Below are 72,089 nucleotides of genomic sequence, written 5' to 3'. Positions count from 1 at the left end.
CAGAAAATGATCGTATAGATCGCTGCTAGATGAGGGCAGTGGGGGCTCTTCTTGGAGTCTGGCTTTTTTTTTAAAACCAAAGTTCATTAGTGAACTTTGAGCCATCATTTATTTTTCAGGCAGCTCTCTGCCTCTCTCACGTTATTATGGCGCGCCCGGAACCAACAATCAGTTTTTACTGTAAATGAGTTCGGTTCAGAGGATAAAACACATACAACGTTAATTAAACTCGATATTTGTTCACTTGAATTTCACTTTGAATTCTTGGATATTCTCAATGGGTGAATACTTTTTTTTATAATAATAATAATAAAATAATTAAAAAAAAATTTTTTTTTTAAATGACACCGAAGCTTTCTCAGGGTGGGCCAATGAGTAAACTGGGTGGGCCTGGGCCCACCCTGGCCCTATGGTGGCTACGCCACTGGCCAGGGCCCAGAACCACATCCTCTCTCTCTTCTCCTCTTTCATTATCACCTCCACCGGCAGCGCTCATTTTCCCGCACAACTGAACAGGCTGACATGCCACACACAAACAATGATGCCGCGCCCGCGAAAATCTCACACACACACACACACACACACACACACACACACACACACACACACACACACACACACACACACACACACACACACACACACACACACACACACACACACACACACACACACACACACACACACACACACACACACACACACACACACACACATTGTGCCTGCCCTGTCAACTGAGCGGTCCTAGCGCCCTTCGCATACAGCACACAAACACACAGGCACGCAGCCAGACACACTGCATTGCGCGCAAACAGAAATATTTTTTATTTTTCCCTTTACCGGGAATCCGGGACAAACAATGTCCCGTACGGGACACGCCCCTTTTGGCTCAAATACGGGACGTCCCGGCTAATACGGGACGTCCCGGCTAATACGGGACGGTTGGCAACCCTAGCTCGGTGTCTGTTTGTAGCTAAAGCTCCATGTATAATCCTCCACTGGAGGTCAGCCATCCGTTTTTCAACAGGATGCTTATACAGGACCCTCCACCTGCCTTTAGGGGTAAAAGCTGAAGGGAAAAACTCATTCCATTGACTCCTTGACCTCAGCCAGAAGACGGATGTTAAGCGTCTTGACACAGCACTGGTACAGCTGCTTTTTCCCACAGGAACTGAAACTGCCCAGAATTGGAGTTTTTAGCGAGAGAAGTTTTCCACGCTCCTCTTGCCACTCTCCGACAGCAGGACTAACGGTGAGTGAGGGAAACTCATAGTCATTTTCCTCTTTCCAAATGTCCAATCTAGCAGGATCCTCAATGAATGTCCTCTCTGGCGCCGACAGGGACTGCATGATGTCTTCAACGATCCTCTGTTGCACTCTGGAAGACCTGATGTTTATGGTGTGACAAAGAGTTTCAACTGATGTTCTTTTTAGATGACCCAGCTTGGTGATGCCAGCCTCAACAAACTTTGTTCCCAAAGCTGCAGATGAAAAGGTTGCAGTTGGGAAGAAGTCATTCTTTTGGAGTGGCTCCTCGAACAACCACATTCCCGGTCTCTGGTCCGGGGTCCGTGTGACATTTAGTGTCTGCCAGGCGTTAAGAACGGATCTGTAGAAGGATGTAAGTCCCGTCAGGTCAGCTTCAGTCGTCCTGATTAGGAAAATATGTTTATCCATCCCAAGCCTTCCAGCCTTCCTAAGGAGTAGCCGAGCAGGATCCAACCATCGCTGCCCGCTGCCGTACAGCAGTCTCTGAGCAGTCTGCAGTCTAAAAGCCGCTGTTCTGGACTGAATGTCTATGAGCCCTTGCCCTCCCTCTGCCACAGGGAGATACAGGGCTGAAGCCTTCAGCCAGTGTTGTCCAGACCAGAAAAAGTTTACAAGGCACCGCTGTAGTTCTTTCACCAGCCCTGGTGGTGGTGCCAACACTATGAGCTTGTGCCAAAGAGAAGAGGCAACAAGATTATTCACAATCAGAGCTCTTCCCCTGTATGACAGCTGAGGTAGCAACCATCTCCATTTAGACAACTTAGCTTCCACCTTGTCAAGCACTCCCTCCCAGTTCTGTTTTTGAAACTCCTCAGTCCCTAACTGCACCCCTAGGACTTTAATCCCTCGTCTACCCCACCTGATGCCTCCAGGAAGACTAGGAATGTCCCCTACTCTCCACTGGCCCACTAAAACAGCCTCGCTCTTTCCCCAGTTGACCCTGGCAGAAGATGCTTTTTCGTAAAGGGCAAGGCTTTCTTTAAGTTCCTGTACATCTGTGTGACCCTGGATAATGATATTTATATCATCTGCATATGCTGACACAACAACAGGAGGGCTGTGAGACATCTCTGGTAAACAGAGACCCCTCAGTCGGCTCCTCAACCTGCAGAGAAGAGGCTCAATGGCAATACTGTAAAGCTGACCTGAGATAGGACAGCCCTGCCTGATCGCCCCTCCCAACCGGCACAGGAACACTCAACCCTCCCCCCACTTTTATTACACAAAACGCTTCATGATACAGAATCCTTACCCACGACAGGAACCCCTCCCCAACACCAAAAGCCTGCAGTGTTGTAAAGAGAAACTTGTGATCTACACGATCAAAAGCCTTCTCTTGGTCAATCGATATGATGCCAGCATTGATATCATACAATTTACATATGTCAAACATATCCCTCATTAAAAACAAACTATCAAGCATAGACCTATCTGGCACACAGTATGATTGATCCACAACAATCAATTGACCAATAAAAAGTTTTAATCTGTTTGATAAAACCTTTGAGAGGATTTTGTAGTCCGTACATAAAAGAGCCACTGGTCTCCAGTTTTTTAAAGAGGTCAAGTCTACCTTTTTAGGAAGCAGAGAGAGAACTGCACGCCTGGAGGAAGCTGGGAGCATCCCTTCTTCAAAACATTCTTTAAAAACATCCAAAATGTCCTGTCCCATAAGACTCCAAAAATGCTTTAAAAAGTCTGATGATAATCCATCTATTCCAGGAGCCTTTCCTGACGCCATCTGAGACACAGCGGCAGTTAGTTCTTCATAAGTCAGTTCAGAGCTGAGCGTGTTCTGCTCCTCTGAGCTCAGCTGAGGAAGTCCCTGCAGAAGCTCTGCAGCAGAATCCACATCACATTCATCAGCCTTGAACAAATCCGTGTAGAAATCTACTGCATGCTTCCTCATCTCAGCCGGCTCCGTGGTCACCTTTCCCTCAGGAAGCCGCAGACACAACATCTGTTTTCTCTTTACCACTGATTTTTCCAAACTGAAAAAGAAGGCAGTGGGTGCGTCTATGTCCTGGAGTTTGGTGAAACGGGCTCGGACTAAAGCTCCTTTGGCTCTTTCTTGCATAAAGGAGTTAAGCTCCTGTCTTTTTTCTTTTAAACTGGCATTATTCTGTGGATCAGCTTGTGAGACACTTTCCAAATCTATTATCTATTTTTCTAAATTCTCCACTACTCTCTTAATGTTGGCTGTTGAATAGGAGGTGTATTGTTGACAAAAAACCTTAATTTGGGCTTTTCCTCCCACCACTGAGTAAGTGAAGAAAAACTATCTTTCCTAGATCTCCAGTAAGCCCAAAACATTTTAAATTGTTCACAGAAATTCAAATCATGTAATAATCTATTATTGAAATGCCAAAAAGATCTGGGTTTTCCATTGGAAGATAAAATCAGCTCCATCAAAACTAAATGATGGTCTGTAAAAGCAACAGGGATGATCTGACAGTTTGAAACCCTAGCAAAACCTGTCCAATCTGGCTGCACTAACTCTACTATCCGATATTTTAACCCATGTGTATTGCCTGCATGTAGGATGCATCCTCCTCCACACATCCACTACATCACTTTTCTTTAGAACATGAGACAATACAGAGGAAGACTGAAAATGTGGCTCAACTCCAGTCCTATCCAAAGTAAAGTCAGTGCAACAATTCCAGTCTCCACCCAAAACAATAAACTCCCCTTGACCAATATCACTTATTTTCTCTTCCAATACTTTAAAGACCTCTTGACGCTCAGAGCCTTGGTTTGGTGCATAAACATTAATAAAGCCAATCAGAAAATCATCTATTTCAGCTCTCACTAAAATGACTCTACCCTTCACTTCCTCTGTGCTGGATATTATTTTTATATTTAAAAGCGGTGAGAATAGAATAGCTACTCCTGCACTCAAATTTGTCCCATGGCTAAGGACGTGCGGCCCCCCCCCCCACCATAGACCCCAGTCAGTTTCATTTCTGCTGTCACTGTGAGTTTCTTGTAGAAATACTACATCTAGCTTTTTCTGTTGAATAACTTCTGTTACTAAGGCTCTCTTTTGAGCGTCTCTGCCCCCATTCATATTTAATGAGGCTACCCTTAAACCCTGAATACGAGGAGAAGAGAGACAGGCCATTAAGAAAAAGATAGAAAAAGACAGTAAGGAGGAAACACCCGGTGTTGTATGATCATATTCAATTATTTACGACTCCTTTTTTTAGGCACTTCGGTGTTTTTGTTTAAAGCTTTCCTCAGTGCAGTGATGTGTTTCTTGAGGCGATACCGTTTTTTTTCATCAAGTAAGTCTAGCCCAACAACCCTCTGAATTGTCTTGGCTGACTTAACAAACTTTTCAACATCTGGGAAATATTTTTTTACATTTACTGATTTCCCGAAAGTTTCATCCAGAAACTCCTGGATCTGTTCAAAAGAGTAGAGATCCTCACTCTGAGAAACACTGTCAGATACGGAGACACTATCCGATTCAGAGTCATACTCCATATCTACTCCATCATAACCAGCTGATTTGCCCCCCTGCTCTGCCTCACTGTCCAGTTTTTGTGACAGCTGAGCCCATTTCCCAGAGACAACCGGCAGCTCCTGCTCTGAGCACTCCATCACACCCTCTTTGCATCCAGCCCTGACCTGAGCTTCAGCCTCCACAACTGCTTTCATATTAATCCCCACAAACAACGGCTTAACACCCACAGAAACTGCGGCTTTAACTGCCATCATGGGACCAAACACAAACCCGCCTGGCACCACTGCTGTGGGCAACACAGGCACAGGCACGGCTACATTGGGCACAGCGAGTGCGGGCACGACGGCCCCAAGCACGGCTTCACCGGGTGTGGGTACAGCGGGAGCGGGCACGGGTGTAGCAGGAGCGGGCACTGCGGCCCCCGGCAGCGCAGCCGCGCACACGACTGCACCGAGCGCGGGCACGGCGGCTGCAGACACGAGTACGTCCGCCCCGGAAACAGGGGCCTTAGCTCCGGTAGCTCCGGTAGCTCCCCGCACGGGCCTAGCAACCCCGCTGGTTCCCTCTCCACTCTCATTCACAATGTTTCCTTCCAATAGAAGTGCTGCTATCAGTCTCTGCGGACAAGCGATCTTCTTGTGCCCCACATCACCACAACCACAACCAAAACACTTGACACTGCCAGCACTCGCATACACCATGTAGAAACCTTCATCATATTTAATACGGAAAGACACATCCAGTGTTTGTGATGTGCAGTCCACAAACATAAACACCTGTCTCCGCAGAGACTGAACGTGCTTCAGCTTGGTGTCTTTACAGCCCAGACTCACCGTGCGGAAACCACTCGCCATTCTCCCGTAGCGTTTGAGTTCTTTCTCCAGCGTTTCATTGGGAATAAATGGAGGGACTCCCGATATGGTAATCCGGGTAGAAGGCACTGCCAGCGGGGATACTTGTATAAACTCATCATTTATGTTTAAGCCACTTTCAATTAACTGGCTTACCAACTCCTGCTTCTTTACAAAAACCACCACAGCTTTATTCATGCGGGATGCGTAGGAGATGTTTCCGTGTCCCACCTACTCCCCCACCGCCAGCAGCACACTCTCCACCGTACTGTTCTCCTGAGGGATCACCCTCACCCCGTGTCGCAGGGACGGCATGTCACAGGAAGCCATCCCTGCAGATAAACACGCTTCTCTCACGGAAGAAAACCTAAACTACACTCACAACAAACAAGACCAATGAACAATCATACAATGAACAAAGTAGAGGAAGAAAAAAGAGAAAACTTTTACGAAAAGTTACCATCAAACCTCACCACACTATCAGCTTACCACCACCGAACTCCTCACACACTCACTCTGAGAGAGAGAGAGAGAGAGAGAGAGAGAGAGAGAGAGAGAGAGAGAGAGAGAGAGAGAGAGAGAGAGAGAGAGAGAGAGAGAGAGAGAGAGAGAGAGAGATCACATCATTTGGACATTCTTTGAACAATCTCATCATCGAACATCCATATCATTTTAAACAATCTCATCATTTACATCCATCTCTGTATACGGGGGTGGGTCGTCTTGTTCTGCTAACATTTGTAACAGTTTCCTCATGAGAAATGTACCCTCCCTCCTTTCATACCATTTAAGGTATGAAAGTAATATGTTCTCTAGAAGAGGCCGTCGTGATCAATCGGTACGTTAGGACATGGAATGCAACATCTAGCCCTCCCCTGGGCGCCCCTATGCTATCCTTGTACACTGTGGAGCCTAAACTCCCCCTGGGACTGGTCTCTTAGCCCTACTGGCTTTGGGGTGTTTCGCCATGTTGATTAACTGCATAAAAAACATCACTGGCTGTGCTAGTGCACAGGTCCCAGTCCAATCCTGTGGCAAGACTGAGTACAAGGTTTTAGTTCCACAGTACCACCCATCTACTCTGGGGTACGGCATTTTAGACGGTAATTTCTGGGAGAAGATTTTGGTCAGTTACAACAGTTGTAGAATTTCATCACTTAAAAGTTCCTACTTCAGTACCTTTGGGTGGTCTGTTCTAATGCAGTGATAAAGTCCCTACTGGTGTGAAAACCAGTGGAATATCACTAACTCGTTATACTAATTTATCTTCAATTCTGGTCTACTTCAAGAACTATGCTAACCCCTTCAACAGTGTGTGGAACCTTGGGTGTCCGAACATGTAACAATTACTCCCTCCTTTGGCAAGGACTTTAAAAACAGAAGTCATTTCATTAATGGTTTGTAGTTCAATTCAGGAATTTTCACTCATGGCAGATATGTTTCTCCTTTAAATAACATCTCTAAATGTCAGGTCATCACTGATTAAATGGAGGAGCATTAGGAGGTGGTGGCACTTGTCTTTTAAAACTCATACTCTGGTGCCGTGCGTTCCCTCTGAAGCTGCAAGTAAGATTTAAAACATCTGCAGGGTGGGTTGAGCAACCCCTTCTCCCTGAACGATATTTATTGTCGAAAATATGCACCATTAAAATGAGTGATCCAAGGCCCCGCATGTATTACTCCCAATTATACTAGTTTTTCAAATTAAACTTTGCAATCGCTCTTTGCCTAGTGTCTTTTTAAAACTCTACATCTTGGACGACAAACAAATGTTGTTTCCACCTTAACAGTTCTCCTGTGGTAATATCCATGCTACAATGGTGAAATCAATACTTTAGATTGTAATACTTTCTTTGGCTTGGTTCCAGCTCTACCTTTAACATTTTCCATTCAAATAAAGATGTGTCTGTTTTTATAGAGTGGTTACTAAAACTATCCCTTCAAACTGTAGATCTATATTGTAACAAATTAAATCTTCCCCAAATTTGCACATGAATAAGAATCTCTTAAAGAATAATTTGTTTATATGATGAAAAGATTGAATAATATGTTCTACCCTCAGTGTGTTTTTAGGATTATTTCCTCATTTTACTTTAATAGTTTCCTCTTTATTACTTTATAAATTTACCAATTGATTAATTCATGGCTAATAAATCTTTTTCTTTACGTATTTTAAGTCAATTCGAGTTCTTTAAATGTGGTCCTTTCTTCTCGTTTGTGAATAAGTGTGTTTATGTGTAAACTCACTCACTCCCGTTTTCTTTTTCTCCCCCTCTGGTTGTCAAGCCACGACCCCCTCACGTTCTGCTAGACCATGCCAACTCCTCCGTCCTGTCTTCTCCTCAGTCCATCCGCTCTTGGACCCTTCCGCTGTAACTCTTTCCAGTGGCCCAACTGCTTTGCATTTCATCTCCTCCTTTACAGTCTCTTCGCTGTTGCATGGAGGGCGTATTCCGCTCTCATGTCCCACACTCTGCTCTTGTGCCAAATCTCGTGGCTCAGCTTGGAACTTCATGTCCTGTCTGAGGGACCAATGAGAGTATGCCTATTTATGTCAGCTGGTTTTGGTTCTGGATGCAGTCTCGTCGTTGTTGGTTCAGCTCGGGTTCTCTGTCTGTTTGATGGAGAAGGAGGAGTCTCCTGTGGTGAGGTAATTTGTCTGCTTGGAAGATGGGGTCGTAGCAGTCTGACAGGCAGAGAGAGAGAGAGAGAGATCTCGGGACACATTACCTATAGAAAATTCTAACACACTGAGGTAAAATAAATCCGATCCTTTCCACTTTATTTTCCTAATCTTACTATCTGTCTTAGATGTTAAATGTCATCTAAACCCAATTAATGTCGACTAATGGTTTTGCCATATCCCTACACATTGTTTTCACCCACTGTAATATGTTTACTCCAAATAACTCTTTCAGGAAACCATTTTCTTCTATAAATTAAAAATACCAACATGTTTCAAGCACCACATATTTCACACACTATAAAAGAACGTCCCCATATTTTCTCCATCATTTTAAATCTCACTGTTATTTAGAACATTAGTAATTTTGTGACTGGACATATCTGCAATGTCGCCACAATCTGCTGGGGAATTTTGTTCATAGAGTTTGTACGTACAAAGCTGTACTTGTGGGTTAGTAGCCTGTTTCTACTGTAATCATTTTCAATAATTGTGCTCAGGTCACTGATCGGTTGTTCATAGTCTTAACAGGGGTGTTTTTGGCACAGACTAAAACATGGATCTAGTGTATTTGGAGATTCCCCTAATCTGTAAATCCCCATCACCTACATATCCCGATCACTTAAACCCATCTCATCATTTGATACAAGAACTGCATATATGGGGGTGAATCATCTTGATTGTAACCGCCTCACCTTTGGGACTGAGTATTCCTAACTCCTCCTCTTGTTGCTCAGCTGATCTTTTGGCTCTAGGGATAAGTGAAAGTCTCTGAAACACAGCTGGAGTTTTGTTAGTGATGTGGGCATTATCTATGAGTGAACTAATGGATCCATGTCTTACAGTACATGATATTGTACTCCCCTTCCAACCAGAAAGGTGCCAAGTGTAATGAGCACAATCAACAATGCTATTCTGACTCTTATCCCTAGGGGACCCCACAATTGGTTTGGCTTTGTTCTTGACATCATCTCTATTGTCTCCATGGTTGTGTCAGTTACAGCATTTAAATGATGAGTACAAAAATAACATATACAAAAACAAAACGTTGGACTCTTTTTCAGATGTAAAACAAAAAATAGGTTTCCACTTTAGTGTACTATCTATAAAAATGTAAAGACAATTCGTCTTTTGAGCTGTTTCTATCTTAATCTTATTCCTATTTATTGTTTTGTTCCAGCTCTGCCAAATCAGTCCTAACTCCCAATAATGTTCTGGAAGTTGCCAGTGAAGGGTGACAATGTGTGAGGTGGTGTCAATTTGCTCCTTTTTCTTTACCTTTAAACCGGAGCGCGTGTGAAGTTCGTTACAACTTCTCACTGTTCCGTCCACCGGGATCAGCTCACTGTCTTTTGTGAACTTTTACCCTCACCCAATCACCTGGCCAAACAGGAGTCTCTTCTGGTGTCTCGTCTGGTATCTCTGTAGCTTTCTTAGCCTGTGTAGACAAAACTTGGATAATATTACTCAGAGTTCTGACATATTCATCACTTCTATTCGTCTAATATCTAAAACTGGACCACTCCCTCCTTGGAGGAGGCCCAAGCTTAGGCATACCTTTTGTTGTTATGAGACCTATTGTTAACTACATGTTATTATTTATCAACTACAACGTCACCGAAATCAATATATCTGTATAATCATGACACTCCCTCCTTTGAGCATAACATGCTCAATTAATATTGCAATGATTACCCTATTATGAACAGGATATGGAAAATCCATAACGTTGTATTAAATAAATATAAATTCTCCGTGTACCCATAAGGCGTACAATAATATTGTGTGATGTATGGTTTTCTGATGGTATAAATGCATATTCACAAAAAATCTGCCATTAGCACACAAAATAGTTTACTTGTTGTCAGTTCAATAATGGCTTTTGTCATGGCATTATGCATCATTGTTGCTGCGAAAAACAATACCCTTGGTGTTGCTAATGCGTCTTCACAGCTCTAGGATTAGAGGATTGGTAGATACTGCTGAACAAACATATGACAAACAAATATGTCTTTAAACTAGAGGGAAAATACGAACTATACTCACAGAGGGTGACATGCAGGAGAACATGAAGGGCTGGTGCCCCTCACTCAAAATGAGATAGTGCCTTACGCACTACATTATAAATCAGTAAAGTCACTTAAAAATAAATAAATAAAGACTGATTCTTGAAACTGTTGTAAAAACCCTACAACTTCTTCATCCAAGCTCTCAATCAGTGTTATGTTATTTAATCTGCAGCTCATTGCCTTAAAACAGATACTTCAGACTGATTATAAAATTGTGTTTATGAGAAAAATGTAATCTGACTCCATAAATCACATAATTGTTTAGCTAAAATCTATACTTCAACTAACAATAAATGAAGTTCCCCTTTAAACACAGCCCCGGTCTTCTGACGGGGTCTATCTATGTACTGGCTGGGAAATGTTGTGCCAGTCTCTGTCGCTCCGTCACTGTTCTCCCGCTAACAGTCACTCTCTAGTTCTGCTGGGTTCTTGTTGACTTCTTCACTGGTTTGAGACAAGCGACCCTATCGGACACCTCCCTTTGTAGCCAGACTTCACCACAGCAGAAGCGAGTTTCTGTTTTTAGGTCTCAACATCTCCACGTCAGGTGTATCGCCGCCCCTTGAACTGCAGTCGGTGTAAACAGGAGGACTTGGGAAAGATCCTCCGTCTTGGGCGAGTACTAGGTTTCCGTCTTCATATTTTGGGTGGAAACCCATCGTCTTGACCTCACTAGCTGTGTGCACACAATAGTTTTCTGTGTGGCGGAACAACATCACCCGTAATGTATTTTCCTTCTCATAATTACAAAAAAAATAGTCTGCTTAATGTTCTACTATGTTTTAATCTTCTACTAATCTGTGGATATTTTATATGTAAATGCAATATGCTACTTACTATCTTTTAAATAACATTCAACCTCTCACTCCTGTGGTGACAGATGTGGCTCAATGTAGCTGGATTTCAAAATACCCTTCTGGGCTGAAGATGCATCACCTGGTGGTCTGGTTCTCTGAGCTTCCTCAATACCAGGCTGTTTGGAAATCCTGTTCCTCTTTGACATCGCTGAGACCCCCTGCCTCTGTCGTAGTCATGGAAACCTCCCCTGGGGTAACTGCATGGATGGCCATTGTGTGGTGCTTGTGGTGGGTATTGCATTAGTAGTTGCGGACAATCTCTGGACCAATGGCCCATTTGGCTTTAATAGTAACATCCCTCAAACCGTAAACCTCTTCCTCCTCTTTGTCTGTTCTGCATCTGATTCTCTGGCACTACTCTAGTTTGAACTGTTGGAGGTGTCTGCCCTGCCTTCTCTGGTTCTTCCTGAGCGTACATTGTTGGAGGTGTCTGGCCTGCCTTCTCTGGTTCTATGGCCCTCTCTGAAAACCTCCCCTCCCTTCTCCCTGTCTTGTTCCTATGGGTTCGGTGTCTTTTGGTGACATGTTTCTTAAATACTTTGATAAAATTAGGAAGTTTATCAAAGATGAATTACTAATCCACTAAATAGTACCTTTGTAGTCTTTATAAAAGTATCCTATGTCACCGGAACTTAAAAAAAAAAAAATACCTGATTTTAAAGTTAAGTTTTTGTAATGTAATGTACATTACATTACATTACATTACATGTCACTTGTTAGACGCTTTTATCCAAAGCGACTTACATACTCAATACTGTGGACAATCCCCCCACAGGAGCAATTTGGGGTGAAGTGTCTTGCCCAGGGACACAACGACATGCTGACTGCAGTGGGGTTTGAACCTGTGACCTCCTGATCCGAACACCAACGCACAACCCACTGCACCACACGCCTCCAAATAGACAAACTATAGTAAAATAAACACCTAAATGTGTATTTTGTAGGTTTTCCTTCCAAAAGCCTTAAAGAAAACATCTTATGGAATCAAAATAGCACAAAATCTCAAAATTGACCAGTGCATGAAAAACGATGTTTTTGCCTGCCGTGTCTCGTCTTAATGCAGTGGTTCTCAAACTTTTTCCGTCAGGCCCCCCTTTGGAGAAAAAAAACAAGTCGGGCCCCCCCAACACAAATAGTCACGTAATGGGCCAAGTTAACATCAATATGAATGTGAGCATTCCTTTAAAAAAAAATATAAAAAAATCACTTAGCTAGAACAGTGATAATAAAACAATGCTCCATAAGTGTTTCCTCAAAAAATAAATACATAATACAATTGTGTAATCCCTTTGCTAGAACAATAAGTTATAATACTTTGCCACCTTGCAATCTGTGCAAAAAAATGAAAATAATGAAAAAAGTGTGTCTTATCACAGCATTAGTGGCTGCAGTAAGCCTGTTTTGCACTGCACATTTCTTCAAAACGGGGTTGCAGGCACAGTGGTGGTGCCAGAGATTTATTTTGGGGGTGCTGTGGGGTAGCTTGACTTTTCATAGAGGGTGCTCAAACATTTAGGGTTTCCCATGAATGTATCGCTACAGTGGAATTTTCTACTGCAATACTCCCCACATGCACATACACAGTGTACTGTTGCAATGAAGGCTCGATAATTAGCTCACGGCATATAGGTGTTGTCAAAGGATATTTCTGTCTTTACTTCTAGATATTTAACCTTTCTGCCTGTTGACGTTTATGACCAACCCTGACTCGTTATCTCCTTTAAAGAATTTGCTGCTGCACTCATTCTCAGTTTTATGACCGGTCATCTCTCGGTCACAGAGCCTAACCCCCAAAACACACCAGGAGCGTCTGCGCCGCGTTACGTTGCGGCTGCGCCACGCTGCGACCTCCTCCTGCGATAACACACACCAGACGCGTTTCAAAACGTTGCGGAAGCGGAGCGTCGTGTGTGCAGCCTCGCAGTTGTTGTTGATTTTGGAATATTTCCTGGACATTTGTACTTCTACAAGTAAGTAGGCTATACGTAGTTAAATGGTTTATGTTTGTGTCTGTTTAAATCGTGTTTATTGTTGTTATTTCCTATTTTGTTGTGTTGTAGACTACAGACACAGTTAATAATAATTGTAATATTCCTACAAGTATTAATTAACTTTAAAACATTAATATGTAGTTGTTACCTTCCACTCCACAAACTGCAGCGACTAAAAACCAGGCCTTGTCCTTTCTGATGTTGTCCTTGTAAAAAGCATTGGTTACATCATATACAATTGTGTGTTTCTCCACTTCCATTTTGAACACCTCGTCGTCCATGGTGCGTTTCGTAGTGGAGGTGTTGTGGGGTCTGCTAAATTAGTATATGTGGGGGATGGGCCTGGCCCGGATGCTCACCTTTCCACTTCCTGCGAGGAGGGGCTGCCTGCCCGACTTTACCTTACGGCTGCACCGCGGCAAAAATAGGATTCATCCTAATTTTAGAGAAAGCGCTGCGCCGAGCCGCTTCTGGGACGCGTCTGAGCCGTAACACGGCGCGTGTGGTGTAATAGCACCCATTGACTAGAGTGGCCGCGATCCTTACAACCGCCGCGGCGCGGCCGTAACGCGACGCAGACGCTCCTGGTGTGTTTTGGGGGTAAGAGTCAGGCAGGTGATTGAGTATTTCCAGATGTCGGGGATATCTCCAGTGTTCCCAGTGTTTACGCACCATCCCCCAATATGTGGATTAACTCTCTGTAAACTAGTTAAAAGGTGTATCGAGAGAGAGGCTGGTCAGATTTGACATGGCAATCCACCCGGGCAGTCAGAACCTCTGGCTGCTCTGTGACTTGTGATGTGAATTTCTCCGGCCGATACTTGTAAATAAACATCAGTGTTTGACATCAAAGCTCCAACTCTCCTCGTGTCTCTCTGAGTCCTGACTCTCCATTGCTGCAGAAGTTTCCCTTACAAATTGGCGTTGTCAGCAGGATACCAACACATTTTCAGAACTGTTAAGTGTAATTTCAAATCCATATTTGGACATTGCCATACCAGAATCTGTGATTGACGGTATCCTAAAATTACCTGTGAAACTGAGCAGTTCGTTTTTTGGTTGATGATAATTTGGGGATAGTAAACCCAGGGGATCAGTGTCTGGGGACTTTGGTCCTGGCTGATTTTCTCTGTGTATGCTGCTCGGGACGAAAGTACCATACAAGCATGCACAGCTCATGTTTAGAGAAACCTTAAAGAAATACATCAGTAAAGTGGAGCTTCTATATGAAAGCAATGTAAAGATTTGTATTGGACAAATCACCGAATTCTGGGGTTTCAGCGGCCAACACAGCAGTTATAAATAAGCAGCCCGAGATATTTCCCCCCATCGCCTCTGTGAGCACGGCTCCAGCAGCAGCCCCCCCCCCGTGTTTGGGTGGCTGGAGCGGTGCAGCTGAGAGGGAGAAAGTCACAGCTTTTTGTCTATATCTTTAACTCACACCACCGCCGTCTCTATTAAAAACGAGATGGTCTAAAAGCACTCGTTGTTTGTGACCGTCTTCTACATTGCTGGTAAGGCCGGGGCAGCATGAGGTGCGTGCATCACCCGATGCGCCACAGTTCCCTACCTTGCAGGAGGAACGTTCCCTACATTGCTGGAGGAGCGTTCCCTACATTGCTGGAGGAACTGGTGGCGGTCCGGGGTGCATACATACAATTATAGGCTAATTGATCACGGGTGGGCAGTGGTAAGCAAGTGTAGAACAAAACTGTGTTTCATCGTTGAGATGAACTCGATGGTGGGTGTATAGGCTGGTCGTGTAGGACTACAGTTAACTGTGCTGTTGTTGGAGAGAAAGGGTAGCGGAAAAAAGTCTATGTTCTCCTGGTCGGGGGGGCATAGTGCCACTAGAATAGAGTAGTGGTGTCGCAAGAGGATAAGCTAGTTCTCGCTTTTGGACGGTCTTCAGGCACGATCTAGGACTTGTATACAAGGGTGGACGCGCGAGTCAAGGTGCCCCATCTATAATTCCCTACCCCCTCTGAAACCTCTTAATTCGGACTAAATTGAGCTGGATGAACCTTGCTGTCGCGCTGGTGTTTATTGCGAGTTCATGTCTGTTTGTCTAATTGTTTGTGTGGGGGGTCTATATTGGTTTGTCTACCCGCCGTCTTGTGTATGCTTTGTAACAACTAATAATGAATCAGTCCATACACTGCAAAAACTGCAGATCTAACCAGGTGTAATAATCTTATATTTAGATTCTAAATCTAGTTTGTCTTGATTTGAGTTTAAATGGCTTATCTAGTGCTTTCTATGGAAGATTTTTTGACTTAATTCAAGTAAATGTTACTTGCCTTGTCTTGATAAGCAACTTTGTCTTTATTTTAGTTATGTTTAACTAGATACAAGGGACCTGTCTATAAAACATCCACTTCAAGGCTAAAAAGCCTTCTTTTAAGCACTAGTATGACAAGAAGAAAACAAATGAATTTCAAGCATCAGCTCTGTGGTTAACATAAGTTATTTTCCCAGCTGGTAAAGACAGTAAAAGACACAATTCAAACAAGAATTAACATCTCTTTTAATGATAATCACAAAATGAACTGATAATCATCATAACACACTCTCCTAAAGGATATGGACCAGAATAACTGATGATATGCATGACATTGACTCTTGAGGTAGGTGTGCAATCTCTACTCTGTTACTGCCCTGGAACTGGTAACAAGGTGGAGGTCCCTGAGCAGTGAGGACACTGTTGGGAGGGGCTGCCAGCTACTCAGTACCCCCTCCCTCTTCCTTCAAGGAACATCTCTTTCCCCTGTTATCTGGTCTCTCGCAGTGGTTCTCAAATGGGGGTACGCGGACCCCTAGGGGTACGTTGGAGTACTGCAGGGGGTACGTGAGATTTATTTTTATGTTAATGAAAAAAAAAGTTTGAGCAGTGTGGGTGTAAGAGAATATTTTCATCTGATCTGTTTATAGAGTCTTTTATGGTTCCTTAGAGTCTGTGATACTGCAAACATCTGCTTGTAGTCAGTCAGAGACTTCTCTGTGGGTTGAGGTCACAGGTCAAACGCGTCTCCTATGTCCGAGGGTTGACCTGGCAGGATCTCTTTGAGACAAGCAGATCATTGTCTTGCATCGGTTATTGATTATACGCGGGCTTTCTGGAAGCCCGCCTCTCCTCATGTTGGTTAGATGTTTTGTGTCTTTTGGTTCAGAGATCGCTGGTGGAGCACTGGGCATGTGTGAAACTTAGATGATCTCCCCGGCCGTATGTAATTAATGTACTGTGATCAATAAAACTCTTCAGTGCTTTTGGCTAACAACGGTTCCAGACTCCTTCATTCTACCTCAACATTGCAACAACAGAAGTTTACCTTCACATTTTGGCGTCTACGAATAGGATGCCGAGATTTCTTCAGAAGGCTGGTAAGTGCTTTTTTTCAAATCTATTTGAACAACTGCCTTACCAGACTCTGTGATTGACGGTATCAAAATTATCTGTGAAACTGCGCGAGTGCAATTTGTTTTGGTCTCTCCACTATGTACATCTGAAGGCTTAATTATAACCTGAGTAATCGGTGTCAAAAGGAGATTTCTATCTTGGCCGGTTCTTCCTGTGAATGCTGCTGGGGCAAGTGCCAACAAAAGCAAGCACAGCTCATGTATAAACAATAAGAATATTTGGGGCTAATAAATAACCTCGGAACATCGACTTTTAACGATTTCCGCTGTGTGTGGTTTCTAGAATTAAATTACTGGACAATCACACACTGCAAATATTCGGAGAGACCTTATGGAAAGCATCAGCAAGGTGGAACCTCTGTTTAAAAAAAAAAAGCAATGTGAGGATTTGTAATTGAAACAAATTGCCGAATTCTGGAGATTTCAACGGGTTTAAATCAGACCTATCCGTTTTCGGGTGTCTGCTCAGGCTGCACGAGGGAGGGCGAATTCCCTTCCCCCCTGTGGTGAACGGCACACGAGTAATGTTTAAGAACACAGACTTGTATTTTCTGTTAATCACACCATAAGCTCAAGAACTAAATTGAGCTATTAAATGGGAAGGGTCGTGGCAGAATATTACGTTCACACTGTGTTTAATAAACTAACGGATTATTGAATTGGCTGTTGTTTTAAAAAAAAGAAAAAAAAAAAAAAAAAAAAAGCACTGAATTAATTAAAACAATCGCTGCTCTCGGTCGGTTGAGCAGTTTTACCACTACATTTGCATAGTGGTTTTGATTGAGAATAAGGTAGTTATTGCTCATCAATAGATTGAATATGGCTGAGAAGAGCCCATATTAAACAGATATTTCAGTGCTCCCGTTGACGTTTTCCGTAATTCTCGGACTAAATTAAACTGGATGATTTTTTTGGCCAGGGCACTGATTTTGTTGCGAGTACATGTTTGTTTGTCTAATTGCAGTGTTTGTTTTATTGTACTAACCGTTAAACATGGGTAATACTGCCTCCACAAACGATTCAGTTGGTAAGAGGAAAGCCATTTCACACACAAAGACACTTACAAAAAACCCGATTGCAGAAAACCACTACACGCATTTGTTTTCTCCAAACATGCCGTCTGGAATTGTCGGAAGAACTTTGGATTGGTCTAAAGTTATGCCGTTTACATCGTTACTTTGCGAACACTCACAACAGATTAATCAGAAAGGATTGATTCGATTTGATTGGCCTCTGACAGGTAGTTTTGATATGGCCGTGTTGTGGCAAGCATTTAAACTGGTGGAAGATAATTCAAATTGTTCATGGGATCAAGGATACATGACAGAATGTGTGAAAGCCTGGATGACTTTGGCAGAAAAGCGGGGTTATGAAGAAAGGAAAAATGCAAAATCTGTTGGCAGCGAGCGAGGCTCCATTGAGCTCAAGGCGCTGATTGATAAAGTTGCTCAATGTGCAAAAAGTTTTCATTTGCTTAGCCTAGAGGCTGCTTTTGATGTGAGATCAGAAAACATGTCCAGATTCAGGGAAAGACACGTGAGAATGTTCCAGACATTGCAAAATCCATAATTTATGATTGGATTAAAAGACAAGGTAAAACTCCAACCCCATCTCAGCTCATTTGTATTTTGACAGACGCAGGGCTGTTGGACGGAAAGCAGGCTGTATCTCTCTGTACGAAAATAATTCCCGCGACAGAACTCTCAAATCCCGTTGCGAGAAACTCCGATGATGATCTGTTAATAACAGCTGCAGCTATCATGAATGAAAATAAGTTGAGATATCAGATAGGACAACATGGAGAATTAGAATCGGCACACGCCGAGCAGAGGGCAGCAGCGGGGGAGGGGAATGTTTCACATGGCAGTCCGCGATTGACCCCCACTCATCGCACTCAGCCACTCCTTTTACGAGATTACCCAGGTTCGCCGTACGGCAGCAGTTTTCCAAGTAATGTCCAGCGTAAAATGTACACGACAAAGCAAACATCTCAGGATAATAATTCTGAAGAAAGTGTGACCGCCCCGAAAATTCTGATAGGAGATGTTCCAGTTTGCAAACCCTGGACACCCGCTGAGGTCATTGATGTCACTAACCACGCTCCCAGTCCCACTAAAAGTCCAGATGAGTATCTGTCATGGTTGACTAATATTGGTTCAGTTTATAACTGTTTGGTTCATGATGTTAAACAGCTGATAATCTTAACATACAAGGCAGATTGGCCCACGTGCAGAGACGAGTTTAAATTTCCTGAGTGTACAGCCGCAGGGGACTGGCCCCCGACACAGACGCGAGACATGTGGATACAAAACGTCGCCGCATTGGCTATCAGAGCATGCGCTAAAACTCACACAGATTTCTCACAAGTGACGGCATGTGTACAAGACCCAGCGGAAAATGTCCCAGAATTTATCCAGCGTTTCATGACAGTGTGGGATAATAATGCGGGAATTAAAAGAGACGGTAATGATTTGTTTGCCATACAGACCTTGTTACATAATTTAATCCCAGAAACGGCTCAGGCCTACATGATGTCGACTCCCGAATGGCAAATTAAATCTTGGAAAGCGACTATCGCCACAATGCGTGCGTTGCATAGGAGCCAAATATTTCTTACTCCCAGAATTTCACAACTGCTTCAACAATTGCCTCAAAACACCCAGGCTTATCAAACGCAGGGACAAAACCACACACAGCAGTATCAAAATCAGGGGAGATCACAGGATTATCATAATAAGAGCAGACAGAACAAAAATCCCAAAAAGTTGATGCCATGTCATGTTTGCGGAGAAACCGATCACTGGGCAGGACAATGTGGTAAGCGGTGGGTGGTCCAGCAGCACACACAGCCCCCCCTCACCCAGCCCCCCTTCGCCCAGCCCGCACTTCCCCCCAACCTTCCCCAGCAGTCCGGACATCTGGCATTAATGCAGTCTCCACGTTATGACGGACAGAACCAGGGGCAGAACGCTCAACAAAGTGGATTTAATAAAAGATAGTGGTGCCAAGAAGATATAGGGTCAGAATCAAAGTATTTACCCATTCAAGCAGCAACAATTCGCCTTTCCAATAACCCGCGTGAAGATCCAATTATGCCCGTTGATTTTAGTGGTACGGCTGTAGATATCCTCCTTCGCGTCGAAAGGAGCCAGTTGAGGTGGTTCGGGCACCTAGTTAGGATGCCACCTGGGCGCCTCCCTAGGGAGGTGTTCCAGGCACGTCCAGCTGGGAAGAGACCAAGGGGTAGACCTAGGACCAGGTGGAGGGATTATATCTCTTCGCTGGCCTGGGAGCGCCTTGGGATCCCCCAGTCAGAGCTGGTTGATGTCGCCAGGGAAAAGAAAGTTTGGGGCTCTCTGCTGGAACTGCTACCCCCGCGACCCGACCACGGATAAGCGGGAGAAGATGGATGGATGGATGGATGGCTGTAGATATTTTGATTGACAGCGGAGCCACCTTGTCTGCCGTGCGTACTAAGGAGAAAGTGTGTGAAGCAACCAATACATTTGTCACAACCATCGGTGTTGCTGGAATTTCTATGTCCGAACCCATTTCAGAGACCACTAATGTTTCAATTAATGGATCAAACGTGGAACACTCTTTCATTATTTCAGATGGAAGTCCCATTAATTTAATGGGCAGGGACTTACTATGTAAATTACAGGCAACAATACATTGCACTTCAGACGGATTGTTTTTGACAATTCCTGACAGTAAGGTCTATCAGGCAGTCCAATTCATTCAATCATCGCGAGACAACCTTTATTGTTGGTCATTTCCAGATTTCAATATGATTTCTGTTTTCTCCACAACAGGGATTCAGAAGATTGCTAGCATTTCTCCGGTTTGTGCGTCTTTAATGTCTCTTATGCGACCTGTGTTGAATTGTCATTGCACAGCAGCCTTTAATCCGTCAGATGACTACGCGCAATCAGTAAGAGGTTTTTGCAACAAATCAGATCGGTTGACAAGTGAACAATATTTGTTCATTTCCCGACAAGGATGTGTTTTACCCATCAGACTCACAACACCCCAGCAGGTTCTCCAAGTTGAAGAAAGCTTCCCCTACATAACGGTGGCTGTTACGCCAGGCAGTAACCCAAAAGAGGTGGGGGCCATGGCAGCCCGCTGCCAGGCCCAGCTAGAAGCCTCACTTTTTTCACACACACACACACACACGCCTAACGTAATTAACTTTGGAGGGGAGCATTTCCTGCTGCGTCTCGCGGAGCCAATTGCTCTTCCACAATGCACTTTCCTTCATTTACAACCAAACCCCCCCACAGAGTATGGCCCCCCCCTCAGATTTTTCAGAAGTACCGGCTGCATTATGGGCAAAACACAAGAACCATGTTGGTTTTGTTGCCTCAGCGCCTCCACATCGAGTAACACTTAAAGCCAATGCCAGATTGCCAGCTATCAGACAGTACAATTTGCCCCATAGAGCCATTTTGGGGATTGAAGGAGTCATCCAATCTTTGCTTGATCAGGGCGTGTTAATTTACACAACTAGTCCCTGTAATACTCCAATTCTACCCATACCTAAACACAATCGCCCTGATGAGTGGCGCTTTGTCCAAGATTTGCAAGCTATTAATGCTATTGTCATTCCGACAGCTCCAATTGTGCCGGACACCAATTCGATTGTAGCTTCTCTGCCCCCGGACTCTAAGTACTACACAGTGATTGATTTATGTTCAGCATTTTTCTCTGTTCCTCTGCATCCAGACAGCCAGTATCTGTTTGCATTTACTTTTAAAGGTAAACAAATCACATACACGCGCCTCCCACAGGGGTTTGTTGAGTCGCCTACTGTGTACGCAGCAGCTGTGAGGAGAGATCTGGACACTTTGGTCCTGACAGGAGGTAGTACCTTGCTTCAGTACGCAGATGACCTGTTGTTAGCTTCTCCCAATAAAGACGCCTGTCGCATCGACTCCATTCTGCTCATGAAAAGACTTTCTGAATGCGGACACAGAGCATCCCTGGCCAAGTTGCAATACTGCCAGACTGAGGTCACGTATTTGGGTCACATTCTGAGGGATGGACACCGTCTCCTCTCGCCAGCAAGGATTTGTCTGTTGAACAAAGTACCACCACCTCGCACAAAGAAGGACATGCTTTCCTTCTTGGGCATGGCAAATTATTGCAGACACTGGATTTTTGAGTACGCTGCGATGGATTCTGTCCTGCGTGCTGCCACTCTGCAGGCTGCCCCTAACATTGTTCAGTGGTCTGAGGACATGCACACTGCCTTTCAGGATTTAAAGCAGGCCCTCACATCTGCTCCTGCCCTGGGGCTCCCTGACTACCATCAGCCGTTTCACCTGCACGTCCATGAGAGGGGGGGCTTTGCAACGGGCATCTTGGTGCAGAAGCATGGCTCTAATTTCCGGCCTGTTGCATACTACTCATCTCGACTCTCCCCTGTGGTGCTTGGTATGCCTTCATGCCTGCGGGCTGTGGCCGCAGTGGCGATAGTGGTAAAACAATCCTCTCCCATTGTACTGGCCAGTGACTGTGTAGTACATGTCCCACATGCAGTTTTGCATATTCTGAACACCTCTGCTACTCAGCATATGACGGCAGCAAGGCGATCTGGTTATGAAGCTGTAATTCTTTCAAGTCCACACATCACTCTTAAACGTTCCCCCCCCCTAAACCCAGCTACACTGGTGCCAATTCCAGATTTTGAAATAACACATGACTGCGTCACAACGATTGACATGTCTTCCTCCCCCAGAGCTGATATGTTGCAAACCCCTATCCCTAATTCAGATATGATTCTGTACACAGACGGGTCTGCGAGCAAGCCGTCTGACACAGTACACTTAGCAGGCTACGCTGTTGTGAATGACTGGGAAGTTTTAGAAAGCCGAGCCTTGCCAAATGGCACGTCAGCTCAGGCTGCAGAGTTGTATGCTCTGCTCAGGGCGTGTATTTTGGCTGAAGGTAGAGTTGCAACCATTTTCACAGACTCCAGGTATGCATTTGGTGTGTGCCATGATTTTGGTGTCTTGTGGAAAATGCGCGGTTTCTTAACATCGGCTGGTAAGCCTATTCAACATCATGCGTTAGTAGCTGAGCTATTAGACGCTATCCTGCTCCCTGCACAGCTAGCAGTAGTTAAATGTGCTGCTCACACAAATTCTAATGATCCTATTTCGCGTGGAAATGCGTTAGCCGACACCGCGGCTAAACAAGCAGCAGTTTCCTCCTCTTCTATGGTACTCCAATGCCCCTCGACACAACCCGCAGAAACCATTTGTTTGCCTTCCTTTAATGATGTCGCGGACATGCAAGCCCGCGCTGATGTTAGGGAGAAAGATTTATGGCTAAGACGAGGTTGTACACTTGACGCTGAGTCCAGCTTGTGGCTCCACCCAGACGGCCGGATGGTCTGTCCCCGTTCATTCCTCCATGTTTTGGCACATGTTGCACATGGCAAATCACATGTAGGAAAAGGAGGGATGAATGGGATTATAAAGTCACAATGGTTTGCTCCAGGCATTACACTAGCTACACAGACCCTTGTAGATAGATGCATGATATGCCAGCAGACAAGAAGAAGAAAAGGTCCAGTTCAGCATGAACATTTACCGCCCCCCTCGGGGCCCTTTGTAAATATGCAAATTGACTTTTCGCACATGCCACCATGCCAAGGATTCAAATATCTTTTGGTAATAGTGTGCCAGTTCTCCAAATGGGTAGAGGCCTACCCTACCAGAAAAGAAGACGCCAGAACAGTTGTAAAGTGTCTTCTCAAAGATGTTGTCCCTAGATTTGGTGTTCCAGCAGGGATTAACAGTGAAAGAGGTCCAGCATTCATTTCTAAGATAACCCAGAGTCTAGCTACAGTGTTAGGGTTCAAATGGCAATTGCATGTTCCCTATCATCCACAGAGCTCAGGCCAGGTTGAGAGAATGAACTTGACTATAAAGGAAAAACTCACTAAAACAATGTTGACCACAGGACTAAAATGGGTAGACGCGCTGCCGCTAGTTCTGTGCTCAATCAGAAACTCACCAAATGCAACGACAGGGCTCAGCCCACACGAAGTATTGATGGGAAGGCCAATGTTCACAGGATCTAGTCCTCCAGTAATGCCCCACAGACTCACTCTTTTGTGGACAGAGGATTACATGACTAACTATGTCAAATATCTAACTGACATGTTGAGAAAGTTTCACAGGCAGGTGGCTGACAGGCTCCCCCAGCCTGGTGAGGAGCCCACCCACCCTTTTCAGATTGGTGATAATGTACTAATCAAATCGCTTGAAAAATATTCTTTGTCTCCCAGGTGGAAAGGTCCTTTCCAGGTATTAATAGTGACCAGAACAGCCCTGAGAGTACAAGGTAGAGCGGAGTGGATTCACGCTTCAAGATGTCGTCTCTCTCCTCTACTGGATGCTGGCGTGTGAAGGCAGTCACCATCATCGTTATTCTGGGTTTACTGTACCTGGCCAAGAACGCCCTGCTAGATGAAGCTGTGACAATCCCAACGACAGGTGGCGAGGGACCTCGCCCATCTGAGGGAGAAAATAAGGTGCTCTTATCTAAGAGCGCAGACGACTTGACCACTCAGGGTCCAGACCCTGAGGGCAAAACAACACCAACGGGCAAAGAAGTGCCTAGCGACAAGGACAGGTTGTATCCAAACACCACACAGACACTCAGTATGGTGCAAGAGACACAAAGAGAGAGAAAAGGAGGGAGAATAAGGAGGATTGTCTCCCTCCCTGATCATAAGTCAGAGACTATTGCCGTTAACTGCCCAAGTTCAATATGTGACTCATCTAACTGTATTATTGTGTTTCCTGTGTTCTCAGTTTACTCAACATGGGAGTTATATCCAGAAAACCAGTACTCTTGGTTCAGGGTCGCACCAGAGGGGGTAAGGATGGTTCTTAACACCATCGAAGAAATGCCCCCAGAACTGTGGTGTAGCACGATAGAACGGTTCGAGGCACTGATAAGGAAGGAGGTAAAATGTACAGTGCGGAAGCCAGATTACCGCATTCCCAATCTAGGTGATACTGCATGCACAGTTACTGGACCAAATAGCAAAACAAATGTTCCATCTACTCCACTTAAACAATCAGGAGGCGAGGTAGATTCTTCAAAAAAGGCCTTAATTACTCCTTATAAACAAACTAAAACTAATTCTGCAGTAAGTTTAATGTTAGACTATGCACATGAACGTAATGTTAGCAACTGTTGGTTGTGCCAAAATATGCCAGAATCAATGCATTCTCCTATGTTTAGCCCAATTCCTTTCACAAAAGCTGATTACGGTTTAGTAAACTGGAATGACATAGCATCTAGAATTAGCGATGAGGCTGGGGATTGTTACACTCCTTCCTACCCAATAGACTCTGAAAAACCTTTACAGTACAAGGGCTTAGTCTCTCTCATTGTTGATACAGTAAATAAAGATTACCTGCCTGACGGTTTCAAACGGTTGACGTTTTTAAAATTAATATATATGAAGAAATACGTTAACCTAGCTTTTGAATATAGATTCCAGTTAGCTCTAGCTCAGACTAATTGTTCAGCTAACTTTACAAGTCCAACATGTACAATGCAACCACACACACCCGCTTTGTTAGTGGAAGCGTTGGTAACAGTTGTGCCCTGGTTCGGCTCTAGGACAGTGGACTCCGTTGAGGTTAAAATACATGACTGTACGCAGCCAATACCCTTAGGCAAGCCCCCTACACGTGACTGCTCAGTATATGTCCCCCCAATTGTTGTACATGAATGGAAGAATGTGTCCATCTGTTTCCAGAATGCAGTAGGATCTCACACCTCTCCTGATGTGGGACACAGCGACTGTAATGCCATAGTGAGAGTACATATAGCCAGAATTCCCCTCCCACAGAGAGTTTACTTAGTTTGTGGGGACCGGGCCTATGGATGTGTGCCATATGATGTTTTTTATGGTATCTGTTATCTAGCATACCTAATCCCTTTAATCCGTAAAGTAGAGGCTACTGAGATTGCAGCAATACTTCCCTCTCTACACAGGAACAGCAGGTCAATTACACAAGGACAACAGATAGCTAGCCTATTCTTGCCTTGGTACGGTATTTATGTTACTCAGCAGGAAATTGTCGCATTGTCTAAAGTGGTGGAACATCATTTAAATGTATCCAACACAGCGATGTTAGCTGAACACAAAGAATTGCAGGAAGTTAGGACAGTAGCACTACAGAATCGTATGGCGCTTGACCTCCTCTTAGCGGCCCAAGGAGGAACATGCAAGGTGATAGGAAGTGAGTGCTGTTCTTTCATATCTGATGCCACACCTGAAGTTATGGACATGGCTCATGATACTGCCAGGGGAATAAAAGAATTGCATGAAACTCATGGGTTTACATTTGGGGAATTAAGTGGAACTTTTGGATCTTGGGGAGCGGGGCTGGTTAAATTTGTTGTTACTGTTTCAGTGTTTATCTTGGTTGTGCTAATCCTAGTGATCTGTTTGATCACTGTGGTTAAATTAGCCATACGAAGGGTTGCCAAGACTGCCCTCCAGGCCCCACAAAGGCTAGTTGGACATTCGACTGTACAGGACACAATATTAATGTACAATGCCGAGCTTCCGGACCCCTGGGTCTCCATCGTGATCTCCGACCCGTGGGTACCTCCATTCAACGATTGAGATGTTGTTTAAAGTTGATATTCTGAATAAAGAACAGATGTTTTGATAATTGATTACAGTTGATACACTGGATTAAAGGACAAATGTCTGATTTTTTCCTTTTCAGGTTGTTTTACAAATAAAATGTCTGATTTTCCTTTTCAGATTTTGAACAAGTGTATTTGAATGAAATAAATGTATTACTAAGTGCCTTACTCTTGAATAAAGCGTAATGAAGTAAACGTAAAGTAATGTTAAAGATTGAGGACACTGTAACTTTACAGTTTACAGATTGATCGATTCATCACTGCGAATTTATACCTTAAACTAGGAACCTTAGCTGGATCTCTCATGATTCTGATTTATACCTCAATTGGATTTCTCATAATCCTAAATTATACCTCAATTGATTTCTTATAATCCTAATTGTGTTTTTTAATAAGTAATTGCCTTAAAGTAAATCTTTGAGATGTAAGCTGATTTAGAATCTGTGTTTGATGAAGGAGATTAACTGAGTGATAAATGATAAAAGATCTTATTTTTGAAACATATATTTTGCTATAATATTTTGTATCCCATGTGTTTATTATTGTACCTTTTGACAAAAATGCCAAGCACTGAAGAGAGATGATTTTATTATGATTGACTGTGTTCAATCATGGTGATTGAAGTGTTTTTCAATCTTGTTCTATTTTTAATGTAATGAATGTATCTGAGCCCACCCAACTCTGAGGACGCCTATTGATTTTAAGTATTGACTGAAATATTCTTAGACTAATGTTAATTGGTTATCAATAGATTGATAAAAAGAGTGAATCTGTAAGAGAATATTTTCATCTGATCTGTTTATAGAGTCTTTTATGGTTCCTTAGAGTCTGTGATACTGCAAACATCTGCTTGTAGTCAGTCAGAGACTTCTCTGTGGGTTGAGGTCACAGGTCAAACGCGTCTCCTATGTCCGAGGGTTGACCTGGCAGGATCTCTTTGAGACAAGCAGATCATTGTCTTGCATCGGTTATTGATTATACGCGGGCTTTCTGGAAGCCCGCCTCTCCTCATGTTGGTTAGATGTTTTGTGTCTTTTGGTTCAGAGATCGCTGGTGGAGCACTGGGCATGTGTGAAACTTAGATGATCTCCCCGGCCGTATGTAATTAATGTACTGTGATCAATAAAACTCTTCAGTGCTTTTGGCTAACAACGGTTCCAGACTCCTTCATTCTACCTCAACATTGCAACAACAGAAGTTTACCTTCACAGTGGGTTTTATATTAACAGAGTTACACATATTTCAAAACGCGAAGTGTAATAACTGCAGTGGCCTTCCTGTCACTGAGAATAACAAAGATCCTCAGTGAAGCACAAGCCCATGTTTCACTATATTGTAAGTACAACTTATTAAAAAGATCAGTTCAATGCAACTAATGTCGTCTTAGTGTTATTGCATGATCTTAAAATTGGTTTGCCATGAATTTAGTGATGGATTGTAAACATTTGAAATGTAGCATTTAAGTGGTAAAATGAACTAAACTTTAGTTATCTCACCAAAAGTAAATGACTTGAGAAAAATAAATAATATGAAGATGTAAAGCAAAATTCTGGTCGTATAAATGTGCTGCAAAATGAAAATAAATATCAAAAGAGTGTTTTTATGTCCTGCCTCTGAGTGTGCGGGGGAAAATGTAAGGGTGTTCAGGGTGTGCGTTGTAGGTGTAAGAAGAAAAGAAGATTATATTGCTTTAAGAATACATTTTAAATTGTATTGCTGGTATGTTAAGATATCTTTGTGACCTTGTATAAACCCTATGCCCCGTCCTGCGCCCCGAGACCCTCAGAGGCATCACTGCTGGTCGTAAATACCTGCCTGAGGAGATCAGGGTTGAAAAAAAAAGAAAAATCTCTCTGCTCAATTAGGTCAATGTTGTATTATTTGTTTCATTTATTCTTAATCTATGTATTGTATGGTAATAATGAATAAAAAACGTAATGTATTGAACACATTCCGAAACAAAGCAGGTAAGACAGAACTAGACTCAGACATAATACTAATTATTATTAGTATTAATACTTGAAACCTTTTGCGCTGTTGCTGCAAAATGGAAACTTTGTTGATGGTCTATTCCAACTGCCCACTGGATTCAGATAATTAATATAAGTTGAAGTTCAATTACAGTTTTAAATATAGTTTAACATTCTTTATTAAACTGTTTCAAATTATTTCTAGTATCAACCAATTGGTCTCCATAGACATTACATCATGAGACTTCCAAACCCTAACAGACAGAGATCAGTATCACTTTGTGTTGCAAGCCAAATCCATGTAAAGGTTCTACTCGAGCCCAATTTCAAAATACCATAAGAAAAGTATTGAACCCAGCTCGAGCTAAATGTCAAATGTATTTAATTAATGTACAAGTGTTTTGATTTATATAAAATGTTCCAGTCTAGCTTCCTTCGAGTTCAGTCTAAGCAACAACTTGTTTCTCATAACATTCTCACTGCTGTCCCAAATGTTTTAAACCTTGGGCAGACAAGCTGTTCACACACACACACACACACACACACACACACACACACACACACACACACACACACACACACACACACACACACACACACACACACACACACCACACACACACACACACACACACACACACACACACACACACACACACACACACACACATCCACACACACACCCACACACACACACACACCCACACACACACACACACACACACACACACACACACACACACACACACACACACAACACACACACACACACACACACACACACACACTTTGCATGAGTATTGACCTTATCCGCATTGTAAATTGTTGCCTTCTTTAGAGTTATTGGTAATTCAAGATTAATTATTAAATTAAATGTGGTACATAAGATAAAATAAATACAACTTTGACTTGATAATTTCGTTCACAACATCTAATCTCTACTAGAATAAGATACGTGTGCATGTTTGGGTGTTTTAACACTCCCGTAATGTACCTAATCTTGTTATCCTTTTCATTACAGAGCTGGGAAAATGGTGTATTGCTTAGATTCTGATCCGTGCAAGTCCAATTTTGACTGACTTTAGTTCTAATGTTAATGTTAATTTGATTTCAACCCATAAGTAATTATTTAAATTGACTCGAAATTTCACATGATGATGGATTAGTGTTCCACATTTTTCCCACTAATTTGTTTTATGATTAGGCCGAAGGTAAAGAGAGACATTGATGACTCACTTAGGGCATTTGGTTCAGATACATCACTCTCGTTACCGCAGAGTGGGTTGTTTTTTAAAAGGGTATTCATACTGCTATGCAGAGGATGCCTGTAGGTTGGCAAGCTGTTAAAAGCCCCTACTATTTTTAAAATAAGCCTAATGTCAGGGGCCTCTTAATGTCTAGTTCTGCATGTATTCACGTTATGTAGACCATGTTTCCACCTGGTAAAACTAAAGGCTGCACGAAACTCAGGCTACAATACGACCATTCTGTTCTGCTCTAACGATTCAATTGATAGATTCTACATCAAAACAGTTCGTTTTTATTGTTTCCAATGATAACGTCATTTTAAGTGGAGGAATGCAAACCTTTTTTCAAATGTAAGGTTTTGAATTTGTTTGACATTTCTCAGTAGTGACACCCTCAGACACCCACTATCGTTCATGCTATGCCATCAGTAGTGACTCAGATGTTAAGGGGGTGAAGCTTTCCCTCCCAAATCAGATATGCTTTGTTTTTCAACTAATGTATGAATTTCCTGCATAATATATGTTTCTCACGATTGTTTTTTTTTAGTTGCACACAGGTGATACTGAGTCTTCTCGAGTAATAGATTATAAACTATACCATGCTTAAATAGACTCCTAAGTTATTATTTCATATGTAAAATATGTAAGAAAGGGGAGGGAAGAGTCCATTATATTGAGTAATTGATTTCATATTGGAACATTTATTTCTCAAACCTATGTTTTATGGAAGAAGAAATGTATTTCTGATAAACTAATCTTTTATCAAACGGTAAATGGTGAATTAATATAACATTTAGAATCATTGAGAAGGGGTTATATCCACAGGGACTAGCTCATCTTTAACTTACAATAACATGTCTCTGCTTTGGACTGATGAGTATATGATTCTTGCATGTTAAATGACTAACACAAACCTTACATTTATGCATGTGCATGTGTCAGGAAGGCTCCCATATAATTCTGAGGGGCCTATCCTATTTTTGTAATTAAATGATAATGTGCTAATCCATTACTTTGAGTTGTCTGCACTCAGGAAAACATCCCTATCAAGTGTGAACCCAATAACTAGGACAGCTCTGAAGGCCAAGGGTCAGAGAGAGAGGGTCACACTCTCCGGCTGCAGAGGGCACCCCAGCCACGGGCAAGGAAGCACGAGGTCTTCGAGATGAGAGGATTCTACTCTTCAACTTTCTGATGAGATGGGATGCTTCACTTCACCTTTCTGCTCGGTGGGCTCAGGCAGACAACCCTGCAGGACGAGCAAGGGCTTCAGCGGCTTCTATAATACAAGGTTCCTTGTTTCTTGGAGGAGTTTGATGTCTTCCTAACCTCTCCCATCACGGGGGGGGGGGACACACTGGATGCATCTCCGCAGTTGCACTGCTCTCAAGCAGATAGCAGAAGGAATGCAGGCAGATGAGCCTCCGTTTCACTGGGGATCAACTACAGTGCTCACTGAATGAGCCACACAAAAGCAGAGCAATTGGGGGGGGTTGAAATATGGCGCTCTGATGAAGAAGAGTTTGAGCCAATCAGCACCTCAGTGCTAATCTACAGTATCAGGCTCAGTGGCGGCGCTAGGGGGTGGCTACTTGGACTCAAGCCCCGGATGTTTTCTGAAAAGCCCCGGATGTGTCACTTAAACAAATAAAAATAAAAAAATACATTTATTTTTTAATTTTTTAAAACGTCTCGGGAGTAATGTGCAGTACCGGAGTCCACCAGAGAGGCAGCCACTGTGGGACATTAGCCTGCGTACTACGTAGCCTGCCCTGAAGAAGAAGTGATCATTCCTAGTGCCTGACGAGTTTTAAGCTAATAGCCTATACAGTTATGGATATTAGAAAGTTATTGTCATTGAAGCAGGCCACAAGCTGCAGCAGCAGCAGTATCAGCAGCTGACAACAATGTCATCACAAGCAGTCAAGAAATGGATAATGTTTCAGGTTTGTTAATCTAATGGTGATATCTGCACTCTGGCTGACTGAGTAAGAAGTGAAAAAGAGTGATGTAACGTTAATGTTATAGCTAGTAAACATGGAGTAACCACACTAAATATACCCTTATATGTTAGTATGTATACAGAACATGACTACAAATTATCCTAAGATGTAACGTTAACCCTTCATAACTCAGTCTACTTTTAAGACACTAAAATAACGTATTCCAATTTTTATTTAGTTTTCACGCGTGGAATTATACCGGCTCTCGTTTCAGTACACATAACAACAGAACTGACAGGCAACACTCTGAATTAGACTCCGATTGGCTGTGACTGCATCCACTCAGAGTGTCCGATTCAGAAACGTGACTCTTACACTCTTTACGTCACAAACAAAGATGGTGGATGAGAATAGATCTATAAAACGATAAGCAATGCGCCAGAATCAAGGTGAGACTATCCGCATCCTTTAAAACTCTACGCACATTCATTTCACCTTAATAAGTAAACGACTATTTGAGTGAGTTAAGGCATTAGTTTGCTTCATTAAAGGGTGTTAATGAGTGTTCTCCAGTGCCTTTTGTCCGCTTTAAGGTGTTATTAAGGTTAATGTTGCTCTCAAAGTGCACCAGATTGATGCTTTCAACTTCAATATCGTCACCTTCTTAAACTAATGGCCTACGTCATATTTTGGAGAAAATGTTTTTTTTGCCTAAATCATCTTTTCTTGATGCTGGCCACCTCTGGTAAAATTGCCTACATCCTTATTGAAAAGAAAGTGCTATTCCTACCCTGATAGTATAATGGCCTATGTCAAGAGTGTGACTTAGGCAATATATAAAAAAAATAAAAATTGCTTAAGTCACATTGTCTTGTGACTTAGGCCATGTGACAAGCTTTACAAAATGGCTGCTTCAAAAAGAAAGAAAAACTAACAGATAAATTAAGTTATTTTCATGGTTCAGGGCTTGTCCCCTGTTGGTAAGTGATGTTTACTATACTATAGGCTAGGCTATAAATGTTGTGTAGTTATTTAGTCTTTTAATTTCTAAATGTATAGTTACTGTAGCTAATGTAGCTACTGTAGGTACTATAGTTACTGTAGCTAATGTAGCTACTGTAGCTCCATGAAGCATGCACACATTTCCCTCTGGGACAATAAAGACTCATCTAAAAACGAATCTAATCTTTCAAAACTAACGGTTACAATTACAGCATAATTATAAATAAGGAAAAGTACATTTTGCGTTCGTCTGTTTTAATTCTTAATATTGTCCTTTTTCCACATTACATTTCCATCTTATTAGGAAAGATTAAATGTTTTTTTAACTGAATTTGGCTAAATAATATTCATTAAATAGCTTTAATGTATTAATGCATAGGACCAAAGTGCAATTACAAAAATGTTTTTCACAATGATCACACAGTTGTGACCGTACGCCTACTCCTTTTTGGTAGGAGATGCACTTGACTTTTCAGACACCGATCAGGAATCATCCAATGAAAATGAGACTGTCGTTAAAGAGGTGGAGCAGCATGTACCAGGCCAAGACACTGTGGGTGTTTCTCAATGTCGAGGACGCTTCCTTGTGCTCCGAGTCAGGTCCATCAGAGGCTAGGCAAGATTCATTCCTGGCTTTCGGAGAACGAAGAATGGAACAGGCTAGCAAGTGTGCAGGTGTGCGTCATATGAGAGGCCCCGCCTTACATTTTCTGCCAAAGATTTTGGGAATTGGTCCGTGCGCAAAGCATTGTGGGGATTTGAAGACTGCGGAGTCTACACATGTGCAGCCTCGAAATTTCCAGCAACGAATTACGCCGGCCTCGGTAGAATTCCAAGGATCCTGGACATTGGAACAGTCCTTCGGCGGCACTCGATGACGTAGTATCCTTGAAATAGTGGCTCTGGAGCAGCCTTACTCGACATTGAGAAACACCCTGAATCAGATGGAGCAGACAATAACCTAAACACTTTCATTGAAGAAGAGAGTGTTGCTGAAGATGCCTTAGCAGAACCGTCCACACCATGAAGAAGACATAGATGATGATGATGTTATCATTGACCCAAACTACAATCCATCCTCTGATGAGTCCTCTGTCCCTGAAAATGAAGACAGTCTGGCAGCAACTTCAGAACATTATGGTCCTCATCTAAAGGATGTGTATGAAAACAATACGGTCAAAAGGAAACAACATAAATACCTCAGCCCAGAAACATGGAAGCAAAATGAATCCAAGAAGAAACGTCTCAAAGGAATGGCATACAAGGCCAAATGTGGCAAATACATAGCTGCCTGCAAAGGCTATGGGCCTTCCCTGCAATTCGAAGTTCTGTCAACGAGTCACGACTTGAGACTGGCAATCCATTACAGAAGAGCAGAGGCAGTGGATATTTCAGAAAGTTTGGTCAATGGACAACTGGGAAGAACATCGGTTATACGTCACCACTTTGGTCACAAAGGTTGCCATGAAGCAAAAGAAAGAAAGTTGGTGAGGGATCCAGGCGCAGTTCATCATTTTCCTATAACTGAAACTTCAGGATGGAACAAATCTTAAAGTGTGCAAAGCTTTTTTTCTTCAACACTTGGTATCCCTGAAAGAACCATTACACTGGCTGAACAAAAATACCATCGACCATGACGAACAAGTGGCAGACCCGCCAACTACATCTCCACCTAAGAGTGGCAAAAATGCAAAGCTGGAAATGGCTGTTGCAGATTTCCTTAAGGACTGGTTATAGGATCTGCCCACTGTTGATTCGCACTACTGCCTACAAAGACACAAAGTTCCTTCACCCAGGCACAACCATCTCCCAACTCTATCAGGAATATCAACAGGCAGCTGCAACTGCTGAAGTTGACGCTCTGCCAATCAAGGTGAGAAGGTTTCAGGACCTTCCATCCATGAAACATGTCATGCCCTTCGAGTGTCATCAGCTTTTTGACAATTTGTCACATAATTAGACACACACACACACACACACACACACACACACACACACACACACACACACACACACACACACACACACACACACACACACACACACACACACACACACACACACACACACACTGTTAGAGATTTAAAGGGATAACTGATCCGCTTTTCAAATCTCCGCGCGTCCCTATCAAGCTGGTTATAATACAGGAAGGAATCCAGAGCTACCAAGTAACCGTTACTTTAATGGTAATATGACAATGCAATACAATCAATACAGTACAAATTCAATACAGTTATCTTTGGGATCCCGAATTTACCTGCACGTGAGCCAGCCAGAGGAAAGAGGCTGAACACCGCGTGTGTGTCTGTGTTTATACTTTTTAACAATGGGAGGAGTTATCAGATCCTCCCATTTGGACCTCCTTGATTGGCAGCCCCAAATATCACTAACACCTCAGACCTTAGGTTTCCCCAATAACTGTAGCTAGATCTAAGTTGAATGCAAATCAAGACATGCTCTCACCTTCCCCCATCTTCCTTTGTCCTCAAAAACACATGTCAACAGGCCCCAAATCCAGCTCACAGTTTTACCCAAATTATTCCCATTTTAAGCTTATTCATAGTTTGCTAACATGAATACATACAAATATTTCACTACAACACACACACACACACACACACACACACACACACACACACACACACACACACACACACACACACACACACACACACACACACACACACACACACACACACACACACACACACACACACACACACACACACACACACACACACACACACACACACACCAAGATGACTGAGAAAGGTTCAGGGGAGAAACTGATTTAAATGGAAAAGGGTTAGCTACAATTAAAAACACAGCAAAGAAGAGCTGGAGGGAGTAGTGAGGAGAGGCACATGCCTCCTCAGGGTTTGCTTTACTTGCCTTTTGTTTTATTCAGCTAAGAGTGATTTAAGTTGTAGCTTTTGAGTTTGCTATATTGAATTAAAGGGCCAACCACAGCCAAACTGCCCTCTGTTTCCTGAGTCTCTGTATGCTCCTCTAGCATTTTAAACTGTTAGTGGCTGACCCAGCCCCATGGTCTGTCACAGTAATGCGGAAAAGAGAAGTGCACTGTTTTTCCTAAGTCACTTACTCCAGAAGTAATAAGGCCTAAGTCAGGTTTCAAATTGCCTAAGTCACAACAACATGTTCGTAATTTGGCCTAAGTCATCTTATCCTCTTATTTTACACAATTGACAGACAGTGTTATTTGTATGTCAATAGTCATATATTGTCATAACCTTTTTGTGTGAAATAATTAATATATATCATATATTCTATATTTGGTGAAGTTTTTTCTGTTTTTTGAAAAACTTTCAAATATGACTTAGGCCATTAGTTTAAGAAGGTGACGATATTTTAAAAAAAATCTTCACGGGGGAGCATGCCCCCGGACCCCCCGAGAGGAGGTGACGACCCCCCTAAAGGATGTTCGGTCCACCCCCCACTTATAAAAAATAGCACTGTGTGTTAAATAGAGGTGATAAATATATTTTGTCAGATCAGATTACACTTTCACACTAAACAAAATTAATTAATTAATATTTTCAGATTATAAGGTATTGAATAATAAGATATTTCTAATATGATAACAGATAATGTTAATATCCTTAATTGTCCAGCAGTCAGGCTTAACAACACTACTCTTCAATGTATTACCCATGCACAGACAGACCTAAAATCATGTTTCAAGTTTTAAGAATGTTTAATCCTTCCTTTCCAGGTTTTTACAAAAGTCTTTGAATATTTGCCTAACTTTTCCTTTTCAGATTGTTAAACATTTTGAGAATTGTTTGATTTTCCCTTCAGATTTTGTAATGACATAATCATTGATAGTTGAAGTAACGTAATTATGTTATCATGCCATAGTCTTTTGATTTAATATGTAATGAAGTAAACGTAAATGTAATCCTAAATTGAAGACACTGCAATTTTGCAGATTACAGATTGATCAAATCACAGCTGTGAATGATATGCCTTACCTGGATCTCTTATGATCCTGAGTTTAAAAAATGCTTTTTACTAGTGATTGCCTTGAAGTAAATCTTTAAACTGCAAGCTGGTTTTGATTTTATAGTTTGATAAGTGAGATTAACTAATGGTTAAATGTTGAAACATATTATTTTCGAATCAATCATTTTTCAAATTATGAATTTCACACATAAAAATGAAAAATACATACATTTCTTGGGGGTGCTTAGGGGGTGCTATGGCTATCCTAGGGGGACCTGCAGCACCCCCTAGCGCCTCCTATTGACCTTCCATCCTCAAAATGTACATTACACACCTGTGTTTTCAAATGTTGTTTTTTTGTCATAACAATTCCCCCCCCCCCCCCCCCCCCTGTCATGCCTCTGCGCCCCCCACTTTGAGAAACACTGCCTTAATGAGTGAAACACACTGGAGTTGAGGATCTGTGGGGTTTGTATGTCGATGTATGGGAAACACTGTTATTTGTATTACTATTATTAATAATAACGTGTGCATAGACATTTTTCAGGGGCGGACTGGCCATATGTAGAATGTCCCCGTAGCGAGGCTCCCCCCGTTGACAATGCACTAGCACCCCCCCGTTGACAATTCACGTGGTGGGGGGGTCGCCAGTCTCTGGCACTGTTATTTTGGGGGTCGCAGGCTGAAATGTTTGGGAACCCCTGATCTAGAGGAAGGGACATAAACCTGTTGGATAAATGTCCTGTGTTGAGATCTAGTATAAAGTGAATACTTAAAAACGAAAGTTAGTTATAATCAAATATAATCAATTATATTCTTGTATAACCCACAATGAACATGCTTCATATTTTAGGTTTTTCTATAGTTACAGTATAAACAAAACAAAGTGGTTTGTGTAGGTTGAGTGTGTAAGGGAAAATGATATATGGGTGTCTGTGAAAAGAGTAGGCCGTTTTTCTCTCTCTCTCCTCTGGCAGCAGTGCACAGGAAGGGGGGCTCCAGGCGTAAGGGAAAACACAGAGGCCAAAAAGAGTTCATGTCCTTTTCACACTAACATAAGAGGGGGGGGGGTCTTATGCCATATAGCTATGGAACATGTCAAGTCATGTTTTAGCCCTGTACAGTAGAAGCCATGCCCAGTTTTTCCTGATGTGGGTGTGGAAGAGGCGTTTTGGAAAATGCTATCGGGGTTTTTGTGCATAAAGACAGGGGTTGAGAGTAAAAAGCGCCAGAGCTGGGTTAATAGCTCTCGGTAAGGTCCTTCCAGACGGGGTAAATATCTCTCGAATTTATTGGTTGTTGGCTGAGTGGAATGATTTGATGAGAGATGTGTGTATGAACATTATAAATACTGCCATCTGTGAGGAAAATCTCCCCTCCGAAATTGCAGATAGGTATGGGTTTTTAAATGTTATACCCGCCGTCTGTGTCGGAAAAAGTGTATGAACATTATAAATACTGCCATCTGTGAGGAAAATCTCCCCTCCGAAATTGCAGATAGGTATGGGTTTTTAAATGTTATACCCGCCGTCTGTGTCGGAAAAAGTGTATGAACATTATAAATACTGCCATCTGTGAGGAAAATCTCCCCTCCGAAATTGCAGATAGGTATGGGTTTTTAAATGTTATACCCGCCGTCTGTGTCGGAAAAAACGGTATGAAACTGATGTGAATTGAGTTGGTGAAAATGAAAAAGTTGAATGCGCTTTTTATTGTCACCGGTCTTTTTACGAGGAAATACCTCTAAATTCTATCGGGAGAATTTTAAAATGTCACAACTGAAATGGGCAGTTGAAATTAAAACATTTTGGTAATAAATGTAAGACTGTGAATTAAAGTTTCATTTGAACATAATCACAGCACCAGGTTTTTAGTATGATTATAATGTTGTAAAGAGAGAAGGTAAAAACCCTGTATTAGTTTGGACCTATTTTTCTTCAAATAAACTGAATCCCACCTGTTGGATTGGGATCCTTTAAAAGACACCTGTGCCCTCCTCTCCTGCGTCAAAGGTAAGATTGCACCCTGCCACACACACTTAGGTAGGAGCACACTACATTTACTGATATCAAAATCCTTCGGGATCGCTTAAACAGATTAAAAAAGAGTTGTCTGAATTGAAACAGCAGTTAATTGAACCTGGTTCTTCGGGGGGGTTAGGAAGAGGTGAGATCTTGCTGACGTTGGTGGATCTGAGCCAAGCAGCAAACTTACATAGACTCAATAACTTCGGAAAGGTCAATTAGGAGGTCAGAGTAATTTACCGGAATAAATTATCAGGACCTCTCATACTCTAAACACCTATCATCATCTAAACTCCATAGCAATACTTCTACTGTAAATGCTGATGTAGATGTAGTTGAGGAGAGGGAATTACCTGAGGAACCTGCATTGACTCCTCAGTGTAAATCATTTCATCTCTCTGTCCCCATATGAGGCTCCACCAGAGTCTTGCACTTAACCTCCTACACCTCTGCTGAGACGCTATGCATCATGGACCATCTTAAAACTTCATATTAGGCAGCAGGTTCCAGCTCTCCCTCATCCATCATCTTCGACTCATCCATCTTTTTTTGTCCCTCACACACTGTTGATGTATCTTGCATGCACATTAACATGCACATAGGGAGGGGGGGGGGGGTGGGGTGGGTGGGTCGTTTTTATTCATAATACCGTTGAACTAGCCATACTAAGGTTGACCTACACTGCTGCCTTTATCACAGTCTCTAACCCCGGCTAAGATCCTCTTAGATTTTGGCTGGAACACCTCCTGAGGTCGAACCTCCTCTTTGGAAACTCTGAGATACCTTACCCGAAATCATCATTCAAAATGAACACTTTGATAATATAAGATTTTTAGCTGTTCTGTATTATTTTGAACACATTAAACCAACTGTACATGTGGTACTGCTCGTCTTCTATCATCTCATATGTTGCTACCATGTTTATATTAACCATATACAAAATAAAGCTAAGTTATCAACCGGTATTGCTAACAGCGGCTAACCCGAGGCGACTGCTAACGCTGCAAACAATGCGAACAACTTTCCTGCGAGCGTCCATCTTTCTCCGACCTGTGCTACTGTAACACAGTCAACTAGGATGTGATGTCACTCCCAGTTCTGGCCTCCGACTTCCAATGTAAATGGAACGCAGCATAACCATGTCCTGGATATAAGAAGGCCCTGATCTATTTTACAGCTTAGTAGGCAGTATCGTTTTTGAAAGCCAAAGAGGTGAAATCATTCCAGTGATTCAGTGTAATAATTGCCTTCCTCATCCCCAATAGTGACTCTTAATAGTTGAAACTCTCCATTTCAGAAATACAGTTGCAGTGGTTATACACCAGTATACAAACCTCACATCTCCGATAACACAGAAAACACCAACGTCAATACTTGCTTGAGAAACTGAATTAATCCTGTTCAAAACCCATTGTTCAAAACTGCTACGCTTCCTTCATCGAGACAGTTCTGTGTTTCTCCTTCATTGCTGGCTGTCTTCCCTCACTGTCACAAACCAAAGGTGTCTCCAGACCAGAAACTGGAGCGCCCTCTGAAGACCAGCCAAATTGCCAACAGGTACAGTGAGGAGCCTTCTGAAGCAACAAGTCCTCCAACTCATACGACCAAATAGGCCGATTGTTCAGGCCCTTATTACGACCAAATATGTTGTTTGTTCAAGCGCTTAATACGTCCTATAATTATGTTTTAAAGTTTTCGCCCTCTAGTGCTCCCGTTGAATGCAAACGTTACAGATGGTAGTTTATTCACAAATAACCCTCTCTGTAAAATCCTAAATTGTAGGATAGTTTGGCCATTAAAACGCTTTTTGATTAGATTTCTAGCGAGAAGTATATATTGTACTTTTAGAATCCACGTCCAGTCGATATTTAGGATATATAGTTTGATAGCTATTACGAAGATGATTTGAGGTATGCGGCAGCCTCCATGTAAAGTTACGGGTTGAACACAGTATTTCCGGTCTCGACGTTTTCATAATAAAACCAATGATCAAATGAACATTTAATATTCACTACTAAAGGTACAGCTGAATCATCACAGCTTACAAAACCTATTACTGCCGCAGATGGACCAAAAAAGGGAGCGTTTGAAAAAACAAAGGGGCGGGTCCGCTCAGTGAAACGATAACAATGAAACATGGAGTAACAGAAGTCTGCGTTTAAATCGTGTGTGTGTGTGTGTGTGTTTAGAGGTGTGTGTGGTTAAAACACATCAGCCTGCGGTCGCTCTTAGCCTTTCTAATGATTCTGAAGGTAAACATAGTGAAGGCGGTGCGCACGGCGCGCTCCTCTTCTCAGAGGCTGAGTTAACCCTCCCGCTGCCTCCTGGCGCTGCAGAGATTTCATGAAGTGAAGGAGGTTTTCCTTCTATAAAACAGCTGTGGGCAGCAGATACTGTGAGAGTCACAGACATGAATACATAGATCAAGGCAGACTGGTGCACACAGAATCCGGTGGTTAAACAAATATAGCTCTACATCCCTGGCTTCGCGGATACAAGCGGCCGAGATGGGTTTTCTCCGCAGGGTGGCTGGTGTCTCCCTTAGGGATAAGGTGAGAAGTTCGGTCATCAGGGAGGGACTCGGAGTTGAGCCGCTCCTCCTTCGCGTCGAAAGGAGCCAGTTGAGGTGGTTCGGGCACCTAGTTAGGATGCCACCTGGGCGCCTCCCTAGGGAGGTGTTCCAGGCACGTCCAGCTGGGAAGAGACCAAGGGGTAGACCTAGGACCAGGTGGAGGGATTATATCTCTTCGCTGGCCTGGGAGCGCCTTGGGATCCCCCAGTCAGAGCTGGTTGATGTCGCCAGGGAAAAGAAAGTTTGGGGCTCTCTGCTGGAACTGCTACCCCCGCGACCCGACCACGGATAAGCGGAAGTGGATGGATGGATCCCTGGCCGAAATGTCCTTAAAAAGAAGTCCGAGTTCGACATTTTAATTCATTACCTTTCCAACTCCTCATGCAGTTGACTGTTACAGGTCTATACAGGTTCATGGTACAATGCATAAGCTTCACATCGAGAGACTGAAACTGTATTTTCCTTTACCGTTCTGTTTTAATTTCACAATAAAGTTAATAGTCATATTATGTTTGATATTATGTTTTATTAACTACACCACTGGTTTTTTAACCCGCACCGCCTAGTGGTTAAAGCACGTTATTGAAATGTGTTGTTGAATACGTTTTATTTGATGAAAACATTTAAATATTAAGAGTAGCCTACATACAAAATTGAAAATATCAAGAAGATACTGTAGTGATCTCTACAATAAAACAGTTTAGTGCAGGACGTCCAAAGATATTAACAGGAGGATTTGCAAAACAGACAAACTAATAAGGCTTTATTTAAACATTAAAGATTACTTTAAGTTAAGGTCTTCTTTTGAATAAGAAAAAAAACGTTGGGGTTATCCACAGATAAATATGAAGTCTGACAAAGTACTTAACGTCCAATATATTGCATAGTTTATTTTGGCACTTTACAATCACCTTCCCTGAATTTGACTCAGGTGTAACTAAAGTCTGATTTAAGGGTTGTTTATATTTCACATCATTAATCAGAATCTGTAAAGTAACTAAAATAAATGTAGTGGAGTAAAAATACCAGGTTCACTTCTGAATTGTAGTGGAGTAGAACAAAGTAGTAGGCTGCTGTAACAAAAACATTTCCCAACTTGGGATCAATAAAGTATATCTTATCTTATCTTAAGATGATCGATGGTGACTGCCATATTTGCAAAATGTGCCTCTGAACCTTGACAAGTGCATGTTTCAGGCTTATCAATGAACAACAGGAGGGGTCACAGACATAAGACCAGCTGTTAAATAAAGCTCTTCTGACCTTAGGTGTTATGTGGGTATATTAATTCTAGTGCTGTCAAAATTATCGCGTTAACGGCGGTAATTAATTTTTTGAATTAATTGCGTTAAAATATTTAACGCATTTAACGCATGTGCAGAATGGCCCGCCCCATACGTGCCACCAGTGGCAGCGCCAGGGTATGGCTGGGGTAGGCTACACCCATACCAATAAATGGCTTAGCCCCACCATGAAAAATGATGTTAAAGTAAGCAAAATAAAGTCTGCCAACTCGCGCGGAGTAAATTGCACAGACAGCAGTTAGTAAGATTGATTTCAGTAGCCACGGTTTTGAAAACTTTTGTCACGTAGTGATCGTCTTCTCAATAGAACATATTTGATAACGGCGTGGTGTTGTTGCAGGAAGTCCCGACGGAGAATACTTTTGCTGTAGTACAGCGGTACACATAACTGGTACGCAGGTTATGTGCGTAATCTCTCTGAAATGCGTACCGTCACTTGTGTCACAAAGCGCATTTGCGTACCGACGTACTTGTGAAGCTTTTCCAGAAGGCGGTTAGATCACCGGACGACAGAGTCGGTCTCCGTGTGCACAGACAGGGCTGCTGTTAACGTCGGTCTGTACAACGGAATTGTGCCAAAACTACGCCAACCGGCTACGGAGGGAGACTCCCCCCCTTCACTGGAGAACTCCGCTAAAACAGCTGATCACAACGTTCACACTCTGTGGTCACGAAGTACTCCACTAGCCGCCACCCCCCCCCCCCGTCGACTTTCCTGAAATACTCCCCCGTTGATAGAAATCAACACGTAATGAATTAAGACCCCACGGTTTGATGATTGATAGGTGTGTGGGTTGTCTTTCATTTTGACACGCAGAAAAATGTTATAATAAACATAGATACTGTATGTTAAATTGTTATATCCGCCTTCTTTCATTTATCTTTCCATTCCCACAACAATATGCATAAATAAATGGCATATTTTGGACATAGTTCGAATGGTGATTAATCATGATTAATTAATTGTTAAGCTGTGATTAATCTGATTAAAAAATGTAATCGTTTGACAGCCCTAATTAATTCATTATTAATTATATGTTTTAAATGTGATAACACCACTGTGTTTCGTATCCCCTAAACCTCCAGGGTGTACACAGTTTAATACTGGCAACTTTTAATTGTGGGAAATACTAAAACGTCTTATAAAGAGACGTGCCATAGAACATGTTGCGAAACACACAATAGCCAGCATGTGTAGTTCTGGGGGGGGGGGGGCTGGACCCGTCCAATTCCTGTTTTGGAAAGTCTGCCGTGGTTCCATTCCATTTCAAAGAGCTGTTGACGCTCAGCGTAACCTTGTCGTACTGCCACTCCAACATCCAATCACAGGGCTTGATGATTAATCACGGGGTTTGTAAAGCAAGGCGGATGTTGTAGTCCCAAACGATAGCTGGGGATTCTGGGTAGTGTAGTGTCTTCGGAAACTGTAGTGTCTAAACTCCTAACAAACTATTTGTTTCTCTGAATTGAAGGTTAAAAACACAAAAGCATTGTACACAATTTAAACCAATCAATATTGTGTAATTATTAACAAGGATAAACTGATGTGGATGAGTAATGCAGATATCACTGTGTAATCATTTGACAGTGAGGGGAATATATTCGGTTTTATTATGAAAACTTCAAGACCGGAAAAACTGTTTTCACCCACGCTAACTTTACATGGAAGCTGCCCCATATACACGTTCTCCTGACGAGACCTCAAATCATCTTCGTAATATCTATCAAACTATAGATCCTACACATCCACTGGACGTGGATTCTAAGAATACAATATACACTTCTCGCCAGAAATCGAATCAAAAAGCATTTTAATGGCCAAACTATTCCACAATTTAGGATTTTCCAGAGAGGGTTATTTGTGAATAAACGACCCTCCGGAGCGTTTGCAATGAACGGGCCGGGAGCATGTTGTTTCTTACACGACCACTAGAGCACAGTGGTCGTGTAAGAAACAACATACACTTTAACATGTCTCGGCCTATATGGTCATTTTTTGTAGAAAATGAATAAGATTATGATTATTCATTTATTTTGAGCATGTTTTAAATATATTACTTTAAAATACATTTTTAAAACAACTTCAGCAGCCCACCCTTAATCTGCTCCATCGATTCTAAAGTGAAATTCCTGTCTCTTATTACTTGCCTGAAATTAAGTTGCCTTTGGGTATAATAAAGTTGTATTGCATTGAATTGATTATGTATTTTAGGTCTATCAAAGTTGTATATGTTTCCTTTTATTTATTTGATTATGATCCTTCTTTTTTTCTATGATTAAGCAAGAAGAGCTTCTTACATCAGCCTGCCATTCATTTCAGTAATGCTCCTGAATAAGGTGTCTGTGTTTATTATCTTACCTAATCTTGACAGATTTCGGACCGATTATATAAATATTTTAGACTGTAAGTCATTAAGGTTAGAGTGGTTTGGTTTTAAGGTTTTTTGGTTAATGTGGGTTGTGTTTTCAGGTTGTATTTTTCTCTGTATTATACATGAACGCATTCAATTTCTGATGTATTAATAATATGTAGTGTAAATACTTTATGTTTATTGTCTGGGCCCCTATTCTCAAGCTTCCTTTTGCTTATTTCACATGTCTCTAGTATGTGTTATTGTACTTGTATTTCATTTAGACTTGTGAACAAATGAATTGAATGTTGTTCTGTAGAAACATGACACCCACCTAACAACCCCGATGATCCCAGGAGCACCAGAACTCAGTGTTAACGCAGTCTGACAAAAATCAATGCAAGACAATGTCCCACTGTAGAAGGAAATGGAGCTAATTTAATGCTGCTGTCATCGTAGTGTGACGCCTCACCCTGCATTATGCCCCCCCCCTCCGGCCCTCTCTCGGGGGTTACACAGTGACTCTTTAATGAGCTGCATGGAGACACAGCAGCCAGATGCCAGAGGAGAGCCATTAGCTCATATCACAGGCCCCCCCCCCCAAAACATTTCACCCATAACCATCACCCCCTCCTCCCTCCACTGTCTCAGTATCTGGAATCAAATGATGGATTTGAAAAAGCAATGAACAATAACCAATAATATATTTATTTCATTCCTCTGACCAGACTTCAAGATGCGCTGCAGGATCCAAACCGTCCTCATCATTAAGAGCTGATATCACTACTGTGACTGAGATTTATTTCCTCAACATATAAAACCAAATAGGAGTTAAATGCAGCACACGCCTAAAACAAACAGGTCTGAGTCAGTGGGACATGAAGCGGCCTCAGTGGAGCCTCAGGGGCCCTGGAGGCAATTTTGGGGGTCTGATAAATAAGTGAATAAATGATAAATAATTCAGTTTTACAACACCTTGATTCATCTGAAATGATCCCATCTGGGGTATAATATAATCACAAGGGTTCACTCTCATCAGTCAAAACTCCAATCTACACTGAAAAACAGTGTAGATACTGCATTTTTAACACTATGATTACTAACACTGTAAAAACATTTCTATTTGGATCAAATCTGATGAAAGGCTGTTTGTTGCCTAATAAGTATTAATTATAGGTGTGACTACATTCAATGTTGTGAAACGTGACAGAGAAACCCAAGAAACTGCCCTTAAAGGCCCTACACACCAATCTGACACCAAAGAACACGTCCCGACGGACCCGACTGTTGTGTCGCCTCACGTCTCTGCGTCTCGGCCATGTGTCGCACTGGAACACACCGCAAAGATTTCAGCCGACGGCCAAGAAGTACGTACGAACTGCGCATGCGTGAGTGGCAATAACTCTCCTTACCAGCAGGCGGCGGTAGTGTGTATTCGTCATTCAAGAGAGGCAACAACCAGAAGACAGACTGTGTGATACTGTTGGAGCAAGGAGTGGTCTGAAACCCACCTCGGCTCCGCGTGTCCTTTGATGAGCTGGTCAGATTTATAAAAGAAGGAATTCAAAGCACCAGATAAAGGGTTAAACAATAATCTGCTTTAATGGTAAACAACAATACAAATACAGAGCACTCTGCAATAGTACAATACAGAGCGCTCCGGGCTGAATTCTACTACCGTGTGATATACGTACCACGACAGTCAGTCAGAAGACAGCGCCGAGCATGAGAATATCATAATATTTATACACACAAGTGGGGAGGAGTTGTGTCGGTTCCTCCTCCCTAGCTATTTGTTATTGGCGATTTCACTTCTGGGCGAGCTAACCAGTGAGTTGGCAGTTTTCCATTGGCCAGTTTCACTTCTGGGCGGACCCAAGACAATGAGTCAGCAGCCGTTGACTCCGTCTGATTCGCTCCCTCTCTTTACAGTGTGTGTGTGTCTAAATAAGGATGTTTCCTGTCATGCAAACTGGTCCTACTTCATACAGAGTAATTAAGCACACACATATATTTAAGCCAATTACTCCAAAATGTTGTGGCAATTTAGCACGCACAACATCCTCTGAACTTCCTCTAACCTCGAAGTCAGCTCACTTAACAGGAATACATGTATTGATAAATTCAGAACGACCATTATCCCATGGCCTCTCTAGGAGTCCTGCAGGATATGAATTATCCAATTAACTAACGTCTGCACAGGAGCGCACATACATTTTCCCCTATGCAGCTACGCACCAACATTTTTATCGTTTCTTAGCTAATGCATGCTGGATATGAACCACTAATCAACAAGGCTTTAATTGTATTAGGTCTGAGGAAGCCCCTCTCTTGGAGTTCCTCTGACCTCTTACCAATTCAATTAACATGGGTACATCTGCTGTTAATTTGCAAAGACCATTGATAATTAGCAAAGAGACTCCCATGTCTCTTCTACTGACTTTCTGAAAAATACTCATCCACGGGTAATCATTTTACTCAAGGCAGAAATCACAGGTTGTACTGTACCTCAACTACTCACAAATAGCCAAAAAACCACCTTCTTTTTATTAACAAGTCAAGTGGAAGAAAAGACCATTTGCGCTAAATCTACTTCAAAAAATGGGATATCATTATAGGAACATCAATATAAAAAACCTTTCTATATTTAAGAGGAAAAAATGGACTTGTTCATCCAAGTTTTAACACACATGAATATATATAACAACACACATATATTAGATGACATTAAAAATGAATATACCAGAAATACGCTATACTAAACTTTCGGCTTAATACTTTACTTCAATACACATCTCAGATTTGCCTTCTTAATCGTTTGTTTGGGTCCCTCACTTCCGTTTCGCTTCTCATGCACTGATTCGCTAGCTGAACAGCCAATCAGAGTGATTACTTTAGCCGACAGCCTTTTACCGATAGCGATGGCGGAAGGTGTCGGCACGGCCGAAAAGACACGACGGGGCGGGACACACCAATCTGAGTAGGGCGACAGGACGCTCATCGACGGCCAGACATCTATCGACATCTATTGACGGCCGAAATCGGCTTGGTGCGTAAGGACCTTCAAATGTAAATTAAAGGCTTTATTTGCTGATTAATGATTAAAGATTCAACTGTATTGTCTTTGTGGAGAGTACTGAGAAAATAAAATGCGATTAGCTTCTCACCAGAAGAGCAAAAGAGGCAGTGTAAAGTGTCAATGAAACAACCCGTCCTTTACAATTCAAAAAAGAAACTTAAAGAAAACACATAAAACAAAGAAGAAAATATCTATAGCATGTTAAAATGAAACAGACGTGTGGTTGCAGTTTAAGCTGCAGGTCGTCAGTCATAAGCTTGCTGTTGCGCTTTAAACACAAACATGTGGCACTCAAAAGCTCCAAACAAAAAGCAAGCAAGAACAACTAAAACAAATAAAAACGAACAAATCATATAAGTCAATTTCAGTCAGATAAAGTGGCAGTGCCTAGGTTGGTGACATACGCTACCTACATTTGTAAGGTATTTACATGTTATTTTGAATCACACAGAATATTTCCCAACAAATACATCATATCAAATTGTTTTCAAAGGTAAAGCCTCAGTGACCGGCTGCTTTATGAAGTGACTCCGGCTTTAGAAGAAAGGAACATATACTTGTAAGCTGTTTATTTCAATCTTCCACAGGATCTGATGGGATTTGGGCTGAGAGCCACAGACAGGGTGGGGACCACTCTGGCCTATTAAAGTCAAATCACTCCACTCTGCTCCTCCATCCCATTCTTCCCACTTCCAAATAGCTCCCCCCGAACCCCCTCCTCCACCTCTCTGTGGAGCTCCTCGTGCCGCATGGTTAGCAGACCCCAGCCCAAACACTGTGTCCCAGCTGGGAATACTGCTGAGTTCTGGCTGTGTGTCTGGGACAGGGTGGAGTGGCTGGAGGAGAGCGGAGCAGCATGGGTGCAGGTTAAAACAACCCCATCTTTTATTAATTGGGGGGAACCTTAAGTGATCTTCATTAATCATTCACATATGTTTAGTTACTGCCGCTCTCCCCTCCCCTCACTCTGTGGCTTGTTTTAAACAGGGCATAGGGGGCATGTTTTTAGCTTTCATTAAAGCATTGAATGGTTTAGGGCCAAAACACATTTCTGATCTCCTGCTACTTTTGAAATCATCCGAACTCTCAGGTCCTTTAGGACGGTCTGTCTGTCCCCAGAGTCAGAACTAAACGGAGAAGCAGCGTTCAGTTATTATGCTCCAAATATCTGGAACAAACTCCCAGAAACCTGCAAACGCTGCAACTCTGACTACTTTTAAATCCAGGCTGAAGACTTTTCTTTTTGCCGCTGCTTTTAATTGAACTAATCATATCTTACACTAAACTGTAAATTGTATTCATGTATTATATACCTGTGTTATTCTTGTTTTATGTTTAATTTATTATCTTTGCTTTTTAATGACTGTTTTTAAATTCCATTTTATAATGTGTTTCCACTGCACTATTACTTAATGCTCTTAATGTCTTTCATTTTTGTAAAGCACTTTCAATTGCCTTGTGTTGAAAGGTGCTATATTTAAAAACTTGCCTTGCTTTCGTTATTTGGACCATGGAATGCTTTGTTTGGAGTTTATTTTCTACAATTATTGAAACAAAAATCTACAGATCCGCTTAACATCTGTGGAAAAAGTCACACACTTAGTTTTACCTGTATGATATTTATTATTATTGTTGCTACATGGTGGAGCAGGCTTGTCATTAACACGGAATACTTCTAGCTGATGACCTGACAAAAAAGAACATAAACGGTTGTGTAAAGTGGCCATTACTTCCCCAGAAAACAGCTGGTTAAATTGATTTAAAATGTTTGCAACCCACAACAAGAATTGTTACCCTGATAGCAATCACTGCCAATCCTTTTTCAGCCCAAGCAGTGGTTAGCCCTTAAACAAAGTGATAGGAGGAGTTAAGGGTGAGCTGATTATCATAAAAAGGAATGTGTCCACATACTGATAGCTTAGGCTACAAGTGCACTTGGTAAAGGTTAGTGTTGAATAAATAATGAAAACGTTTTTAAAAAACAACATTTTTAAACCGAGTTTATGGAATGTCTTGTCATTTTTATAGATTTTTGCTGGACAGTTCTGTACATAATGTATAATGTTAATTGAATTGGTTAGGATTAGGGTAGCCATAAGAAGGCAGATATATAAACCCTGGTTTGGGACCTTTTAAAGTTCTGTATAACTGATGTAGAAGACAGAGCTGCCGCTGAGTAGAGACGTTTTCATTTGCAGAGACATGTGACAATGAGACGGTTATCATGCACGATAAGTACCAACATTTTAGGTCAGCAGGGAACAGCGTTTTTGTGTTCCCTTCCTCCCAACAAATATCTTATTGTATTTTTGAAGTATCTTTTTTCCCCTTTGTTGTTGGAAAGCTAAATCTGAAATAACAAAAATCTAAATGTTGGTCCTTTCTGTCAGGCTCCCCCTTTGGAGAAAAGAAAAGTCGGGCCCCCCCAACACAAATAGTCAGGCTCAGTGGCGGCGCCAGAGATTTCTTTTGGGGGTGCTGTGGGGTAGCTTGACGTTTCATAGAGGGTGCTCAAACATTTAGGGTTTCCCATTAATGTACCGGTCGCTACAGTGGAATTTTCTACTGCAACAATCCCCACACGCACATACACAGTGTGACAGTTACAATGAAGTCTCGAGGCATATACAGTGATGCAAACACAGGTATGGTGAAAAAAGAGAGAACTATTCGAAGCAGGAAAAAAACAGCGTAATATACCATCTGACAAAGGCCTGCGCTATAATGCTTCAATGAACTGGCTATTCTTTATAATATACTCAGATCAATAGGAGACAGAGATGTTAAGTTATAAATCAAGGGGTTTTATTATTATTTACAGCAGGGGTGGGGAACCTTTTTCCTTAAAGTTTTTACAACATCCTCTGAGGGCCGTATAAATGATTGAACTCAACCTCTGCTTAAAAAAACTAAAATCACAGCCAATTAATTTCACCTTTCTTTCATGCTGTGCAAAGAAAAAGCAACCTCTGAATCCAGATATCTTACCATGACTCGCGCATGCATGCATGTGCACGGTTGTGACATCACCACCAACACAGAAAGATATGGACACAAGATGTGTGCAAATGTATTTAGTATCCTATCCATGTGAACATGATTGAAGTGGGGGGGGGGGACCTAACCTCCTCTAGGGGGGTCTGGGGGCATGCTCCGCCAGGAAGATTTTTTTTTTTTAAATGTTGAAGTTAAAAGCATCAATCTGGTGCACTTTGAGAGCAACATCAGGAGATCTATGGATACATCTCAACACCCATATGAAGCAGAACTGTAAGCAGATTTTTATTTTTGGATATTTTACAAATCACTCCCCTTTTAAACTCTATTCTTGGTATTTTTAACAACTTTTTTGTTACTGTCATATAGTATTTTATACCTGTTTTTTATTTAGTCTCTAATGTCTCATTAATAACTATAATGATCATATCAAGGTGTGCCTTAACCTCACTGAGCTGAGGTTATTTGAGCCTCTCAGGAGAGAGCTCTCTTCCACCTGGTTGTAGAAAAGCTCTTTAAATTCGTTAGCATAGCTAGCTAACCAGATGCTAATAACAACAGATCGCCACCAACTAAAGACACAGCCACGCAAACACTGCGGCATGTGTACGGCTCCTTATGGGTACTGCAATATTTGAAGAGCTGGTGCACTCCGTCAGCACTCTAGGCTACGGTGGCCCTGAAGTGCAAGACACCACAGCATTTCAGAAAACACAACAGCATTTCAGAAAACACAACAGCAGTTCAGAAAACACCACAGCATTTCACATTGAACGGAAAGGGTATTCCTTAGGGAGAACACTTCTTGTTTGTGATTGGACAGAGCCAGCCATAGAAGCACTGCTGTGATTGGTTGTTTTTTGCTGCCAGTCAAAGTGTGAAGACACGTTACGCTCGTGTTGTGTTCATGGAACCTGTCATTGGCCAGGAAAAACAGACACTCGCTTGTTTAATTATTTTGCGATCTAGATTTCTTCTTTTTTGAAGTGAGAAGTTGTCCGTCAGTCGGACTGACGGACCGAACGAAAACTCTTCGGTTCTCCACGAATTACACAAGTCACCCAAATCAGCGTTAAAAAAGCGGGAGGCGCCGAAAAGCGACTAATTTACATCACTGCATATAGGTGTAAGCAGGGGTAAAGTGCTATTTTTAAAGGTCGTGTGTGGACCTCACATAGGGGGGTCCGGGGGCATGCTCCCCCGGGAAGATTTTGAAATATTGAAGTTAAATGCATCAATCTGGTGCACTTTGAGAGCAAAATGAAGAGATCTATGGATACATCTCTCAACACCCATTTGAAACAGAACTGTAAACATATTTACTATTTCTTTATGGATATTTTACAAATCACTCCCCTTTTAAACTTTATTCTTTTTTTAAGGTCATATAGTATTTCATACCTGTTTTTAATTTATTCTCTTATTTTTTTATAACTATAATGATCATATAAACGTGTGCCTCGGAAATAATTGTTGAACATTAATGGTGACCAAAACGTTTGAGACCCACTGAGATAACACTGAGAGAGTCCTTTAGCTCACTGAGCCTATCAGTCTCACAGGAGAGGACTCTCCTCCACTTTGTTGTTGAAAGAACTCCTTATATCCGTTAACGTAGCTCGCTAGCACCAGAAGCTAACAACAACGATCTCCGGTACAGGTGCTCTCTCTCTCTCGCGCACGCACACAAAATGGCTCGTTCCACACACACACAGAGCCAAGCTTTAATGAAACACAAAGACCCAGACGTAATAGTACTGTATCATATTATTTTCGAATCAATTATTTTTCAAAATATGATTCTTTTTTTTTTTAATAACCATTTTGCCTCCTGGTCTCTCGCGCCCCCCCTGTCATGCATCTGCGCCCCCACTGCACTAGGTGGACACATTGAGGCTTAAAAATATGAGATAATCCATAATCTTCAGTGTGGTTACACACAATACCTTGTCCTGGACATCGTTTCTACAGTATAAACTGTGCAACAGTACAGTAGGCCCACACAAACTGCAGAACATCGGTGCTTTGGAAACACTCAAATGATTTAATTCCCATTTAAAATCAGGAGTCTAAATACGAACATTATGTGTGTGTGTGTGTGTGTGTGTGTGTGTGTGTGTGTGTGTGTGTGTGTGTGTGTGTATGTGTGTGTGTGTGTGTGTGTGTGTGTGTGTGTGTGTGTGTGTGTGTGTGGTGTGTGTGTGTCATACTTGACAACCGTCCCGATTTTTGCCGGAGACTCCCGATTTTTGCCCTCTCCCGGTTTCCTCCCAGGGTCATATTTCTCCAGCATTTCTCCCGATTACGGACAAAAACAGATTTACTCACGACTGTTTCTGTTTCTTTAATACAGCTACACCATTGTTTGGTTTCCATGGTAGCGCGTCTCTTTAGTAGCGCGCGCAACTCAAAGTCTGAGAGGGTGAGGAGTCACAGAAAACTGAACAAGAATCGACAACTCGACCCTCTGCTCACTCCTTTCCTGTAAAATACAGGTCCAGCCCACACATATGCTCCATGGTGCCACAGGCCTTGCCCTTACAACTACAATAAGCATGTAAATGTTAATCTACAGCTCCGGCGATCCACTAGCACACGGAGTCTCCACCTGCAGACGCAGCCATCCTCCACAACTACTGTAGCGTCACCTTGGATACGAGTCCAAACAACTCACAGACACACAGGGCGCTGACAGGGCGCCCTATGACCATCAGATCTGACGACGCTGATTGGCTGAAATTATGTTTCGTGGCATAGTTTACAGATAGCAACAGTCAGCTTGTTGGCTGCTGCTGCTCTGGCTGAGGGCTCCTTTCTACCGCCCAGACGAGAGAGGGTAATGATGCACGCTGCGGCCAGGCAGGAAACATGTGACTTATCAGTAACTTTAGACATCGTAAAACAATTTTAAACAAGATTTTATTGTAGATTATACATTTTACTGATACCAACTATATAATATTTACCTTGTTCATTAAATATAAAAAATCAAAATAAATATTAAAAAAAAAAAAAATAATTAAATTTATTTTGAATGACAATCAAACATGTGGGAGGAGGGGAGGGCGGCGCCCCTTGCGCCCCTATGGGCCGGCCGCCACTGGGCTCAAGGTAAGTGATTCAATGAGCTGGATCTTCTGGTGATCTTCTGCTTTCTCCCTAATCCCAGCTGCTTCATCTTGGTTCCCTCCTCGAGACACAAGCTCAATCTCTCTCTCTCTCCCTTTCTCTCCATCGCTCAACCTAACTCCACCTCTCCACCCTGTGTGCGCTCAAGTTTGCCTGCGTGCTTGCCCAAGTTGGCACAGCGTTACAAATGTGCCACAAAACCAACCAATGGATACATAAGACCGTCAACAGCCTATGGCAACCTAAAACCCCTCTCTTTCAACAATTCACGAGCGCCTCCCTCCCCCCCCCCCCCCCCCCCCCCCCCTTGACAAATCGCGAGCATCTAACAGCCCCCCCCGTTGACAATTCAGATTTCCCGGGAAATGTAAGTGTTCGTGGTGGACCGTGGGCCCGCCCTGGTAAATCAAATGCCCGCCCAGAGATGTATGTCTGCCGCCGGGTCTGACCGCCTGCCAGTCGGCAGCAGACAGAACAGTTTATGGCTGGGGTGGTGGGGGTCTTTTGTAATCCTGAGGGCTTTCTTCCAGAGCCGCTGGGAGCAGGGCCGTATCCAGGATTTCCTAAATACCGAGGTCCAAACATGCTAGGGGGGTTCGGGGGATACCCCCCGATATTTTTGGGATTTTCATGATCTAGTTAGGTGCTTTTTAAGTCCTGTGGGGGGTCACAAATTGGATAATATATTGATTTCAAACCATGTCAGTGGGCTGACAATGTCAGCATCAATTATTTTGAAAGTGTAATACATAAGAATCAGTTGATTGTTACTATTAATGATCTGGACATGCAGAAGAGGCTAAAATGATCACAACACATTGTCAACATTCATTTTCCATGTCTCTCTCCTTTCCATAACCTGCAGCCTCTCTTCCATCTTCTTTAGTCTCTCTGTCTTCTTCCTGTTCATTACTCTCTCTGTCCTCTACTCTCTCTCTTTGTTCAACCTCTCCCTCGTTGTTCACTTTTTGCTCCTCCTCCTCACTTGTCGCTCCTGCCAGTGAATTAAAAGCAATTCAGCAATTTAGTTCATTTCACTTGTTTGTTTGCATTATTTATTTAAATCTGTTATGTTTGATTCTCAAAAGAGAACAAAGATGTAAGAAAATTGTGTTTCATACAATTGTAATGTTATTAATGACAGCATACAACTGCAATAGAATGTATGTTATTAAAATTATGCCTATTGTAAATGAAGACTATTGGTGTATAGATAAATAGATAGATATGATAGATAAATTATGACAGATGGATAGATGGGGTTATTAAGCCTACATTCTTTGTTGGACTGGTACCTGCCAGTTCTCCTCCCTGACTTCCATCACTTTCTCTCTATCCTCTCTCTCTCTCTCTCTCCTCCACTCTCTTTCGCTCTCCTACTCTCTCTCCTCTCTCCCTCTTATCTTAGTCTCTCACTCTTGATCTCCTCTTACGCCCTCTCACCTCTCCGCGGCATCAGACGAACTCTCTCTCTGTCATTACCTCTTATCTCTCTCTCTGCTCTATTGCTACCTCTCTCAGCTCTCTTCTCTCTCTCCCGGCTTCTCTCCTCTCTTCTCTCTTCTCTCTCTCCTCTCTTCTCTCCTCTCTCTGCCTGTCCTGTCTCTTCCTTACCAACACTGAGCTTCGACTGACGTAGTCTGTTCATTATCTGAGTCAATGTAAAAAGAAAACAATACAATGTTATATCTTCAATGTTTTACTCAAATTGAAATGAAAGAAAAACATTACAACGTTTGTTAAAAGGTAATCCTTCTGACATTGGATGAATGTAATTAACGTTAGCTCTCCAGCTAGTTTATTCACGCAATGTAAACCAAAGTATAGCCTATAGCTGCAATATAAGTTAGTGTGCATGTTGTCGGGTGTCCACTGACTAACGTAGAGCGTTCACACAGGATCTGCTGCTCATATGATGTCCTGATGAACAGAAACACAAGCAGCCCGCTGGACTCAGATCTCTAGATACCTCATCACTCCTCCGCTGCTCCGGTTCAAGTCCGGGCTGCGGAGGTTTGTTGATACATGACGTCTTCTTCTGTTTGCTTTAATCGAGGCTACGTAGTTATGCAGCGCCCCCATGGTCAGTAAATGGAAGTACTACAAAGAACCCTGTTTAGTGCAATTATTTCACAAGTTTTGTTATATACAGCTCGGAAAAAATTACCGAGGTCCGGATCTCGGTGACCTCAATGGTAGATACGGCCATGGCTGGGAGTAGAGGTCCTCCATGGATCTCAGCTCCGTCTCTCAGCTCCGTCCTGGTGATGTTCTGTGCAATTTTCACCGCCCTCTGTAAAACCTTATGATTGAGGGCGATGCAGCTGCCGTACCATGCCGTGATGCAGCCAGTCAGGATACTCTCTAGTGGGTCTGTAGAAGGTCAGGATCCTCTCTATGGTGCACCTGTAGAAGTTGCAGAATATCCTGGAATGCATTTTGAACCTCCTCAGCCTGCGGAGGAAGAAGAGCCACTACCAAGCTTTTCTTGGTGATGGTGGTGGTGTGAAGAGTCCATGTCAGGTCCTTAGTGATGAGTCCATGTCAGGTCCTCAGTGATGTGGACCCCAAGGAACCCGAAGCTGCTGACTCTCTCCACCGTAGTCCCATTGATGGCGATGGAAGCGTGTCCCTCTCTCTGCTGCTTCCTGTGATCCACAATCAGCTCCTTTGTTTTGCTGACGTTGAGATGGAGGTTGTTATCCTGGCACCAAGATGTCAGGTTTTCGACCTCCTCTCTGTACACCGTTTCGTCGCCGTCGGTGATCTGGCCGATGACGGTCGTGTCGTCAGCAAACTTCAAGATGGTGTTGGAGCTGTGTATGGCCACGCAGTGGTGAGTGAACAGGGAGTAGAGGAGAGGGCTGAGCATGCATCCTTGAGGGGCTCCGGTGTTGAGGATCAGGGTGGAGGATGTGATGTTTCCAACCCGCACTGCCTGGGGTCTGCCCGTCAGGAAGTTCAGGAACCAGTCACAGAGGGTGCTGTTGAGCCCGAAGGTCTCTGAGCTTGATGACCAGCTTGGAGGGCACAATGGTGTTGAAGGCTGAACTGTAATCAATGAACAGCATTCCCACATAAGTGTTCCTCTGGTCCAGGTGTGAGAGGCCAGTGTGGATGGTGAGGGCTATGGCGTCGTCTGTGGACCTGTTTGCTCTGTAGGCAAACTGCAGGGGGTCCAGAGAGTCAGGGAGGGAGGAGGTGATGAAGATTTTGACTAACCGCTCAAAGCACTTCATGATGATGGAGGTGAGTGCTGCTGGGCGGTAGTCATTGAGGCTGTTGATTTTTGTCTTTTGGGGACAGGAACGATGGTGAAGTGTGGGGCATGTGGGGACTACAGACTGCAGCAGGGACCTGTTGAAGATGTCTGTGAACACCTCTGCCAGCTGAACTGCACACACCCTGAGAACACGGCCAGGGATGCCATCAGGTCCAGGAGCCTTGTGTGGGTTAACCCTTTTAAAGGATTTGCTCACATCTGCCCTGTTTAAAACAAAAGGGCATGGCTCCTGGTCCTTCTGTGCTTCCACAGCTTGGCTGCTCTCAAAACGTGCAAAAAAGCTGTTCAGCTCATCTGGGAGAGATGCGCACGCAGACACTCCCGCAGCACCCCCCGCTGCTCCTTTGTAGTCTGTCATTGTTCTTAGTCCTGCCCACATGTTCCGGGTGTTACAGCCTTTGAAGTCAGATTCCACCTTCTCTTTGTACTGTCTCTTTGCACTGCTGATTGCTCTCCGGAGATCATATTTATATATATAAATTGAAATTATTATTATTATTATTATTATATTTAGATTTCCTATACTCCTCCAAATCTCCAAATCTCCAGCTCTGTGGGCGATAGTGCGCACTTTCAGCTTGGTACGAACCTCGCCGTTTATCCAGGGCTTTTGATTTGGGAATGTTCGTACAGAAACCTTCGGTACCACGTCATCGATGCATTTCCCAATGTAGCAGATGACCGTGTCTGTGTGTGTGTTGATGTTATTGCCCTCAAACACATTCCACTCTGTAGATTCGAAGCAGTGCTGCAGAGCTGAATCTGACTCCACACTCCATCGCTGTACAATCCTTGTTTACGGTCTATGCCGTTTAAGTTTCTGCTTGTAAGCAGGCAGCAGTAGCAGTGAGATGTGGTCTGATTTGCCGAAGGGAGGGCGAGGGAGAGCCTTATAGCAATGTTTGAAAGGGGAATAAACATGGTCCAGTATATTTTCCCCGCGTGTCGGACAGCTGATGTGCTGGTAGTACTTCGGTAGGACCTTCTTCATGTTAGCGGTGTTAAAATCCCCTACTACAATGAATGCTGCTTCTGGCCGTGAAGTCTCCATGCTGTCTATAAATCCAAACAACTCTCATAGTGCCGTGTTGTTGTCGGTGAGTGGTGGAATATACACAGCTGTTATCACCACAGATGAGAATTCTTGAGATCATGATGTGCTCCAAATGAACGGAACAGTCCGAAGAAATAATCCTCACATCTGTGCACCAGTTGTTGTTAATCATGACACACACACCGCCTCCCTTACTTTCCCCCCAGTTAACAGTCCGGTCTTGGCGAAAGATAGTGAAGCCGACTGGAACGATGGTGGAGTCCGGGATCGCAGGGTTGAGCCAGGTCTCAGTGAGAATGAACACGTTACAGTTCTTAATGTCCCGTTGAAAAGCAATCCGACTTCTGAGTTCATCTAGCTTATTTTCAATGGATTGAACATTAGCCAGAAGAATACTCGGAAGAGGGGGTCGGTTTTCTCGTTTCCTCAGTCTGACCAGCAGCCCGGCCCGGCACTCTCGCTTGGTCCTCTTCTTATGTCTCTCAGGTAGGACAACAGGTAGCGAATCCCCATTGTCTGTCGGTGGGTTATTTTCCACGGAGTTTTGGATGTAAAGAAGTTCTTCTCTGCTATATTGTATAACAGAGTTGGTGCGGTCAGGTTGCATGTTGCGAACCATGTTTAAAGCAAAGACAAAAAGTAAATAAACACTAACAAAATACGAAAAAAGAGCAGAGTTGGAGAGAGCCAAAGACAATGCAGCCATCTTCACCGGCACATCATGTGTGTACTTTGTATATTTGATAACCCTGAAAAAATTCAATTGATTTGGAGACGTCTCTTTCCCGATGCATATCAGTGGGAAAATGAATGATTGGGACTAATGGCATCACAGGAGTGACGCAGATATTAGTATTCCCTAGTTTATTCCCTCTGTGAAGAAATATAAAATAAATAAATACAAATAAAGTCACAACCAAGATTTTCCTCCAAAATACAAATCAATGGCTTTTAGTATATTAGGCAATATGAACAAAGAAAGATCATTACTGTTGGGTTCCTTCTGTTGTAAGTCTAAGAGGAGATGTTGTTGGTTCACTCTCCCTGGGGAGGGGTCCTCTGCCGGGGGTTGAGGCTAACAGGATTAGCTGCTGGTTAGGAACTGTCATTCTGCAAATGAGAGGATGGATGCAGACATACCTGACAGTAGACAGGTAATTGATTTTGGCACCAACTATTGGTTCGCCTCTTTAATTTGTAATGAAGATGCTTTATTGACTCCTTACATGTAGAGGGGCTTTCATGATGTCATTAAAAGAATAAAGACACACAAGCTGTCTTATTTCAGGGCCAGCAGTCTGTGTGTACAAACAAAGTATATCATATCAGAACATATTTTGGGGGGAAATAACACAGTAACTTCCAAGTATGTTATTTGTGTTTACGGTAATAGTGTTTTAACTGTAAAATGAAACACAGTAATATGTAATTACTTAATTTGTTGTTACAGCAGTAGTTTTATAGCTGTAAAATAAAACACAGCGATTTGAAAAGTACTGTATTTTTGTTTACGGTAATAGTGTTTCAACTGTAAAATAGAAACTTTAATGCTATAATTTTAATAATAATAATAAATTAATTTTGTTAGCGCTTTTACAGGTGCTCAAAGACGCTTTACAGATATAGTGAAAAGAAAAAGAAAAGAACAACAAATACATATTTATAGTTAAAGTTAAAGTCAAATAATACAAAAACAATCACACATTAAAAGCCAGATTGAAGAGGTGAGTTTTTGTGAGTTTTTTGAAGGTGGTGAGGTCAGTGCAGTCTCTGATGGGTTGTGAGAGTGAGTTCCAGAGGGAGGGGGCAGCGACGGAGAAGGCTCTGTCCCCCCAGGTCCGGTGCTTGATGCGGGTGGGAATGGATAGGAGGTTGGCTTCTGATGAGCGGAGGCAGCGGGAAGGGGCGTGGTGGTGCAGCAGGTCTGTGAGGTAGGGGGGGGGCCTGATTGTTGAGGGATTTGTGAGTAATCAGGAGGACTTTGAAGTTGATTCTTTGACGGACGGGGAGCCAGTGGAGGTTCTGGAGGATGGTAGTGATGTGGTCTCAGGAGTGGGTGTGGGTGAGGAGGTGGGCAGCAGAGTTCTGTATATGTTGGAGTTTATTGAGGAGGTTGGATGGTATGCCGTAGAGCAGGGGTAGGCAAGTAAGTTTGGCCTTGGGCCAATTTTTTGCTGAGCCGCAAGATGGCGGGCCAGAACATAATCAAAGCCTAATTCAAGGAATTGATTTTGGTAAGAGGGCGCAGCGCCCCTGTTCCCCGGTTCAGAAAAAACTCTGATATCGCTGATAACCCTCCATCAACACTCTGATGCGCAGTCAGATCCGCTGATTGGTTCACTGATGATATAGGTGCCCAATCCAGAGCCTCTGGCTAGACCCGCCCCATTTCAGTCCCAAAGCCAGGGCTATTATCTGTATTTTAACAGACTTATCTTTTAAATTGAGGTGTAGCCTATTTATTGTTCTCTTCAAAGTTTATTTTTCTCTGAAATTGTAGGGAGGATGGTCCTCCCTTTCCTCAATGGACGAGTTTCCACTGAGTAAAGTAGAGTTATTAACTAGGTAGCAGTGTTATTTAACATACTTTTATTCTGATAAGTATTGTCAAGTTCTCTGGGTTTTTGGCATTTATTTGAGTGTTTGCACATTTGAGAGGCTTGAGGGGCAACAGAGGACGCATGGACAACTGGAATCCTTGTTCCTTTTCTTTATTTCAACTTTTCAAGGACACATGAAAACCTTTAAAAAATACCAAAGGACAAAATAAATCAATTACAGCATGTTTTGCTTTGCAATTTAATATATTATAACCTAAATTAATCAGTAACCAAGTATTTTACTCAAACTCAATGTATTTAATAGTTAAATAAGTACTTTAATTGACCTGGTTCCCCCCAACCACACATTTGCCATATGTGACCCGCTCTATCGAAATCAGTCGAAAGTCGCAACGGCTCATTTCAAAATAAACGTGGATTTGCGTAAAAAAACTAGTTTTTCGGGGTTCGGGTGTTTTGTTTGATTTTAAATAAACAAAGTCTTGGATTTCAGAATATGAAATTTTTATTTCCAAAATCACACGATAAATACATGTTTGAAGCTTGTAAAGGGAAGATGACAGCTGTCACTCGCCACTCTGCTCTTCCACAGCGCCGCTTCCCCTCCCTCCGATATGTCGGGACAGAATTTATTTTACCAGACAACATTTGAAACTCACCGGTCATGTTTCAATAATAATAATAATAAGAATGGTGTAGCAGAGTTTCCATTAGCAGGTAATCACCGGACTAGGACCGGATATGCTGATGTTTAAAACTCAGTTAATGGGGCTCATTTTTATATTGCTTCAGTTTATAATCGTTACAGATCGAAAAGTTCGGATTCATTTTTCAATAAATGATTCCACAAACAACAAAAAACATCATTATTACATTCAAACAAACTACTTGTAGTAGATGAAGACGTACATTATTCAAAAGTTTACATTAACTTTGAATAATAACACGGGAGAAACGGATGCTCTCTTTTCCTCTCTCCCTCCCTCTCCCTCCTGACAGCCCGTCAGTTTCTCATCCAGCTCGCTAAACAGTGGGCGGGGCTTCAGGTGATTATGCAGAGCTGCGTGTCTCCGTCAGACTCAGCAGCTGATCTGATCTCTCTCTCGGGTCCGGTTATACTTCACTCGCGTTTATGACCATATCGATCAGATCCAGCTCTCCTGATCGACCTTTATAGAGAGCACCGATCAAACCGATCACCGAGTGAATATCGGCCGATAATGACCGGCGGCCGATCGATCGGCGGCTAACGGAATCCCTGATGTGCGACTGTCGGTCCTATGTTGTAAAAAAAAAAAAAAAAAATCTCAAAATAATATTTTCTTTTTGATTCTCAAAATTACGGGCCAAATATTATTGCTGGCGGGCCAACAATGGCCCGCGGGCCGCCTGTTGCCGACCCATGCCGTAGAGGAGGCTATTGCAGTAGTCGAGTCGTGATGTGATGAATGCATGAATCAGGGTTTCAGCAGCAGAAGAGGAGAGTGATGGGCGGAGACGGGCAATGTTTTTGAGGTGGAAAAAAGGCGGTCCTGGTGATGTGATTTATGTGGTGGTTGAATTTGAGCTGACTGTCGAAGATGACTCCGAGGTTGCGGATGTGAGGGGGGGATAGAGTGTTGCTGTCAAGGGTGAAGTTGAAATTCTGGATGGCTTTGGTACGGGATGGGGGGCCGATGATGATGATGATGTCTGATGTGTTCTGTTCAGTTGGAGATAGTTTGTTTGCATCCATGCTTTTATTTCTGAGAGACAGTTGGTGAGAGTGGAGTGTGTTGTGGGGGTGATGGTTTTTGTTGAGATATAAAGTTGGATGTCATCGGCGTAGCAGTGAAATTGAAGGTTGTGGCGACGAATGATTTTGCCAAGGGGGAGCATGTAGAGGATGAAGAGGAGGGGGCCAAGCACCGAACCCTGGGGGACACCTTGGGACAGAGGAGCAGTGGAGGAGGTGCAGTTGTTGATGTTGATAAACTGATGTCTGTCGGTGAGGTAGGATTTCAGCTAGGAGAGTGCAGTGTCGGTGATGTTGAGTGATGATTCGAGGAGGGACAGCAGGATGGCGTGGTTGATGGTGTCGAATGCTGCGGTGAAGTCGAGGAGGATGAGGATGTTCAGGTTGCCGGAGTCAGAGGAGAGGAGGAGGTCGTTTGTGATTTTCAGAAGAGCTGTTTCTGTGCTGTGTTTTGATCAGAAACCGGATTGAAATGGCTCAAAGAGGTCATTGGAGCTGAGGTGGGATTTAAGTTGTGAGGCAATGACACGTTCAAGTATTTTTGACAGAAAGGGGAGATTTGAGATGGGCCGGAAGTTGGACATGATGTCAGGTGTGAGTCCAGGTCTTTTGAGAATGGGTGTGACAGCAGCCAGTTTGAGAGAGGGGGGAACTGATCCAGATCTGTGGGAGGAGTTAATGATGGTGGCGATGAGTTGGGAGATGGCAGGGAGGCTCTCTTTAACAAATTTGGAGGGCATTGGGTCAAGTGTGCAGGTGGAGTTAATTCCAGTCATGAAGTCGGACAGTTGCATGGGGGTCACAGGGGAGAAGTGGGACAGGGGCTGTGAGGTGAAGGGGGGGAGCCAGGAGGGGAGGTGGGGGGTGCTGATGAGGGTGTCAGATTGCTGTAAATGTTGCTGATTTTGGTTTGGAAAAACGAGAGGAAGGAGTTCACTGTTCGGTGGTGAAGGATGAGGTGGCGTTGTCACAGGGTTTGAGAAGTTTGCTGATGGTGGAGAAGAGACGCTTGGGATTGCTGGAGCCAGACTGAATGAGTTGTGAGTAGTAATTAGACCGGGCTGCTTTGAGTGCGTTACTGTACTGCTGGAGATAGTCTTTGTAGATTTGAAGATGGACTGTTAGTGTGGTTTTCTTGTGTTGGCGTTCAAGACTCATAAATACTGCAAGGAGCCAATTGGGACAGATTGGGACAAACCACCTGCTTCCATGTTGAAGGGGGGATTTGGGTTTTGTCAGTGTCCTTTGTGTATTCTGTTACTATTAATTATCCCTTGGTTTCAACTTGGTTTGGCCAAGCCACTACATAGGTTCCTTGGTTTTTCATTATAGCACTAGCAGGTAGAGATGGCAAATCCGGATCCTTTTACGAACTCGGAGTCTTCTGAGTCAGCCATTGAAGAGATCCGGATCATACGAGTCCTTTGAGTCATATGAGTCAGCATCACCAAGAGGGTAGAAAATTAAATCCTACCGGTAAAACCGAAAAGTTGTTGCATTTCACGAGCATATTAAACTAACGTTACATTAACCTCCACTCAGACCCGGCGCCAGAACAAATCTAAAGGGAGGGCATATGATTTTCATGGGAGGGCACACAAAACCGTCATGTATCTCTGCGGCACAATATATATCAAACAGCAAGGCCAACAGCATTGCGTAAAGACGCACACTTATCGCAAATACATACACAAATAAAGGGCAACATAGAAACCTCTTTTGAAACATTGTGTGCATGGCAGCACAGACACTGGTAAATCACGAGCAAGGCACACTGGTTAAGGATGGCAGCTTCCTCATCGTTGCACTCGGAGAGAAATAGTAGAGACTGTTTAGCACGTGGTTTATTTTCCTATGCACTGCAGGTGCATCCTTTCGCTCAGCCGAGCTAACTTAGAACATTATTTTGGCCAACTCTGCATCTTTGTACTGCAGCGTATACTCAAACAGCGATAGGAAGAGCCCACTGCCTGACTCGGACATGCTGTGGAGTGAATCGAGTCACCTCTGAGAGGGAGTTGGTTGACAGCTAAAAAAGCTATAATATCAACGACAGCTGACATGTAATAACGGTTCCGTGCCAGCTGATCTGCACCAAAGTACTCATTTCCTTATTTGTTTCCTCGCGTATCTGTCTCTCTCTCCACAAACTCTCACATGAAATGTGTTCTTTTGATGCGGCATGCCTTAGCAGTCCTTTATCAGTCTGTAATGCGTGTTTCCAGTGGCAAAAACCTTTGTCAGTAAAAGCTGCATCAGATGAAAACGTATTTACTTTAAACTGTCTACAGGGGAAACAAAAGGCTGCGTCTGCTTTTAACGAATATTCAAGCCATGGTCTGTTGTTGTACCATGCAGTGGCAAAAGTGCGCTTCTTTCCTGAAAACAATCTACCTGGATAACGATCTAGTTTCACCTGGTTGGGTTTATTACATTGCATTGCATTTAGCTGACCAACAACCAACAAGATACAAACTTGAAGAAAACAGAATCATATAAGTACATCAGGTTTCATAGAGCTAAAACATTTCAAGTGCTACTCAACTGGCTTTAGATAAGCCAGTCCTTTATCAGTATATAAGTGCTTTGTTAGTAATTCTATTGCTCGAAGTGGAGTCGAAAGAGATGAGTTTTCAGTCTGCACCGGAAGATGTGTAAGCTATCTGCTGTCCTGATTTCAATGGGGAGCTCATTCCACCATTTTGGAGCCAGGATAGCAAACCCACGTATTTTTGCTGATGGGAACTTGGGTCCACCTCGCAGTGCGGGTGCAGCGAGCTGTTTGGCTGATGCAGAGCGGAGTGCACGTGCTGGGGTGTACAGTTTAACCATGTCCTGGATGTAGGAAGGGCCAGATCCATTCGCAGCATGGTACACAAGTACCAGTGTCTTGAACTAGATTCTAGCAGTTACCGGAAGCCAGTGGAGGGAGCGGAGGAGCGGCGTGGTGTGGGAGAATTTAGGAAGGTGGAAGACCAGACGAGCCGCTGCATTCTGGATGAGCATCAGAGGTCGGATGGCACATGCATGTAGACCAGCCAGGAGGGAGTTGCAGTAGTCTAGGGGTGAGATGACGAGAACCTGGGCCAGAACCTGCGTCGCTTTCTGGGTCAGCTGGGGACATATCCTCCTGATGTTGTAAAGCGTGTATCTGCAGCAGCGGGTTGTAGCAGCGATGTTTGCAGTGAAGGACAGTTTGTTATCTAGGGTCACACCCAGATTCCTTGCAGTCTGAGTCGGGGAAACAACAGAGGTGCCGATGTTGATTGTTAGGTCAAGAGTGGGACAATCTTTTCCCGGAAGGAAAAGCAGTTCAGTCTTGTCAAGGTTGAGCTTGAGGTGGTGAGCAGACATCCACTGAGAGATGTCCGCTAGACAAGCAGAGATGCGTGCGACGACCTCGGTCTCTGAGCGGGGAAAGGACAGAATTAATTGGGTGTCGTCAGCGTAGCAGTGGTATGAAAAATGACAGATCCGAGTGAGTTTGTGTACAAGGAGAAGAGGAGGGGACCAAGAACAGAGCCCTGAAGGACCCCTGTAGTTAATTGACAAGGGTCAGACTCGGACCCTCTCCAAGTTACCCTGTAGGTACGGTCTTTGAGGTATGAGGTGAGGAGGGAAAGTGCAGAGCCTGAAACTCCAAGTTCTTGGAGAGTGTGAAGGAGGATCTGATGGTTCACCGTGTCGAATACAGCAGTAGTGTTAATTTCGTTGACTAAAACTATGACGAAATATGTTCGTCCACGACCTTTTTTTCCATGACGAAAACGAGACGATGACGAGACGGCACCGACGGCAGTAAACAATAACTGTAACGAAATCATCATGCAATATCGTTGACGAAAAGTGACGAGACGAAAATGTAGTTCACTAAATAAAAACTATGCCAAAATCTCTCTTTACTTTCGTTGACGAAAAATGAGGAGACGAAATATTATTAAAGATAACGTTACATCTCTGATAGTCAGTTTTTCTCCCAGCAGTTCCATTTCTGGTGCTGCGGCAGGGCAGCAGCTGTGTGTCTGCGGTGCGCACGGCGGTAGATTTGAATTACACCGGGCAGCGGCACAATATGAACTGTCAAGAAGACTCGGGTCTAACTCATGGTCTAACTAACCTTATTTAACAGAAAATGAAATGGCAACAGGGCTTGGGAGCAGTGGTCGCACTCGCGTTAACCGAATACCCCCCCGTCAGCGCGAGTGATTGATAAATTGTGCACTCGACGGATAATAATGGATTATGACGGAAATGTTACGATCCATCAAAATGACTTACAACGAAAAAGTCTAAAGCCACCACTGCTTGGGAGAAAGAAACGATGTGATATTTGGGCCCATTTTCGCTACAATGAGGCGGAGAAAAAAAGCGAATGCATTGTTTTATCAGAAGGGAAGCAATGTGGCCATAACACAGGTAAAAACACCACAAACCTGACCAGATACTCTCTGCAAAGCTGCATTCTTAATCATTCAACCTGTGTTTTTCATCAAATAAGGACAAGATATAATGTTATTTATTTATATATACTAAAATGACAAATTATTGGTTTTGGCTAGTTTCACTGAAATGTTCTATATAATCTGATGACTAAAAAAGACTCAACAGTTTTCATTGACAAAAAGTAGACTAAAATAATTAGATTTCTTTGACTAAAATAAGACTAAAATGCTCAGACTTTTAGTCGACTACATCTTGACTAAAATGTTTACTGTTTTAGTCGACTAAAATAAGACTAAAATGCTCAAACTTTTAGTCGACTAAAACTTGACTAAATAAAAACAGGATGAAGGTGACTAAATATGACTAAAACTAAAAAGGAAATTTAACACAGGACTAAGACTAAAACTAAATTAAAAAATAGCTGACGAAATTAACACTATACAGCAGACAGGTCCAAAAGGATGATGACAGAGGAGAGGGAGGCTGCTTTAGAAGTGTGCAGTTCCTCAGAGACAGCAAGGAGGGCAGTTTCTGTGGAGTGACCTGCCTTGAAACCAGACTGGTGCGGATCCAGAAGGTTGTTCTGATGGAGATAGCAGGAGAGTTGTTTAAAGACAGCGCGTTCAAGTGTTTTAGACAGGAACGGGAGGAGAGAGACAGGCCTGTAGTTTATAACATCAGATGGGTTGAGAGTGGGTTTCTTTAGGAGAGGGTTTACTCTTGCCTCCTTGAGACTGTTTGGAAAGTGACCAGAAGTTAGAGAAGTGTTGATGAAATGGGTGAGAAATGGTAGAATATAGGGAGCGATAGTCTGAAAGAGGTTTGAAGGGATAGGGTCCAGAGGACAGGTGGTAGGGCGGGCAGAGGTAATGAGGGTAAGAACCTCACTTGGAGAGAGAGGGGAAAAGGAGGTCAGTGTGTGGGTGAAAGGAGGGTCTGGTGACCCAGCGGTGAGTAAAGGTGAGTCAGAAAAAGAAGAGCGAATATCATCAACCTTTTTTTCAAAGTGGTTAACAAAGTTGCTTGACAGAAGGGAGGAGGGGGAAGGCGCTTTGGGGGGGTCTAGGAGGGAGGAGAAGATGGAAAATAGTTTTTTGGGATTGGAATACGAAGATTGGATCTTAACTTGAAAGAAAGTGCTTTTTGCCTGAGAGATCGAAGCAGAGAAAGAGGAGAGGAGAGCCTGATAGGTTAGGAGGTCGTCAAGGTGTTTGGATTTCCACCGTTTCTGCTCTGCTGCCCAAAGAATGGTTCTATTAGCACACAGTGCGTCATTTAGCCAGGGAGCAGGAGGGGACTGACGAGCCTGCCGAGATGTGAGAGGACAGAGAGAGTCCAGAGAGGATGAGAGAGTAGAGAGGAGAGTTTCTGCAGCAGAGTTTGGAGGCAGGTGTTGGAACGAGTCAGAGGAAGGGAGGGCTGAGAGCACCGATGAGGCAAAGGTAGAGGGGGAGAGGGAACGAAGGTTACGGCGGACAGGTGCAGGATGAGAAGAGATTAGTTTGTTATGTTTGGAAAGGGGTAGAGAGAATGAAATGAAGAAGTGATCGGATGTGTGGAGCCGGTTTACAGAGAGGTTAGAAGTAGAGCAGTTCCTTGAGAATATGAGATCAAGGACATTGCCAGCTTTATGAGTTGGTGGGGATGGAGACAGTGAGAAAGCAAAGGCGGTTAAAAGAGATGTTAGTTCAGATGTCTTCCCTGTCTGGAGGTTGAAGTCTCCGAGAAGTACAGCGGGAGAGCCAGTTTCAGGGATGTGTGAGAGGAGATTATCTAATTCCTCCAAGAAGTCCCTCAAGGCGCCTGGTGGATGGTAGAGAACAACAATGGTTAATGGTATAGGAGGGGTATTAACCCCAAGATCATCTGGGTCTGTTCTTTGAGCGGTTGCTGGCCCAATAGTACCTGTTGATGTGCTGCAAGGTAGCGTCTGTAGTGGAGGCACCGGCACGGAGGAGGATGCTGGCAGGTGTGATACAGGGTGTGGCAATGCAGGTGGTGATGGTAGGGGCACATGGAGCTGTGCATCGGAGGACAGCGTTGGTGGCGGACGCCTTGATGAGTCAAGGCTTGGGCTCACTAACTCAGCCCCGGGGTTTGCCGAGGTCAAGCTTGTGACATTAAGGCGTGCTGCTGCAACGGCAGGTGCAGGGTCGCCAGCAGCTGCATCGGCTGCAGTTCTTTCATCACTATTTCGTTTTAATAAATCCTTAGACCTTTTAAGTCAATTTATGATGTCCATGTTGTAATTCAAACAGAAATGGGAGTCTACAGAATGCACAATAAATGGTAAATGGACTGTACTTATATAGCGCTTTATCCAGTCTTTAAGACCCCTCAAAGCGCTTTACATACTACATGTCATTCACCCATTCACACCCATTCATACAGAGCAGTGTACCTTACTCTAGGAACTAACATGCATACACATTCACACACCGTTGGCCATGCCATCGGGAGCAACTCAGGGTTAAGTATCTTGCCCAAGGATACATCGACATGTTGACTGCATGGACTGGGATCGAACCCACAACCTTCTGGTTGAAAGACGACCGCACTCCCTTGCAGCCACAGCCACAGTCGCCCTATAAACAATAAACAAATCCAGAATAAGAGTGTGACGCTGTGATTGGTCTAAATGTGGACGAATCACAAATTACAACAGACACATGAATTTATTTGACGTAGCCTGCGATTTTGTTTTTAGTTACTATCTGACATCACATACATCGTAGCATAAAAGTTCACAGTTTATAATTAAAACAAATATTTTAAATGTTATAAATAATAAAAAACGTGTTTATTCGGGGAGGGCAGGAATGTCAAATGGGAGGGCCTGGCCCTCCCACGGCGCCAGGCATGCCTCCGCTACACAGTGTCTTTTGCTTTAATAAAAAATGTTGATCACAAAAAAAAGGGGTTATTTTGCGATTTGGCGAATCTGAGTCTGCTGTTGACTCTTGCATGGCGACGAGTCTGCTGGATCTCTGGATCTGCTGCTATACGGTTACGGCTCTGAGTGTGCACGAGTCTGCTATGTTTTGCATAGTGAGTCAGGATATGCGAATATCTGAGTCTGCTGTTGACTCGTGCACAATAGCCGCGGGAAGTAGGGGTGCTGGAGGCGGGGCTGCGAATGGTGTGCATTTGAAAAATGTCACGTTACTGTTGTTGAAATCTCTCCCCACTTTAGTCTGGATCTCTGGATCTGCTACGGTTACGGGTCTGAGTCCCCACGAGTCTGCAGGAAGTGAAGGAACTTCCCTTGATTCAGTGAGTCAGGATTTGTGAATCTGAGTCTGCTGTTGACTCGTGCATGATGAGTCTGCATGGATCTCTGGATCTGCTGCGGTTACGGCTCTGAGTCCGCACGAGTCTGCAGGAAGTTTCACTGATCCGCGTCCACTCCCCTGAGCCAAACGATAACTTCTGGCAGCTATCCTACTTGCTAAAGGCTAGGCAGATGGACTGGGGTACGTTGTAATGTGATTTTACATGCTATAAGGAGGGTAGCGAGTGACGCAATAGTAGTTTTAATTTGTACGTCACACAAGGTGTAGGACTCAAAGGACTCAGGTTAATCGAGAGGGGAGACTCGTCACGACCAGCTCATTACTAGGATCCGGGTTAATGATCCGGATGAATCAGGACTCACCCATCTCTAGTAGCAAGTCAGTTTGTTGAGTTAACACCTGTTAAGTTGATGCCATGTTTCTTTGAGGTATTTTCTGTTGTCCTCTTTTATAGGCCTAGTTATTAGAACTTATTGATTTATGATGTTTTCTGTGGACTTTTGGGTAAATAAAAAACCCAGTCTATGTTAACCACGTGTCCTGTTGCCTTACTGCTTGGTCCCTGACAATTGGTCAGCAGCTTTCCTCGACATTGAGTTTCTCAACGTCGAGGAAGGCTGCTCCAGAGCCACTATTTCAAGGATGCTACGTCATCGAGTCCCGCCGAAGGACTGTTCCAATGTCCAGAATGCTTGGAATCCTACCGAGGCCGGCGTCCTTAGTTGCGGGAAATTTCGAGGCTGCACATGTGTAACCTCCGCGGTCTTAATATCCCCACAATGCTTTGCGCACGGACCAATTTCCAAAATCTTTGGCGGAAAATGTAAGGCGGCACCTCTCATATGACGCACACCTGCACACTTGCTAGCCTGTTCCATTATTTGTTCTCCGAATGCCAGGAAGGATTCTTGACTAGCCTTTGATGGACCTGACTCGGAAGACATGTCTTACCAAGGAAACGTCCTCGACATTGAGAAACACCCCCAGTTTCTCTCCACGAGCTGCAGAAGCGAAATGCTTGATGGGAAACGACTCGCTGGTATCTCGAGCTGAGCGCTCATTGGTGGTGTTTACCCCGTGCTGGTGATGAAACTCTCCAATTGGCTCGGCAAAAGTTTGTTTCAGTTTTATGTTTTACATTTTTACAGTTTTACTCATTGTTCCACAATGTTTATCATCATGAAATTAATATCTATATATTTTTATACTATACTTGCACTGCTTACCATTTTCATACTTCATATCTTAGCATATTCATTCATACTGTTCATACTGCTCACAGGCTACTGTGTATATATTCATACCCCTCACTGTGTATTCATCATTCAATTAATTCTATATTTTATTCTGTAGATTGTGTACATTACTTTTCACTTTACTGCTTTTTGCACTCCTGGTTAGAAGCTAAACTGCATTTCGTTGTCTCAGTACCTGTAATCTGTGCAATAACAATAAAGTTGAATCTAATCTTGAGCAGGAACAAATGTAGTTACTTAATACATTTCTGACATTAACGATTGAACACATTTGTGCATCTTTATAAATGCAAACTTGTCAAGACCACTGACGGAAGTAGTTTTGAAAAGTAGTGGTTCTGTCTTTGACATGTAGGATTCAACCCCCCTTGTATTGATTTGTTTTAAAATGAACAGACACTTGAGTCATTCATTTGTAGTGATATCATAATTGTGGGATTTCTATTGCATCCACTTCATCTGCAACGAAGAACGCCAACGCAATTTCCGCCATTGCAAACCGAGTCAAGCCGACTCCGAGCTGTCCGAGTCCGAGCTGTCCGACTTCAGACGAGCTTTTTGAGACCATCCCCAGCTGCAATCGGCTA

The 72,089-nt window shown here is 43.0% G+C and overlaps 1 protein-coding gene across 2 annotated transcripts; it reads left to right on the top strand.

Annotated features, from left to right (window-relative positions):
- The first annotated feature begins 16,094 nt into the window (after positions 1 to 16,094).
- LOC117552405 lies at positions 16,095 to 26,308 on the top strand. Of its 2 annotated transcripts, none has more exons than XM_034225777.1 (2): positions 16,095 to 16,570; positions 23,907 to 26,308. In XM_034225777.1, the coding sequence occupies exon 2, from the start codon at positions 23,991 to 23,993 to the stop codon at positions 26,268 to 26,270; it is 2,280 nt and encodes a 759-aa protein (XP_034081668.1). In that variant the 5' UTR covers positions 16,095 to 16,570; positions 23,907 to 23,990; the 3' UTR covers positions 26,271 to 26,308. The 2 variants fall into 2 exon arrangements, with proteins under 2 accessions (XP_034081668.1, XP_034081669.1); XM_034225778.1 differs by having other exon boundaries at positions 23,891 to 26,308.
- The last annotated feature ends 45,781 nt before the right edge of the window (positions 26,309 to 72,089 follow it).

The sequence above is a fragment of the Gymnodraco acuticeps genome, unplaced genomic scaffold, assembly GCF_902827175.1.
Source record: "Gymnodraco acuticeps unplaced genomic scaffold, fGymAcu1.1, whole genome shotgun sequence".
Taxonomy (NCBI): domain Eukaryota; kingdom Metazoa; phylum Chordata; class Actinopteri; order Perciformes; family Bathydraconidae; genus Gymnodraco; species Gymnodraco acuticeps.
Note: the sequence above shows the minus strand (reverse complement) of the source record. Positions and strands in the feature narration are given on the sequence as shown.

Excerpts from the sequence above, each read along its gene's own strand:
- LOC117552405 (XM_034225777.1), top strand. The coding sequence starts at position 23,991 with ATGTCGTCTCTCTCCTCTACTGGATGCTGGCGTGTGAAGGCAGTCACC.